This window comes from Pleurodeles waltl, chromosome 4_1 (assembly GCF_031143425.1).
Source record: "Pleurodeles waltl isolate 20211129_DDA chromosome 4_1, aPleWal1.hap1.20221129, whole genome shotgun sequence".
Taxonomy (NCBI): Eukaryota; Metazoa; Chordata; class Amphibia; order Caudata; family Salamandridae; genus Pleurodeles; species Pleurodeles waltl.
In genome coordinates, this window is record NC_090442.1 from 258,752,785 (window position 1) to 258,824,873 (window position 72,089).

The window sequence follows — 72,089 nt, forward strand, 5'->3', positions numbered from 1 at the left end:
TGGTTGAGAGTGGCTGTAGAGGAGAGCCAGTTTTGGAATGAAGCTTCTATCATTGGTGAGTGCGTTGATACTATCTGCAAATCTACTAGTAAAAGTAGATGTTTGGATCAAGGGCGAAGTGATAGGATATCCAAAGTGCCCACCAAGTTCCAGGATTATGTGTTGAAGTGAATTGCTTTCCGTATGTGTTTGTTAGGTAAATAAATAAATTCATAAACAATAAACTTTCCTTTAAAGTGGGAAGATGTGTTTGATGTTGGAGCATGTGCACGACGAGCATGACATTGTAAAATACTGCACTCATGTCTCCTCTAAATAAAGCTAGCTTTGTTAACGGGGTACGAGCGCAACATTTGTTTAATGTTCTCCCTTGTGTCTTTATTAAATGATGCAGTTTGTGTCAACTGTAATGATGCACCTTGTTGGGGGATTGTTAATGTTCAAGGAAGCTGCAGCATAGTGTGGAATGTGAGGAAAGCTTAAGAAGGAACAGGCAAAAATGTAATTCCTCACTTGCTTGGACAGATGTACTGAATGGATCTCCTCTTGAGGAATAAAACCACATACTTCTCTTGAGTATGTCTCCGTGGGATTCATTTCTGTGCATTTGAAGCTTTCTTAACACGAACCCCATGAAAAGAACCAATATTTTGTATTTTTATGATATACCTTGGACACTCTTGAACACCAGTTCCCTGATTCTCTTAATGCAGTGACTCACTTGACTCTCCAAGCTCAACAACATGGAACCGCATTCGGGACCGGACTGTAATGTCAACTTACACTCGATTGCACAGCTGAAGAACAGTGTCAGGGGAAGCCCTGCTGTTCCTGTTACCGGACTTCTGTTCCCGTGTTTGGACTGCTGTTCCCGAGTTCACAGAGACAGTGCTTGACAAGGAACCAAGGCACCACTTTACAGTAGACAATTCAAACCTACATGATACTCTCTGGATGATGCAGTGCCATCTTGGAGTAGGAATGATAGTATGGCTGTGCTTCAAACAGGCGATCTAACAGAAATGGGCCCCAAAGATGTATGATCACAGAGCCTTAAATCTTCTGCACCTTTAAATGCTTGTGTTTGGGGTGTCGGACTTGCTTTCTTAGACTGCTTTTATCTTTTCATCTACTCCTAAGCTACAAAAAGAGGACAAAGGTAACATGGTGTCTCATTCTGTTATCAGGGGTTACGGCATGGGAATCATTTAGACGTCGGTGGTAATGTGATATCTGTCAGAAACAGGCGGATTCCCTCTCTGCCAATGTTTCTAATTCCCTACCTCATTTAGACCTCAGGTAATGGCAGTTCTAAAGATGGCAGAGCCATCCCTAGCAGTGCTACTGAAGAGAACCCTCACATCCTGTCATCTGTCAGCATATTTTAGTGAATGGATCTCAAATCTTAAATCTCAAATCACAAATGTTAAATCTCAAATCGTCAAGTCCCTGAACCCAACTACAACTGTATTCGAATGTATGTACAAGAAGATTGCCAAATCCTGACATAGTTATCATTCCCAATCCAATGGAAAATGCAATATATTTGCTGGATTCTTTACAGAAAAAATCAACAGGATCTGATTCACCTTAATGTTTCCCTCTCCTCAAGAAGCAACTTACTATCAAAAAACTAAAAACACATGTAGCTCATTCAAAATGCTTCAATTAGAAGAAATCAGCAAATGAATTAAACAAATGAAACCCACATCACCCTTTAATGACCTGCTCACAGCAAATATAATTAAAAGTAGCTTCACATCTTTGCACCTTACTGGTTTCTCATCATGAATTCATCAGTATATCAAGGCTCATTTCCTAGCAACTTAGAAGTGGGTCAAACCTTGCCCGGCCCTGACAAATTTTGGAAAGTTTTGACCAATTACTAACCTGCCAAGGCTTGGCAAAACAATAAAACTGCATAGCCCCTCAAATGAATGAATTTCTAAAAAATACCATCTGATGGTACCCTTTCAATCTGGATTCAAAATTGGGCACAGCATTGAACAGCAACTATAAAAATCGTTGACAATCTTTTGAAAATGATTCCTCCTTATTAACCCTACTTGACTTGTCAACTGCATTTGACACTATTGACCACAACATACGTAAAAACATAGCATTCATAATAGGTTTAAAAGCAACAGTTCTAAACGGGTTCAAGTCTTTTTTCAATGGCTACTTAAACCTTGTAAAAATTGGCCCCAACTTATTAAGAATGGACAAAATGGCATGCAGCTTCTGCAAGGATACATTTTTTCACTTGTCCTATTAAACCTCTGTGTTGAACGCTTGAACCTAGTGTTGCAAAATGCCGATATCAAATTACACCAATTTGCTAATGAAACCCAATTCCACTTATAAATCTCTTCACTTGAAGATCTCAATATCCTAAAAGAGAGTCTTAAAATAAGATTGCCCTCCAACATTTGGTACCTCTAGGGACCCGCCTACCAACAAAGGTGAAGGACTACCAAGCAGTGATGCTTCCAACTCTGAGAAAAACTATGGGCCTATCTTAAGACTGCCTTTACCCTCTAAAATCCTGGAAAAGACTATTGATGAAGAACTAAGTACTTTTTTTTTATTCCAATAGTCTTCTGAATACGGGTTCAGACTGCAGCACTCCACAGAATCTGCTTTAGTTGCCGCCACTGAAGAAATTTGAATGTTGGCATATAGAGGAGGGAGGGCTGCGCTAATCTTGCTTGACCTCTCTGCTGCATTTGATGTGATAAATCATCAGGTGCTTATCAGCCGGCTAGAGATGATTGGGTAGGAGGTGCGGCCCTCACCATCCTTTGCTCTTGTTTAGCCAACAGACAGCAGGCTGTTGTGTTTGGGGAGTTTTTATCAAATTATTTTTCTCTTCCCTGTGGGATGCCACAAGGTTCATTTTTCACCTCCACGCTCTTCATCATCTACGTCACCCCTTTGGTGAAACGTATTAGATCACACAGCTTCTCTGTAATTTTGTATGCCGACGACACACAAATAGTGGGGTCAATTTCATCTGATGTCGATGTTAAAGCCAACAAATTTAAAAACTGCTTGGGTCAGAATGCAGTTTGGATGCAGGAAAACTGCTTAAAATTAAATACAGAGAAAACAGAAGTGGTCCTGTTTGGCCATAATACAGCTTTTTCGAATACCTCATGATGGCCTTCCAATCTTGGCCCTCCCCCATCTCCAGTTCATTAAGTGAAGAACCTAGGGGAGTTATTCGATCCACAGCTATGCTTCTTTGATCAAATTAATTATTTTACCTCTCCCTGCTGCTATCTTCTAAGAATATTTAAAAAGTTCTTCCTTTTATTCCCCCAGAGCCGCAAAAAATGGTCATCATTGCTTTGGTACTTAGCAAAATTGACTATTATAATGCATTATGTTTTGGAATTCAGAAGCGTCTCCAGCTTAATCTCCAGTCACTCCAAAATGCCCAAGTTTAGTCCTGAATCAAAAAGCATTTCTAGCCTTCATTGGCTACCAGTTTGAGAAAGAGTTAAATTTAAGGCCCTGTGCATGGTTCCCAGGGCACTTGAAAACCCTGGCCCCCTTTACTTTCAAAGGCTGTTTTCTTGGTATACCCCCATCGTAACCTTAGATCAGGAATAGCCAAACTAGTGTCCATCCCGAGGATTAAAAAATCATGTGGGGTGGTACTCTGAGGATGAACTGTGGAACTCCTTGTCTCTCACTTTGAGATCTAAACCGAGTTTGGCTCTTTTCGGGAAGTCTTTGAAAATGTGGCTTTTCACTTCATCTAAGAAATAGTTCTTCTCTTGTGCTCTTGCTATAGGACGTTAACTCCGGGAGCGCGACGAGGGTAGGTGCCCCTACTCGCAACCAAGACACCTGAATTTGGTATACGCATCTGGTTGTAGGTCCGCGTGATCCCAGGAAGCCCTTACTCTCAATGGGAGGGGCGACGAATAGGAACTGAACCTATGGCCACAAAGTATGACTGTAAGTGACTGACGTTATCTACTGTCTTGACTGTCAGTCCTGATTTCTTATTAGCTAATTCAGCTTATAGTTGGAGGAGTTTTCTTTTATACTAGGTCCTGAGGAAGCGTCACCGGATCCATATGGACCACTGAGACGCGAAACATGTCGACCCAATACAGAGATGGGGTCCTGTAGTTTCTTGACCCACCACTATGTCATATACAGTGAAAGAGGGGTTGAGCATTACCTCTGTTTCACTCTTTTGTTGAGTTTTTTAATCTTGACCTTTACCCGCCATTAATAGAATAAAAAGCCAATACGATACCGGGTCCAGAGTCAATTTTATATCCCTTTCCCAACCCTCCGCGTTGTCTTCCCCCTTTACCGACTTGAGGGCAAGAGCGGCATCATCGAAAAGATCTCCGGCAAAGAGCCCCCCATTGGGTGGTGCCCGTCAGATATTGCAGCGCCAGTCTGACGAGGAGCTTGTCCGATGATGAAGCATGACACCCAATCGGTGTGTGAGGACTCGTGCTCCTGATTTATGGGATCCTAGAGCACTCATCCTACAGTCCCCTGGCTTTACTTAGGAACAGTGTATTACGTTATTATATAGGACGTTAGCACCAAGATGCCTCGGCATTCGCGCACTGTAAAAGGTACCTACTTACTTACTTCCAACTCTGCTGTATGCTTGCAAGACTTGGACTGTTTACCAGAGTCATGCACAACAGCTCAATCATTTCCACATGTCCTGTCTGTGCGAGCTTCTGAGAATCAGATGGCAGGACAAAGTGCCAGATACTGAAGTCCTTTCCAAAGCCTGTCTGCTGTCAGTTCATACACTGATGGTGAAAGCCGAAGCCAGATGCTCTGAACATGTTGTCAGAATGTCAGATGAGTGCATTCCTAAACAGCTCTTCTGTGGAGAACTCACTCAGGGAAAGTGCTCCCATGAAGGACAAAAGAAGCTGTTCACGGACATACTGAAGGCCTTCTTCAAGTTCTTGAAGATCAACAATGCCACCTGACAAACCCTTGCAATGAACCATCCAGCATGGCGCAGCCGCATTTACAAAGGCTGCCAAACCTCTGAGCTATGCAAGTTCAGAGGTGCCCGCACATCACCTCAACATCACCGACAAAGTCATCACATGTCTGCCCGACATGTGACTGGACATTTCATACCCGAATTGGACTATTTAGTCATCTTCGGACGAACAGTCTTCAATTTGGCATCTACCAATTCCCTAAGTCTGAACCCACAAAAAAAGAATCCTTCTCCTATCCCTCAAGTCAACCAACAAAATTGATCCAGCCCTAATCTCCATGCTATCTAATTATGGACCATCAACAGAGGTTAAACCCCTGGGATTTCTCATTGAGAACAAGCTCTCTCCTGAATCCCACAATCACAAGATAGTCTAAATAGCCAACATTTGTCTAAGATGACTAAAAAGAATAAAGCACATTCTATCAACTGACCAAAACCTGTGGTCCAAATTTGAATGAGCTCCAGAATCGATAGTGGCAGTGCCATACTGGCGTCCAAGGCTCTTCTCCCACTCAAAGTGATTCTCCACTCAACATTCCATCTAATTGTGGACAAAAGAACATTTAATCATATCTCACCTACTTTGGAAGAATTAGATCAGCTTCCTTTTGAAGCCAGAGTCAGATTCAAAATAGGATGCATTACCATTAAAGGACTCAACACTGGAAAATCCAGTTAATCTATTTGATTGCTTAAAATCCCAGGCAGCACCAGTCAATCACACAGCAATGCATCTTCCCTCCTGTTGGAACCTCCGAAATTCAAAACATTACTGTCTCCGGAGCAAGCTTTCACCAGAGCTGCACCCAGGATATGGAACTCCTTTTCCATCCAAGAATGGCTCATGACATCCTCTCATTCTGAAATCTTCTCAAGACTTTCCTCAACCCATGTGTCAAGCAACACCTAAGATGAAACTACCCTCCCAAACTGCCACACCCCCTCATCCTCTCCTTTTAAGATCAGCATCTATGAAATCATTCTTATCCAGTCTATTCCATCCTATCCCACCACTAGACGTGTTAAATGTAGTGAAATGCAGTTGTAAAGATATTATTCAAAGTAATATGAAACTTTATTTTTGTACTGTGCTCTAATACCACTTGGTGACGAAGCGCTATAGAAAAGAACAGTAAATCAATAAATAAACATAGCATACGCAGCCGTAACCTATCTCGGGCATGGGCTCTGTTGGATATAATTTTTTTCCTCTTTAGAACCACTGAGAACAGTATGGAAGCCATGAGCAATAAAAAACAATCCCTGTACAACAGGGACATAGGTTATATTTTTAGATCCTGTGTACAGCATCCATTTTAGGACATCCTCCTTCCTCACTCCTCATCCCTACTTCTCAACCCTGCTTCTCATCCATCATCCCTACTTCTCATCCATCATACATCATCCCTACTTCTCATCCATCATCCCTACTTCTCATCATCATATATCATCCCTACTTCTCATCCATCATCCCTACTTCTCTTCCATCATACCTACTTCTCATGCCTGCATCTCATCGCTGCATCTCATCCCTGCTTCTCATCCATCATTCCTACTTCTCATCCATCATCCCTTCTTCTCTTCCATCATCCCTATTTCTCATCCCTGCGTCTCATCCCTGCTTCTCATCCATCATCCCTTCTTCTCATCCATCATCCCTGCTTCTCATCCATCATCCCTACTTCTCATCCATCATCCCTGCTTCTCTTCCATCATCCCTACTTCTCATCCATCATCCCTACTTCTCATCCATCATACATCATCCCTACTTCTCATCCATCACCCCAACTTCTCATCCATCATCCCTGCTTCTCATCCATCATCCCTGCTTCTCATCCATCCTACATCATCCCTACTTCTGACTTCTCATCCATCATCCCTACTTCTCATCCATCATACATCATCCCTACTTCTCATCCATCATCCCTGCTTCTCATCCATCATCCCTACTTCTCATCCATCATCCCTACTCCTCATCCCTGCTTCTCATCCCTACCTCTCTTCCATCATCCCTGCTTCTCATCCCTACTTCTCATCCATCTTCCATCATTCCTACTTCTCATGCCCCAGCCATCATCCCTACTCCTCATCCATCATCCCTACTCCTCATTCCTCATCCCTCAGACATACCAACACATTTTCAGTTTTCACACTGATTGGTTGGGAACAGCCAATCAGAGTTATGAGAGAGAGCTGCATTCTGTTTCAATGAAAAACAGCCTCCTCATTGCACATGGTGGGTGAAGAGGGAGGAGAGAAAATGCAACTGTGTGTTTGTTTCCAGTGAATTAAAGGCTGTGCAATATTTCATTTTATTTAACTCAGTGTTTTTCTGTTTGCACAGGCCTCTGCAGAAAGCTCTGCTGGTTTGGGAAATACAAGGAGTGTACAGCCTGGGCCATAAATCAGCTCTTGGAGAAAGGGTTATACAAGTCATCTACAGTTCAACCGAAAACCTTTCTGGTTTCAGTTTCATATGTAGAAACTAAATGTTTAAAATCAACTCTGGTGACAGTGCAATCCAGTTCATCCAAACCTTTTCTGGTTTCATGTTTATTTGTAACACATAATACATTTAAATCTGAGCCTGCTTTTTCTTTGTAACAAATAACATGTTTACATCTGAGGCTGCTTTTATTTCTGAGAGCTGTTTTTTTTTCTTTTCTGAAACCAGAAAGATATTTGATGAACTGTAGATGAACTGTGTAACCCTTTCTCCAAGAGCTGATTTATGGCCCTAGCTGTGGGCTCCTTGTATTTCCCAAACCAGCAGAGGTGTAAGAATGCAGCTCTATCTCATAACTCTGATTGGCTGTTCCAAACCAATCAGTGTGAAGGTGGGTTTTACAAAACTGAAAATGTGTTGGTATGACTGAGGGATGAGGAATGAGGAGTAGGGATGATGGATGAGGAGCAGGGATGATGGCTGAGGCATGAGAAGTAGGAATGATGGATGAGAAGTAGGGATGAGAAGCAGGGATGAGGGTTGAGAAGTAGGGATGATGGAAGAGAAGTAGGGATGAGAAGCAGGGATGAGGAGTAGGAATGATGGAAGAGAAGCAAGGATGATGGATGAGAAGTGGGGATGATGGATGAGAAGTAGTGATGATGTATGATGGATGAGAAGTAGGGATGATGTATGATGGATGGGAAGTAGGGATGATCGATGAGAAGTGAGAAGTAGGGATTATGTATGATGGATGAGAAGCAGGGATGAGGGATGAGGAGTAGGGATGATGGATGAGAAGCAGGGATGATGGATGAGAAGTAGGGATGATGGATGAGAAGTAGGGGTGATGGATAAGAAGTAGGGATGATGTATGATGGATGAGAAGTAGGGATGATGGAAGAGAAATAGGGATGAAGGAAAAGAAGCAGGGATGATGGATGAGAAGTAGGGATGATGGATAAGAAGCAGGGATGAGACGCAGGGATGAGAAGTAGGGATGATGGAAGAGAAGTAGGGAGGATGGAAGAGAAGTAGGGATGATGGATGAGAAGTAGGGATAATATATGATGGACGAGAAGTAGGGATGATGGATGAGAAGTAGGGATGATGGATGAGAAGCAGGGATGAGAAGTAGGGATGAGGAGTGAGGAATGAGGATGTCCTAAAATGGATGCTGTAGTCATTTCCAGTCTGCTACCCCTAACATATTTGTTAAATAGCATTACCAAAGATTCTGATGCACCTGTCAGGTAGATTCCCTTTATTTAACAGGCTATTGGCTTTGTAATCTATTTTTCGCTTTGTGCATTTCTCATGTTCAGGTCCTTAACCTTGCTGTGGTGTACACATCCACGGTGCCCTTTGCTTTGCAAACCATTGACAGAAGAAGCAATTCCTTCTGCTTTAACGTGACACAATGGGAATTATGCCGCTCAGGTAAAATCTTTGTTAAATGGCTCAGATAAAAAATGTCCTCCAAACCCTTACAAATACTTCTGACAAATAAGCAGAGGTTTGCTGGTAATGCCAGTTACTGTGTGATACAGTAATACCCAACAAAATCATTTGTCTCCCAAAACCGTCCCGTCTTTCCGACATGTTTCATTCAGTGTTCTACAGCAGAGCCTACATTTCATTTGTAAACAGAAAGCGAAATACCATTATTTCCCGCGCTGTCGGCCACTGTTTGGGCCAGTAACAAAACTCTTCATGGCTGATAAAGAATATACCTTGGAACGTAAGTAGGGAAATAATAATGTTTTGGCGAAGCTGAGGATTAATTTACATTGTTTCCCCGAAGCCCAGTTTAGAAGCACTTCTCCGCAGGAATGGGGTTTTGGTGTGGCAAACTCAGTGGGATTGTAGGTTTTCCTTTCCACAGGACGATCCTGACAGCTGTGGAAGCCTGTTTGAACTCAGCACACCTTCCTAAAGGTATCCGATTCAATACTCCTCTTTCCCGCATGCCTGCTGATTGGAGTATATTTTGATTTATTTAGTAATCATGTTTATATGTAGCAGTTCATAAAAAAAAATTCTATGTGATAGTCATGGTTTTATTGCTCATTTCGCCGCATTTACTTTACATTATATCACAGTAATATTGCTATACTGCCTTTCTTCCTTTAATTTTTCTAACAAGCATTGGCGAAGCCAATGAATCTGTCCTCGAAAAACCTTTCCATCCTTTTTTTAAGAAAAGAGGTGTCTGCACACTTATGTAATACACAAAAATATTACACAAATGTTAAAGTTAATGAGCAGCCCAGCACCTCAGTACCTCAACCCTATCACTAAAGAGCACTTTTTTATAGGTAGCTGTGCACATGTGATGAGGCAAAATGCAATTTTTCGCATTGCAAGGCAGCTAGCGAATAAAGTGGGCCGGCCCATTGCTTTATCCTGTAAACTGTGCAGGTCGGAAGATAATGGTGAATGACACTCGACTAATGGACAAAGACTGCTGGCCAAAAGCCTCGGTATGTGTGCACAGAAGTATGCATTTCTACTATGAATATTTTGACATACATGAGGCTGGCAAGAATGCTAAAGCTGTATCTATGTCAAACCAGAAAAACATGTTCTACTGATGCACACCAAGAGATCTCCTGCAATATCATTACCCCCTTCTCTCATGGACATCAATTCACCAAAATGCTACGGGTAGCGGAAGTTACATCATATACCGTTTGACATTAATGATGTCACAAGAAGTGACATCATATGACTTATGACTTTAAATCTTCCTAGGAAGTGATGTCGCATGACCTTAATCTAATGACATCACAATAATTAACACTGGTGAAGTTCCATAATAATTGCATTAGTAATGTAACACAAACGTCTATTTTTGAATATCGTCTATGTAAACGTGCACATATAGGGCCATATTTATGAAAAAATGCCCTTGCGCATCGCAAATAGCGATTTTTAAGAAATCGCTATTTCTGAGTCGCAATTGGCCATGTAACAAAAATGCGATTCGGAATTAGCGATTTCTCAAAAATCGCTATTTGTGGTTTGTGAGGCCCATTTACCGAATCGCAATTTGCATTTTCGCAAATTGTGATTTTTTTTAGCGATTCGGTAAAAAATCGCAAATTGCGGGAACTTTTGAGAAAGCACACCTGGAGGAGCCTGATGACATCACAAGCAGGAAGTGAGTCATCCCAGGCAGTTTCAGGTGCCACACCCAAACCAGCATCCTGAGAGAGAGCAGCCCAGCCACACAGAGCAGCACTCTGAAGGAGGCAGCACACCTGAGCAAGGATGGACACCTCAGCCCAAGGACAGGAGAAGGGAGAAAGAAAGCGTAAGCTCAAATTCAGCGAGCTAGAGCTTGAGGTGCTGACAGAGGAGGTGGTCGGGAGTCATGACCGCCTTTTTGGCAAAAGCTCACTCCAGGTGCCTGAGAGTGAGAAAAGGAGACTATGGGCAGATATCCAATCAAAAATCTGTGCAATTGGAGTGGCACGGCGCTCCTTAGAAGAAATGAAGAAGAGGTGGTATGACCTGTGGTCCCGTGCGAAGGAGAGGGTAGCAAGGAGACTGTAGGAGGCCAGGGGCACAGGAGGCGGTCCACCCACAGAGGCACCATCCACCCCATTAGAGGACCTAGTCGAGTCAACACTCCTCCCTGAAGCTGTGACAGGGGTCACAGAGATAGACACCTCCGGCACACCAAGTACCAGCCAAGGTAAGTGCAATATTGATTTGTAACCCCATATGTGTATGCACAAAATCCCCTTAGGAATTAGCAAGTAATGTGAAACATTGTGAGAAGTAGTCCAGTCCACATCTTTTAAGCAGCACAACAATGCATTATGGGAGTGGCAGTCCACAACCCAGAGCTAAAAGTAGCACATACAATGTATTTAAGTAGAGCGACACCCAGAGGAACACAACACACACAACACAGTGTAGAGAAGTACCTGTACCTTTATTACCATTGTGTGACCGTAATTGTAACAAACATAACTGACATGCTGCATATTGTCGTTGCAGGTGGGCCAGGCCCAGCAGCCACAGCATCAGCACGCGTAGGCGAGACTGACACCCATCCGGCCTCTGATTCTAACACCAGTGGGTCTCTCACCATTGCGCCTGTCCGACGCAGGCCCAGGGCACTACCACTGCCAGAGCTCAGCCAAGACTCAGATGAGCAGCAGGAAGGGCCAATTTCCCCATCACCAACAGGCAGGCACAGCCAGATGCAGGAGGTCAGGTGTCAGCAGACCACAACACCCCGCAGGATGGTGACCAATTCCGGGGCACAGCAGCATGAGGCAGGTGAGGGTCCCTCCTTATTTGGTGGGCTGGAAGCTGCTATGTTGCAGCAGCAGCACCTACAAAACAAGAGGATCCTGGGATTACAAAAGAATTTGCGCCAACATAACAGCAACATGGTGGGCCTGCATCACCAGCTTGAGTCCCTCAAATCTAACATAGAACTGCTGCATGAGGGACAGGGGCAGGCATCACAGGACACCAGAGACCTCACAAGTGCTGTCCGTGAACTATGCCAGGAGCTGCGCCATGACAGGGTGAGCCAGCGCAGACAGGAGCGCAGATTTATGTACATGTTTGGCGGCTTCTGTCGTTCTGGGAGCAGGGTGGCAAATGCAACGTCACTGATTGCCCGTCGTGCAGTGGCTGCACAAGTGGAGGCAGCACACAGCCGCAGGGATTTTGCGAACGGACTGATACGGATCACCAATGTGATCGACAACATAATGGGACAGAGGTCAGCCACACCGAGTGAGCTTGCACTGGGGGACACTGCAGACAGTTCCAGCCTCAGCAGTGTAGCTGTACCAGCATTGGACACCAGACGGCGCAGTGCCAGACACAGCACTGCCACTGAGGCGGACAATAGAGGTGCCAGTGAGGTAACTGGGCACCTGAGTGGTGTGCGTGGCCGCAAAAAATGACTGTAGCTGCCAGTGGACTTATGTTTTCACTATGACATAATAGTGCATTACTCAGGTCCTTCATTGTTTCTAGTTTATCACTTAACCTTTTTTTGCAATTCCTCAGACGACCATTAACTGACTTAAGGTAATACATTTATTTCACTACAGGTACAGTTGTCAGAGGATTTGTGTAATTTATACTTACGTCTGAAATGGTTGTGTGTGATGTCAGCACGCCTTTGCCTTCCCTCTGCTGCACTGGTCCTGTCTGCTGGCTGTAAGGGTGGTATGGGATCATCATCCTCATCAGATTCAGTATCACATATTTCTACCGGTATGCCCCTGGTGGTGGCTATATTGTGCAAGATAGCACAAGTAGCCACTATTCTACATGTCGTCTCTGGACTGTACTGTAGTGCCCCTCCACTTTTGTGGAGGCACCGGAAGCGACTCTTCAGCAGTCCAAATGTGCGCTCCACCACATTGCCAGTTGCCCTGTGTGCTGCATTGTATCTCCGTTCAGCAGGTGTTGCAGGATTGAGGTAGGGCGTCATCATGTAGGTGCGCACTGCGTAGGCACTGTCTCCTGGAAGGGACAGAGGGTATGATAAGAAGTGGGCCATCTGACATCAGCATGCCATCAATGCGCCATTGTATAGAGGGACAATACCTAGTAGATATCCTTCACCAAACTCCCCAGCTAGCAGTCTTTTGTGTATGCCGCTATGGCGAAAGAAGTATGAATCATGTGTGCTCCCTGGGTGCCTGGCCACGAGATCAGTTATGATGTAGGAGGCATTGCATATCACCTGTATATTAATTGAATGTTGGTATTTCCAGTTGCGGTACACATACTCTGTGATGGATGGTGGACAGATTGCCACATGTGCCCCATCTATGGCACCTAGGATGTGGGGGAACTGTGCTATCTGGTAAAATTCAATTTTTGTCTGCTGTATTTCCTGTGGGGTGTGGGGGAATCTGATGTACTGGTGTAGTTTGCTCAGCATGGCGTTGATAAATGCATTGAAAAATCTGGAGAGGGTACTCTGTGAGACCCCTCCAGCTGCTGCTATGACCCCTTGACAGCTCCCTGAGGAGAGTAGGTGGAGGGAGCATAATACCTGCACATGGGTGGCTATGCTGTGAGTCCTTAGTGTTCTGCGCTGCAGTATGGGTTGTAGCTCAGCTATCAGATCAAGTATCATGGCTGAGTTCAACCTATACCTCTCATATATTTCCTCCTCTGTCAGGTTAAAAAGTATAATGCGCACTCTGAAAATGCGCTCCTGTCTCCTCCTCCCTCTCCTCAAACCTGCCAAGATCCTCATCCTCCTTGCCATGACGTAGAGTGCAGCCGTTGTGGAAAAGAGTCTGAGGCATTCTGGGCCTCTTTATATAGGTTGCACCTGGTTACCACCTGGTTTCACTTAGTGGTATTTTTCATGTGCAAAATGCCATTCTGCGATTTTTTGATGCATCACTTTGCGACTTGGATTTTGCGACTCGCAATTTGCGCCTTGCAATTTCCTACTGAAAATACTGAATCGCAAAATGTGACTCGCAAAACCATGGCGCAATGCAAAAAATTTCAATTTTTGCGATTTCTTGTTTTTGGTCTGCGAATGACTTTCATGCATCGCAGACCACTTTTTTGCACTCGCAAACGGACGAATTTTGCGATTCGCACCGTTTGCGAGTGCAAAAAAGTTTCATACATCTGGCCATAGGCTCTCATTACAACCCTGGCGGTCGGTGGTAAAGCGGCGGTAAAACCGCCAACAGGCCTGCGCTAAAAAAAATTGAATTATGACCATGGCGGAAACCACCAACATAGACAGCCACTTTAACACTCCGACCGCCACGGTGGTACAAACAAACAGCATGGCGGTCACCGCCAACAGACAGGTGGAAGACAATGTACTGCACACACTATCATGACAGGCCAATCCGCCACCTTTTCTGGGGCGGATTCAACGTGAACAAAAACACGGCGGAAACAGGACTTGGAAGGGGAAACACTCACCTCTACACAACCCATGAGGAACCAGGACGGCATGGAGCCTGAACTCCAAATACTTCCTTCGATAGTCTTCGTGCTCCTCTACCAGGAGCACGACCGATGGCGGCGACGACCATGGGGAGTACTGCACCTACAACACAGGGGAGGGGGGAGGGGTGAGGGAAAAGAGAGTGACACACACACGCAACACACAACACCCACACCCTCACCCACAACAACACACACACCAATACATGCTGAAACATTACATTTACACCCCCTAACCCCCCTGGAAGAACGCAAGGACAAAAGGAATTGATTGTAACCGTTGTAATCAATAAACATCCATTAGTCCAAAATATATATACACTATAAACAAATATGTACACCAAGAATTCAAGTCGAGGTACTGCACCTATATAGTCCGTGGACCACTGGGCCCAAAATGCATGGGCGAAGCCCACACAAGATACCCGATCGAAACGGAGGGGGCATCAGATCGAAATAAAACAGACACCTCAGGGGGAAGGGAAGGGGGGGCACCTCAGCTGGATGAGTGCACGACGCCAGCTCCACGAGGGGGCTCCATGCCCATTGATGTATCCTGGGGAGTGCAAAGCCACAGTCTCTCAAGTCTCTCCAGTGGGTGGTTTGCCCATTGCTTTATCCTGGGGAGTGCAAAGCCACAGTCTCTCAAGTCTCTCCAGTGGGTGGTTTGCCCACTGCTTTATCCTGGGGAGTGCAAAGCCACAGTCTCTCAAGTCTCTCCAGTGGGAGGGTTGCCCACTGCTTTATCCTGGGGAGTGCAAAGCCACAGTCTCTCAAGTGGATAACAGTCTCCACTGGTTCTGGAGGGGGCATTGTGCCCAGAGCGCTTCATCCTGCCAAGGACTGAGGTAGTGGATGCCTTTCTCCACTGGTTCTGGAGGGGGCTTTGTGTCCAGAGTGCTTCATCCTGCCAAGGACTGAGGTAGTGGATGCCTTTCTCCACTGGTTCTGGAGGGGGCATTGTGCCCAGAGTGCTTCATCCTGCCAAGGACTGAGGTAGTGGATGGCTTTCTCCACAGGTTCTGGAGGGGGCTTTGTGCCCAGAGTGCTTCATCCTGGCAAGTATTGAGGTAGTGGATGCCTTTCTTCACTGGTTCTGGAGGAGGCATTGCGCCCAGAGTGCTTCATCCTGCCAAGGACTGAGGTTGTGGATGCCTTTCTCCACTGGTTCTGGAGGGGGCATTGTGCCCAGAGTGCTTCATCCTGCCAAGGACTGAGGTAGTGGATGTGACAGTCCACTGACGGTGGGGCAACATGGAAGCTGCCCAGGCCCCTGGAACTGACCACCAGCGACGTACGGATGACCACTGGGGGGTGGCAGCCATGTCTGAGGTGGTGCCACTGGCTCAGGTTGTCGCGGGTCCACTGGCAGGGCTGGCGGCGGTGTCATTAGTGGCGGTGCTTGCGGCGGTCATTGTGGCGGCAGTGCTGATGGCGGCCTCATTGACTGCGGTGCTGGTGGCTGGCTCACTGACTGCCGTGCTGGTGGCTGGCTCACTGACCGTGGTGCTGGCGGTGGTGTCAGTAGCGGCGGTGCTGGTGGCGGGCTCACTGACTGCAGTGCTGGGGGCGGTGTAAGTAGCGGCGGTGCTGGTGGCGGGCTCACCGACTGCGGTGCTGCTGAAGGGCACAGTGTCTGCGGTGCTGGTGAAGGGCTCAGTATCTGGGCTGCTGGCGGCAGTGTCCGTGGCGGTGGTGCCTTTCTTTCTTCTTCAGGCCATTCCCCACTTTGGATGGTGGCGCATCTGTCTTGCCACTCCCCACAATTGTGTTGCCTGAGCCCCTGGTGGCAGGTGTTTTGGCCTTCCCTCCGAGATGTGGGCAACTTTTTCTGTTTTGGAGGTGGGGGAATGTCCTTGGCCTGGCAGCCCTGTTGCTTGGCACACTCCAAAATCTGGGTATTGCTGGCACCACTGTGCCCGGTGATGAGGTGGCTGAGGTGCTGGTTTGGGACCTGGAAAGGTGAGGGCTATGGAACGGACAAGGGGGGGAGGTGTAGGGAAGAGGTCAACATTTAAGAGGAAGTATGTTAGACACACTGGGACGAGTAGATGGAGGGGGTTTGGGAGTGGAGGAAGAGGTAGTGGTTATAGGAGGTGTTCGTTTGCTGACTTTGGGTGAAGGTACATGGTGTGGAGGCTGTCGTGAGGTGGATGGCTGTTGGGTGGGTGTGTGACTGCGTTTGTGTACTTTGGGAGGAGGGCTCACAGACACACTGGTAGTGGGGGTGGTGAGTGCACGTGAGCGGTGTGTGGTGATGGGCATACTGGTGATGTAGTGCATGCAGGTGTGAGTGGAGACGTGATAGGGAGGATGGAGGGAGACGTGGAGGAGGGGGACACAGTGGAGGCAGTGGATGTTGGTATGTGTGCATGGGTATGATGCTTGTGTGAGTGCTTGTGGGATGTGTGGTGCTTATGTTTGCCAGAGCCACCCTTGTGTGTTGAGGTGTGTGCCTGCTGGTCTGATGGTGTGCTTGGGATAGACTGAGATACTGGGGATTGGGTCTGGGTGGAGGAAGTTGGAGGGGGGAGGCTGAACACAGGGACAATGGCTGCCATCAGTGCAGAGGCCAGAGCCTGAAATGCTCGCTGTTGGGCTGCCTGGCCAGAATGAATGCCCTCGAGTATGTATTTGTCTGTTGCAACTGCCTCTCAACACCCTGGATGTCATTCAGAATGGTAGACTGCCCAACAGTGAGGGCTCTCAGGAGGTCAATAGCCTACTCACTGAGGGCAGTAGGGCTGACTGGGGCAGGGCCTGAGGTGCCTGGGGCGAAGGAGCTGCCCCCCTCCTGGGTGAGCGGCCACGGGACACATGCTGAGGGGCTGCTGGGAGGGCAGTGCTGGTAGTGGGGGTGGCGGCTGTACCTGTAGATGCGGTGGGCACAGAGGGGACCGCCACCACAAGGGAGCTCCCATCAGAGGAAGAGTCGATGTCGCTGGTCTCAGCTCCTGTACCCGCTGTGGAGCTCCCCTCGCCCTCCGTCCCACTGGTGAATTCAGACTCCGTTGTCTGGCCCTCCAGGGCAATGTGGGATGCAGCTCCCTCCTGCTCCAGGGCACAGCTCCTCCGCCTGATGATGCTAATGCACACAAGAACAGGGAGACCACAAAAAGGGGGGGAAAGAAAGAAGAAAGACAAGTTCAGTGCATACAATACCGCTACCGTCGGAGGACACTACAGACACAGCAGCCCTCTGCACTACGCCATGCACTTAGAGTTCCCTAATTAATCACAGGGACATGGGGTACATGGTCTATGCCTGATTGCTGCACACATGGAAGTCACAGGAGCCTGACTGGGTGAAGATGGCTCTTACCACTGGTGGGGATAAGGGTGCCACTTAGCCTGCCTCGCAAAGGGTCCTCACATACAAAGCTCGCCCTAGCCTGGGGGAACCCACTGCCCACCTCCCCCACCCAGACACCTCGTCAAGCGCGCAGAGTCAGCTGAATGAGAGTGTACTCACCCCCTTGTGGCTGCTGTGATGCCCTCAAGCGCCCATCAACTCCGGATACGCCACCGCCAGGATCCAGAACATCAGGGGGGTCATGGTGCGATGGGCACCACTCCCACGTTGGGAGGCCATCCCCAGCTGGGCCTCCGCCGTCTTCTTGCTCCAGCAGCGAAGGTCCTCCCATCTTTTTTACGGCAGTGGGTGCTCCGTCTATGGTGGACCCCCAGGGTCCGGACATCCTTGGCGATGGCATGCCAAATATCCTTCTTCTGGTGGGCGCTGACCTAGAGGAATAGTACAGTGGAAAATGTAAACCTTTTACCACCCGGACCGTCACAGTCATTGTCCCAGGTCCCAACCCTTGCCCTAACGCACATACACTCAACGTCCGATCATGCAGGCCTCATCTCCCCAACCCTGTATCTTCCATCCACACTACTCCAAACAGGCATTGCCCATACAGCATGCTCACAGTGTACTCACCTGTTTGTCTGGAGGACCGTAGAGTAGCGTGTACTGGGGGAGGACCCCTTCCACTAGTTTATCCAACTCCTCTGATGTGAAGGCAGGGGCCCTTTCCCCAGACACATGAGCCATCGTCGCTTCCAGACTGAGGTCACAGCAGCACTTGCAGTGTAGGTCCTCTCCTGTCGAAGATCAGGTATCAAGTGAGTGAACAGAGAGAAAATGGCGGTCATGTCTGCGGCAGTGCGTACCGTCACCACCGGCGTACATCGTCATAGGCTCCTGGAACCCATAGGGCCCAATGTTAACCAATGCAGGATTGCGCGCGGTCTTTGACCACCTACCGCAACGGTGTACAACGCCAGCGGAGTTACCTCATATCCCTTTGTCCCACATTACAGGTCAGGCAGCCGCCATTTCAGGGGCCACATGGCATCAATTTTTAATGCGTCACACATATACAGGCCTTGCATATACACAGAGTCAGGCACATAGCGTATTGACAAATGTGTGCAAACAAATTATTGTTTTACTACATCAGTGTTGGCTGACTCTGTGCTCGCTGTTCTCATCCATAGGGCACAGCCACTGGGGCAGGTGAGGAGATGGCGGCATCCTCCGGTGTACAGACCGCTGGTGGACCTGTCGACAATGGAAGAGAGACATGTAATAGTCACCTACAGACTTGATCGTGCTACAATCCAGGACCTGTGTGCCCAGTTGGAGCCAGACCTGATGTTAGCTATCCGCGATCCCACAGGAATTCCACCTCTAGTGCAGGTCCTGTCAGTACTCCATTTTCTGGCAAGTGGGTCTTTTCAAACAACAGTGGCCATAGCATCAGGGATGTCCCAGCCTATGTTCTCTAACGTGTTGGACAGAGTGTTGTCTGCCCTGCTGAAACACATGCGCAGCTGCATCGTGTTCCCTCAGGTGGAGGATTTGCCTACAGTGAAAGGTGACTTCTATGCCTTGGGACATATCCGCAACATCATAGGTGCCATTGATGGGACACATGTGGCCTTGGTACCCCCCCACAGGAGTGAACAGGTGTACAGAAACAGGAAGAGCTACCATTCAATGAATGTGCAGAGGGTGTGTTTGGCCGACCAGTACATCTCACATGTGAACGCCAAGTTTCTAGGATGAGTGCATGACGCCTACATTTTGAGAAATAGCAGCATCCCTTATGTGATGGGGCAACTCCAGAGGCACCATTTGTGGCTAATAGGTGAGGACAAGGACCCTATACCCTGTGAATAGTTGTCTGCAGTTGTCCCTAAGGGTTAGTATGTGTCTAACAATTGTCCCTTGACATTTGCAGGTGACTCTGGTTACACCAACCTGTCATGGCTACTGACCCAAGTGAGAAATCCCAGGACAAGGGCAGAGGAACGCTACAATGAGGCACATGGGCGAACTAGGAGGATTATAGAAAGAACCTTCGGCCTCCTGAAGGCCAGGTTCCAGTGCCTCCATATGACAGGTGGTTCTCTGTACTGCTCACCAAAGAAGGTGTGCCAGATCATTGTGGCCTGCTGCACAACTTGCCTTTGCACAACAGGTGCCTTTTCTGCAGGAGGATGGTCCAGAAGGAGTTCTTGTGGCAGCTGTGGAGCCTGTGGACAGTGAAGAAGAGGAGGCAGAAGAAGAGGACATAGACAACAGAAACAACGTGATCCAGCAATACTTCCAGTGAGACACAGGTAAGAAGACATCACTGCCTCCTACATCTGATAAAATTGTTAGACCTATCATCTGTCTGTCACTTTCACCCAGTGTATGGACCCTGAATTGTCACTTTGCCTTACCATTTCACAGATGTGGCTCCCACTGTGTGACCTCTTCTATGTTACCTCATGGACTAGAGCTGTGTGACATAGGTATGTTGACAATAGAATGGACATTGCTATTTTCCTCAGTTATTGCAAATACACATTTGTGAAAGCACAGACTGACTCCAGATTGTTTTGTGATTCAAAGATGTTTATTTAAGTTCTAAATAGTGGAGGGGGTTGTAAAATGGTCAGGGGTGATGGTGGAGGAATGTCCATGGCAGAGTCCAGTTATTATTCTTACAGGTCCAAAGGGGCATAGGAAGTGGAGCTAGGGCAGTTTAAGGATGGACAGGTGACAAAGTGGGACAGAAGGATGACATTCAGGGTGGTCTCATTTCTTGGCGGGGTTCTTGGCATTGTTCTCTGTCTTTGTCCTGGATCTCAGGGACCGCTTGCGGGGTGGTTCTCTATCTGCAGGGGTTGGGGTGCTGGTGTCGTGGTCCTGTGGCGGTGCCTCCTGTCCACTAGTGCCGGCGGAGGTGGTGGGCAGTTCATCGTCCAGGCTAGTGTCAGGGGCCCCTTGTTGTGCCACAGTGTCCCTCCTGGTGTTCACAAGGTCCTTCAGCACCCCTACAATGGTGACCAGGGTGGTATTGATGGACTTGAGTTCCTCCCTGAACCCCAAATACTGTTCCTCCTGCAGCCGCTGGGTCTCCTGAAACTTGGCCAGTACCGTTGCCATCGTCTCCTGGGAATGATGGTACGCTCCCATGATGTTGGAGAGGGCCTCGTGGAGAGTGGGTTCCCTGGGCCTGTCCTCCCACTGTTGCACAGCAGACCTCCCAGTTCCCCGGTTTTCTTGTGCCTCTGTCCCATGAACCGTGTGCCCACTGCTACTGACCCCAGGTCCCTGCTGTTTTTGGGTTTGTGGATTTGCCTGGGTTCCCTGTAGTGGTGGACACACTGCTGCTTGATGTGTCCTGGGGACAAAGGTATGGGCCCGCTGGGTGGGTGCTGTGCTGGTGTTTCCTGAGGGGGAAGGCTCTGTGGTGGCCTGTGACTGTGTCAGGGGAACCGACTGTCCCGAGGTCCCAGATGGGCCGGGCTGGTCATCTAGATCCAGTTGGGCAGAGCTGCTGTCATCACTGTGGGCCTCTTCTGTGGGGGGGTGGACATGTCTGGAACCTCCTGTCCGTGACGTTGGGTAGAGGTCCTGAAGGGGTGTTAAGGCATGATTATTGCATCTGTGTGTGCCATGGTGTGCAATGGGTGGGTGACCCTGTACCCCAGTGCTTACATTCTTGTGTAGGACCTTGTGTGATGATTGTTTTGGGGTCTGTGTTGGTATGTGTAGTGGACATGCTTTGGTGATGGGTGTCCATGCTTTGTTGTTGCATGCAGGGCTTGGTGTTGGGATGTGTGGTTTGTGATAATAGGACATATGTGAGGAGTTGGAGTGATGGGGGTGAGGGCGAGGGTGAGGGTATGTGTTGGCATGCAGGTAGGATGGTGGATATGGTAGTTAAAGATTTGACTTACCAGAGTCCATTCCTCCTGCTACTCCTGCGAGGCCCTCAGGATGCAGTATAGCCAAGACCTGCGCCTCCCATGTTGTTAGTTGTGGGGGAGGAGGTGGGGGACCACCGCCAGTCCTCTGAACTGCAATCTGGTGTCTTGAGACCACGGAACGCACCTTCCCCCGTAGGTCGTTCCACCTTTTCCTGATCTCATCCTGTGTTCTTGGATGCTGTCCCACTGTGTTGACCCTGTCCACGATTCTGCGCCATAGCTCCACCATCCTAGCAATGGAGGTGGGCTGCACCTATGATCTGACTAGCCGTGACTCTACCCGGATGATTTCCTCCACCATGACCCTGAGCTCCTCCTCAGAAAACCTGGGGTGTCTTTGCAGTGCCATGGGGTGGTGTGGGTGATGTGTGAGGTGGTGTCTGTTGTGATGTGTGGGGTGATGTTTTGGGGTGTGTGGTGTTTTGTGCGTGGATGTGTATAAGTGATGGTGTTGTGTGACTCTGTATGCTGGTGTGGTCTTTGCTTTTCTGTCTCTCTGCTTCTTCCAAATTTTTCGTTGTAAGGGTTTGTGGGTAATGTGGGATGCTTTATATTGTATAGGGTGTGTGGGAGTGGTGTGTGTATGTGTATCAGGTGTGTGTATTTTGAATTGTCCAATGTGGTTGTGCTTTGTAAATGTGTGTGTATTTTGAGCGTGGCGGTGTGTACCGCCAATGGTTTACTGCGGTTGAAAGACCGCCGCGTGGATTCGTGGGTTGTGATAGTGTGGCCGTATTCCTGTTGGCGTGACGGTGGAGGTTTTGTTATCACCAGTTTTATCACTGACCTTTGGTGTGGCGGACTTGTGTGGGTGTCTGGATTTTGGCGGATTCCGAGCTGTGGGTCATAATAGCTGTAGCGGAATTCCACGGCGGTAAGCGGGATTTACCGCCAATGTTGTAATGAGGTCCATAATATGTTAAGGGAACAGTTACCTAAATTGTATTAAGCAAGCAAAGTGAATCTGATGTCTTCTAGTGGAGACTGGAGGGCGGGGAGTTCTCTACCATGGGAAAATTTTGAAAACAAAATGGGCAATAATAGTGCATTTCAAGTTCTTTCATTGCGTGCCAAGCTTTTTAAATCCTACAGACCCAATGATTTCAACCAATTATAATTTGAAATGTCCTATAAGTGCCAAACAGGTAAAAAATTACCTCCAATGCTAGGGCCAGCATTTTGCTATGGGAGCCCCTTTGGCCGACACATTACATACAATACACCAGTGCCAGAATTTTGCTAATGCAGCTGTCCGTGCACTGTGGGGGAACTTATGCAAAAAGTTATGCCTAGTATGTCGAGGATCATATTTTGTCATGGAAGGCCCCCTGACAAATGTCATGTTGTCCTCTCACATGCCAAGAATTTCCTCCAGTGGACCAGCATCAGCAATTTGCCACAGGTGTCAACTATACCAAGAATATTCTCCAGTATGCCAGTGCTGACATTTTTCTCTGGGTGCCCTATGCCAAAATTGACTTATAGTGTGACCAGTGCTAGCATTTGCAGTGGGTCTCCCATATACAAGTATTGACTCCAGTATGAGAGTGATAGCATTTTAACAATGGTGTTTGTATAAGCCAAGATTCATGCCAGGTCCAACATCAAACTCGCAAGCATAGCACATTCTCACTTATGCTCACTTAGATTCACTTACACTCACACTCAGTGCCAAATTTAAAAGAATTTAGCACAGGGCAGCACATCAAGTCATCTTGTTGTGCTGCCCTGCAACAAAAGCAAAGGGCAGGAATGTGCTGTATCTGCAAAACAGTGACTTCCTGTCCCTTCCAACTGTGCTGGCACAACTTTGCTGCACCATAGCACAAGGATGTCTGCGTTGTTGGGAGGACTATTTTTGTGCAGGAAGGAGCACCTTCCTACACAAAAACAATCCCAACAGTGTTTTCCCTCCATATGTGCATCAGAATGCAGCACTAATAGGAAGAGAAAAAACCAAGGAGAAATAATGATATTTCTCCCATTGCACCTCCCCTGGGGAAGAATAAGATTGTGGCACAACTCCAGGCTCACAGGCTATTGTATATTTAGGGATGTTTCAAAATCCATGGGTGTTGCATGGGAAAACCCATCGCACCACTAATGGAACGCATCCCTGGTGCAGAGTAAGGCAACACAGCGATTTGCACTGCCTGGCCTTACTCCCTATGTATGAGGCTATTCAAAGCCATGCACATTGGCTTTGTGTGGTCTCATAGATATGGTTGAGAGGTTTGAGCTGTGGTGCAAGCCTCTCATAAATATGCCCCAGTCTAGGTTAGCCCTCCCTTGCACTCCTTGATTTTCACTCTGTCTCTTGCACTCACTCTTACCCTGGCTCACTCATTTACATTCTCTCACTCATTCTTACTCACTTATATTTGCTCACACACACACACACATGATCCCACATGCAAACATAAATACTCATACATATTCAGACTCTCTCAGACAAGTTCACTCTCACCCACATGCACGCACACAACATGCATTTAAAGCAATTTTATTTTTCTTACCCTAAACGCTAGTGAAGGTCCATTCCATATCCTGCTGCTCCACTGTTTACTACACTAATAGTGAATAGTAGACCATTACTGACTATTGGTGTAATAACAAGCATTTGCAATGCAATGGGTCTCGCATTTGCTTGAGTTAGAGCCTGTAAACTCCTAACTAAACTTTTCTTGCCACATAAACTGAAAAGTAATACAGTTTCACATAAGTGAGCTGATTCAAAGCACCACGGCATCAGTGTGAAGCAGCACACAAAAGGAAAAGAAGCTTGCTTGCAGTCAAACGTATCAGCAAAATTGCAAGTAGCCATGTAACTGGGGAGATGTCCAAGGCGGTAGTTAAACCGCCCCAAGGAGGGACAAACGTTAACCATTTACCAATGAAAATAAAGGATTTTTGAAGGGCAAGCCCATGAACAAGTGATAGTGATGGGCATGCAGTGGGCGTGGTTAAAAGCCCAGATACATACCAACACATCGGAAAAGCAGTACTTGTGCGATGCTATGCTCAACCTATAAATGAGAGGAAAAATAATTTGCAGTCAGACGCTGGAAATGGAAGATGCCTTTGCTCTTGGCACTGATTTTCCTGAGGCCAGGTCACAAGGGGGCAAGCCAGGAGTCACAACTGCGACCCCTTTCAACCACTAAATGATGTTCATGCCTTCTCTGCTAAACAGTTTTACCAGTTTTTTACTTGTGAATTTTTAGGAAACCTTTAACATCAGATTTGTTGCACCCCCTTCTAGTACAACAGCTTTTAAAAGTCAGTAACTAATTCATTAGTGCTTCAGTGTCTGAGCACCAACTACTTTCTTACCAATTATTGACTGTCATTTAGTTGTGCTGGGTTACATTATCTTTTGATAGTAAAATTTAAAGGTGTTTTATTTATTTATTTTTGCATTTAGAAAACAACACCATCAAACACCACAAAGCAGCGTTCACATATAGTGTACATAGAACAGATTCTGCAGGGAGGGCCCACGGAAAGTGCAAACTTGTCCAGGTTTCAAAACGAACAGCGGGAGAAACTAATCCCATACATGAGCACCTCCGTTGGGTATCACAAGTGAACGTGGGAAACAGAGATTGGGGGAGGGGGAAGAGGACGTAAAGGAAGTAGGGAAAAAAGCAGCGCTGCCAACATAGTGCCCAAAGGAAAGGGGCCCACAGTCTTGTATTAAATAAAGTAGAACAGCCACAGCTGGACACTCAAGGGGAGGCATAGAAAGTTAGTTTTCTCTATGTGCATGGCTGCAAGAAATGCTATCAAGGGGGCCCATAATCCCTAGGGCAGGAACCCTCCGGCATCGGTTCCCAGTATACCACCAGTTGCTCCTGACGGTACGTAGCATCTTTCAGCCAATCATCACAGGAAGCTATCCTCTTCAGTCCCAGCACATCGCCACCATGCGCTTAGCCAGCAGCAGCATCAGTCCCACCAACCGTCTGGATGTAGATGTAGACTCAAGCCCAGTCATCTCATTAATCACATGCAACACCTCAAAACAGTAACCGCGCAGCGCCCCGCAGTCACACGCCAAATGCAGAAAGTCCACTTCCAAGGCCGAGCAATGTACACAATTAGCATCCGCTCTAAGACCCATTTTCTTCAGTCGACTAGGCATATAGTACAGCCGATGCAGAAAGTTAAAGTGGATTAGGTGCAATCTATAATTAGGGGAGAGCTCCCGCATCTGAGCACAGCAATAGTGCCACTTATTCTCCGAGATGGGCGCGCCCAAGTCAGCCTCACAATGTACCTTGGCCATGGAATCAGCTAGAGGCTCTGTGGTCTGCAAGCTAGAGTACAGGCTCGTAATGAGACGGCGAGCTTACGGTGCTTTGAACAATTATTCCAGCGCTCAGCACAGAGGGGTTCCCGTCGTATTGCCGTCAGCACCCCATGTTGCTTGGCCAGACAAATGCTGCGGATCACAACCTTAAAGGCTTCCCAGAGGGTGCAAGCGGAAGACACCAAGCCCTTGTGCTATCGTGGACTATTTTGATCCCAAAATAGTCCACAATAGCAGTACGAATCTCCTCCCGAAAGACATGGTCACAAGGCAACCGCCACGAAAAGGCGCAGCCGTGGCCTCAGGGCACGTGCAGCTCCAGCAAAACCGTTGAATGATCCGAAAGAGTGCAGGGCATATGCTCAATGGACTTCGTCCAGAGTTCCACACCTCTGGTGCCCAGCCATTTATCTAGTCTAGACCAGCTGCCAAGCGTGTAATTAACACACGTACTTTGCCTATCTCCACCGTGCCTGACCCTCCACAAATCCACCAGAGCTCCCTCAGCCATGACGTGCACCAGCGCCCTCGCAGATGCCACATGTTGTGGCCTCAGTGTCCAAGACCACATTGAAATCGCCACCCCATAAGATGGAGCCAGGGCCCAGCAAACCAATCAAGCGCCAAACTTCCCCAAAGAACTCCGGGTCGTCAACATTAAGCTCATAGAGAAATTACAAACAAAACGGCTCGTCATAAAAAGTGCCTCTGAGCATGACATAATGCCCACCCGGGTCAACTACCACCCCACTGGTGCGCCACGGCAGTCCTTTCCGAATCAAAATCGCCACTCCTCGCGCATAGCCTGAATACATTGCCATGTGACTCTCGCCGATCCAGCCAGCTCTCACTCTCGCGCCCTCGACCAAGTGGGTCTCCTGTAGTATGCCGACACCAAGCGCATCTTGTGGCCATCATTCAACCCCCGGACATTCCAAGTGAGGCACCTAACAGCTGTCACACTAGTACTCACCATCCCAACAGCATCCCAGTCGCATGCCCGCCCCAGCCAATCACAGAAAGCAGCAGCTGCTAAAGAAAGAGGAAGAAAAAGAAAGGGAGAAAGTATAGCACTAACAGTCCCAACAGCCAATAATTTACAATCCCACCCACGCTGGCCCCCCAATCGGGCCAGTCCAGCAAGTCCACCCGAACCCAAACTCAGAACCCATTGCAAAACAGCAAACGTCTCATTAGGACTCATCCAAGGGAGCATCAGCAAGGCCACCCGGGAACCTCCCTGAGTGGAGTGGATGGGCTGGAGTACCAAGATATCGTCCATAGCCCGGGACCAAACACTGCAAGGTCAGCCAAGGCCTAATCTGATCCAGGTCCATCATACAGGCAGAGGGGCCATCGCAAACCTTCATCAGAACAAAGTTTAATCAATGTCCCAACCATCAGGGAGCCCCACATCCGCCCCATCCATCTGTGCGCAAGTCGGAGGTGCTTTTTTGGGGATAGTCTTGACATATCTGGCAGCCAGTATCGGGTCCGTAAAGAAATATAGCTTACCCTTATGCAGTACCCGCAGCTTGGCAGGATAAATGAGGGAAAACTTGGCATCCGTCTGACTCGAGGTGTGCTTAACCGGGAGAAACATCCTACGAACGGCCCGCACCCCTGGAGTATAGTCCAGAAAAATGTTGAGCTCTGTGTTATTATATATCACTGGGCGGCATTCTTGAGCCAGCTGAAGTTTTGTGTCACTATCACGGTAGTTCAATAGGCGCACAATGATGGCCCGCGCCGGCGCTCCCCGAGGGAGCCGGGGGCCAAGCGACCGGTGTGCCCGCTCCACCACCAGCACCTGAGAGAGCTCATCAGGGAAAAGCAATGCAAACATAGTTTCCATGTAATCCTCCATGCGTCCCATGGCCATCGACTCTGGCAAACCTAAGATACGAACATTGTTGTGGCGGGACCAGGCTTCAAGGTCCTCGTTCTTATTGTGGATAAGTTTTAACACCCGCTCCATCCACAGTAGCTTCTTTCTATCCTCGCGACGGCCATCCTCTAGATCCGATGTATGAGACTCCACCTGCTCAAAACGGGTCTGTTCAGTCAGATGGTCCAATTTCCCATCAATACTAGCCAGGCTGTATATAAGGTCTACAAACATAGCTTTCACAGAGAGCGATTGCATGTCGTCCTCTTGAGGTAGGTCGTCCCACGACCGACCAGCTTGCCCGCTTTTCTTTTTGCCCTCAAACGTAAGTTTGGGATGCTTCTGATCTGCCTTCCCCATGTCAAACAGCCCTCACCACACCACTCAGGTGCACACCGTGAAGCACGCCAATGCGTGCAGCCACCCGGGCAAAAGAGAGGACAGAAGATGTCGTCAATCGCCCAACACTCCTGGGGCCAAACGCCCTCACCTTCAGCTACCAGACGGTGCCAGCTCACCACATCAAAAATAAAGATGGCTGGGCCCCAGCCTGCAGTGCCAATTTTCTCCAATGGAAGTGCTGCCTTCCATTCCCAGCTGAATTCACCACAGCTGCGGCCACTCGTCACGGAGTGCGAGCGCCACCCCAGCAGGCCGCAGCAGGAGGCCCACAGTCAAGGCACCAAGCAAGGCCACCAAAACACTCTTTTGAAATCAGGGGGACCGCCAGCCAGCCACAACCCCCCCGCACCATGCCTCAGCGCGTCCTCAGGGCACCAATGCGCGCCCCCCCCTTCAAAGGGATCACAGCAGCTCACTCTTTAGGTCACGCAGCGGAGCGGAGCACAAGCGTAGCCCTGCCCGCCAGCGCAAGCCACCAGCACTCCCGCTCCAACTCCCGAGGGAAATCCACCATCAGTGGCCCCCTGTAGTGCTTTCCTCTTATTTAGTTTCTAAGCACTAACATAACACAACAGAAATGCACTTCTGAGGTCAAAGAAGACTTTTATTGTTATTTTATTCTTCCCCAACCACAATGTTTATGAATGAATGACGAATTAGTAGCTTTCAAGTCCGCGTTAATCAAACAAAATATATCAGTTTGCAATATACACAGCAGGTTATATTTATAAGATATTGAATGCAAAGCAAAACAAATACTTCACCGTGTAGGAACTATTTACAGCTACATCTTTCTAAGGTCTGCAAGCTGGGGACCCCTGTCAGCCGCGAGAAAGAGTGTCATCTACCCACACGGGATGCTGGCAACTGGCGCCAAGCTCCAGCACGAGGTCCGGCAGATTCGAATCTGACTCTCTGCAGCCTGTTACATTCGTTACAAAGGTGTGCCCCCTCCTCTCAGACCTGGGAAACTGAGCAAGCCTTTTGGAGACTGGCCAGGTCTCCAAGACTACTCCTGTTCCCAAGCTCAAGGGAAGAGAAACGACGCCCATGTACTCTCTCTTATCAGGTCTAGTCTACTGTGAGAGCAAAACATCTTGGTTCTCTGGTGCAAAAACACAGCTTGGAAAAATACAGAACTCCACGTTAAAGGCAATGGGCAGCTAACCTAAATATCAAATGCAATGTCATGTTAAAGGCAATAGGCAGCTAACCTAAATATCAAATGCAATGTCTAGTGTCATGTCAAAGCCAATAGGCATCTAAGCTGAATACAAAATACAATGTCTTATATCATGTCAAAGCCCATAGGCAGCTGAGCTGAATACAAAATGCAATGTATAATATCATGTCAAAGCCAAAAGGCAGTTAAGCTGAATACAAAATGTAATATATGATATCATGTCAAAGCCAATAGGCAGAATATCTAATAGCATGTCAAAGTCAATAGGCAGCTAAATTGAATACATCATGTCAAAGTCAATAGGCATGCAATGTCAAAGCCAATAGGCGGCTAGACTGGATACAGCGTGTCAAAGCCAATAGGCAGAATACAGAATGTAATGGCTAATGCAATGTCAAAGCCCATAGGCGGCTCAACTGAATACAGAAAGCAATGGCTAATGCCATGTCAAAGCCAATAGGCACAATACAGAATGTAATGACTAATGCAATGTCAAAGCCCATAGGCGGCTAAACTGAACAAAACATACCATGTGCTACTGATGAACATTGAGCAACTAATATGCGCAGTGGTGAAACACAAAGTCATTGGTCAAAACAAAACTTTATCAAATGGCAGGACATTCCGCCCTTTGACCAATGAATTTTTGTTTCACATATCTCATATTTCAAACAAAAAAAAAAACATCAGCACTCAAAAAAAAAACATTATGATCAAAGCAATCCCTGTAAAGCAATAGAAGTGAATTAACACATTGATCTCATAACCTTTCACATCAGATACATCTACATAGAAAAGACTGGGCACACATTTTTTTTTTTTTTTTCTCTGAATGAGTCTCTAATTCAACAGTGTTAGCAATTTGATGTGGCATGAGTTCTACTCATGTAAAGATGCACGGTCCACTTGAAAGGTTTGCTGGAAGATAAGCAAAAGTCAGAGTTCCATACGAGAGGGAAAAAAAAAAAAAAACACAGCAAACAAGTTGAACTTGAACTGAAGGCGCAGTTTGCGCAAAATGGATCCATGGTGCTGGCACTTTACTCAGCCAGGTTCAGGTTGGGGATTCGGTCCCTTCCCCGACCCCACACGCACACACCGGAAGGGGGACCACACAGCGCACTCAGGGACAGTGGCGAAACGTGGTCGGATCTGCAAAAGAAACAAGTATGACTTTTCTTGCAAATAACATTTTTCATTTAAACTGCACCCTTCCTCTTTCTTTCCCTGTTTTATAATCAGCAGGACGTTTTTGAGGCCCTTTGTTATATTTTCTGCAGGTTCTGGAGGATCACTTGGGGCTTCAGCCCACACATCAGCACTGAGGTTTTTATCTGCTGCACCACAGCTTCCCTTTTCTTGCACTGTCAGAAGGGCTGGGGCAGACTCCTTCTTTACCAAACCTCCATTCACTGCATTTTTGTCAAGTTGGGCCATTCTGTCTCCAATTTGTATGAATGAATCAGATTCTTTTCTAGGTATCAGCATAATTTCGATTTTTCCTTGGTAATTTGCAGCAATCACTCTCCCTAAAACCTGATCAATTTGCCATTTCTGTTCTGGTAACTTTCCTCTCCCCAACTGCTCTGTGACTGCTTGCATGACAGATTGCTTTTGTGCGTGCTGCACAGTTTTTATCAAATCTAGGGGAATGTGCATCTCTCTCATCTCTGCCCACCTGTAAGTGGCCTTTTCACATTTCTGGGGCACCCACATAGCCATCCCCACTAAGGCAGAATTCTGGGTGAACACTTCTCTCTCTGCATTTTTCTCATTAACATCTGCAAGGTAATTGAACCAGTTAGGTGCTAAAACATTATCAAGAACCAAAAATCAGCATAAAAATGACACATCTCACGTAGCTCTTGCTTTAAAATCTGACACACATTATACAACTCTGTTCCTTCTACTGTGCCAGAAAGCAACATTTCAGTCAATGAATCATTAGTAAAACAAACATGCTTTTTATCTTCAGTAGACACGAATTCAAATGGTGCACACAATTTCATTGATAATTCTTTTACCTGTGGTACTCTAGCCCTGTCTTGCAAGTACCAGATCCATTGTATGATTCTAGCTAGGGGCACTATTTTCTTTCCTTGTTCATGATTTAAATGTACATAAGTATTTCCTTCTTGCACTGCGCAGAAACTTAATGTCTGCATTATTTCATTTGCCAAATCACAAGCGCGCAACTGCATATAATTTTTCACAGTGACCATGTACAAAAGTGTTAGGATTTCTCTCAAATGAGGGCTATTCTTTTTCCAAAAATCAAACAAGCTAATGAAACTCGGGGTGTCTTGCTCTAAAATCCTTCGTTTTACTTGTAACTCGTAAATCACATTCTGACTCTCGTCCGTGTTATCAGTTAAGGAATGCACTTTGGCTGCCAAAAACCCTGGCTCACACGGAAACTCAGTGCAGCTCGGACCTGTCTTAACCCCCTCATTACTGGAATGGGACAAGAAAGATTCTTCAAAAAAAGCCTTTTTATAACTTTCAGTCGGGCTAATTTGCTCACGTAAATTCCTATTTTCATGTTCCAACTTCCTACATTTCTCCTGCATTTCTCTGTAAGCAGATAAAGGTATCCAGACCTTTCTGTCATCATTACTTCCAAAACACACTTTTTCTACATATATACAACGGGAATTATTTCTCAAAACAACATCAGGCATTTTAGCTACACATGCATTTTCTTCTGTAATTCCCCAAACAGAAAACAATTCACAGTTTTTCTTAGCACCATCAGGCAGTTCATCAACACATGTATTCTCAGACATGGTCTGCCGTGCTACTGTGATTCTCCAAACAGAAAACAATTTCTGTAATTCTCCAAACAACAAAAAAACAATTACACTTTTAAAGTGTGCACTTAGAAATCTACTAACTCGTCAAACCCCTTCTTAATCACCTCTTAATGACCGACACCCCACGACCTCTGGTACCAATTGTAGTGCTTTCCTCTTATTTAATTTCTAAGCACTAACATAACACAACAGAAATGCACTTCTGAGGTCAAAGAAGACTTTTATTGTTATTTTATTCTTCCCCAACCACAATGTTTATGAATGAATGACGAATTAGTAGCTTTCAAGTCCGCGTTAATCAAACAAAATATATCAGTTTGCAATATACACAGCAGGTTATATTTATAAGATATTGTATGCAAAGCAAAACAAATACTTCACCGTGTGGGAACTATTCACAGCTTCATCTTTCTAAGGTCTGCAAGCTGAGGACCCCTGTCAACCGCGAGAAAGAGAGATTCATCTACCCACACGGGATTGCTGGCAGCCTGCGCCAAGCTCCAGCACGAGGTCCGGCAGATTCGAATCTGACTCTCTGCAGCCTGTTACATTCGTTAAAAAGGTGTGCCCCCTCCTCTCAGACCTGGGAAACTGAGCAAGCCTTTTGGAGACTGGCCAGGTCTCCAAGACTACTCCTGTTCCCAAGCTCAAGGGAAGAGAAACGACACCCATGTACTCTCTCTTATCAGGTCTAGTCTACTGTGAGAGCAAAACATCTTGGTTCTCTGGTGCAAAAACACAGCTTGGAAAAATACAGAACTCCACGTTAAAGGCAATGGGCAGCTAACCTAAATATCAAATGCAATGTCATGTTAAAGGCAATAGGCAGCTAACCTAAATATCAAATGCAATGTCTAGTGTCATGTCAAAGCCAATAGGCATCTAAGCTGAATACAAAATACAATGTCTTATATCATGTCAAAGCCCATAGGCAGCTGAGCTGAATACAAAATGCAATGTATAATATCATGTCAAAGCCAAAAGGCAGTTAAGCTGAATACAAAATGTAATATATGATATCATGTCAAAGCCAATAGGCAGAATATCTAATAGCATGTCAAAGTCAATAGGCAGCTAAATTGAATACATCATGTCAAAGTCAATAGGCATGCAATGTCAAAGCCAATAGGCGGCTAGACTGGATACAGCGTGTCAAAGCCAATAGGCAGAATACAGAATGTAATGGCTAATGCAATGTCAAAGCCCATAGGCGGCTCAACTGAATACAGAAAGCAATGGCTAATGCCATGTCAAAGCCAATAGGCACAATACAGAATGTAATGACTAATGCAATGTCAAAGCCCATAGGCGGCTAAACTGAACAAAACATACCATGTGCTACTGATGAACATTGAGCAACTAATATGCGCAGTGGTGAAACACAAAGTCATTGGTCAAAAAAAAACTTTATCAAATGGCAGGACACCCCCGCAGTGATGCCAAGAAGCCGTGGGGCCGTGAGCAGGTAAGGAGGGGCGGGAGGGGGCGCCCCGCCACACCTCTGATCGCGGGAGCACCTCAATCCTAGGCCGCTCCAGCGCAAACCCAAGGGAGACAGCGCCAGGCCCAGTGCCGCCTTTGCGATCCGCGCGTTGGCCACTGCTCCCGAAAGGGAGCCCTCAGTGCCTCTGGTCTCCACCGCACCCTGTCGCCTCCCCACACCAGGAGACAGCCCCAGCGAGCCCCAGCAGCCAGTCCCGGCAAGATAAATGCTGGATTAAAGCTCCTGCCCGGCAGAAGCCTCACGGAGTGGCGGCCATTTGCAGGATGGCCAAGCCACGCCCCCCCAAAATGTAAAGGTTTGTACATGTATCAGCTAAAGTGTATGTCATGGAATTTGAGGGTGCTTCTTTGTGGTAAAATGGATAGTTACACTATATAGACATATTCTGTTTACTTGCTCCGCTGAACAAATAGGACAAGAAACATGCCTAGGTGTATCCCCACAAATAAAAGAAATAAGCGGACAGTGTTGCAGCTTCAGGGGAGGTGTTTGGGGTGTTACACCGCTTATAATAAATGTATTTTCTGCTAAATAGTTGGGTACAGGTGCTTTCAGTCGGGTATGGTGATGTGTCTGTCGGATTTCACCAGCCATTTTAACATGGAGACAGACAAAAACACACACACTGTTTTGAAAGGCTTAAAAATGTTGGTTAGTTAACAAAATATTGTTTTTTTCCTTCACTTAGTAGCCTACCGATCTGCACTCCTCTTACTTTCCACTGCCCTTGTACCCCTCTCCTGGGTACTGTTTGTCATATCAGATATGTTAACATTATTTACCTGCATGATTGTCAGAAAACCTGAAGCTCACACCCCTCACTGCTACTGACCAAGCTACACCCCTGTAAGCAGATGACAGATTTGCAAATGCAATCAACATTTAAGGCCCAAACTACAAAACCACAGATTGAAACACATGAATGAGGAACACAATTATTTTGTTTTTTTGAAAGACGAAAGAACAACTAATATACCAATTAAATCAACACAAAATTCCACTAAAGTGTTATGTGATGAAAGTCATTAGTGTTACTCCTGAAAGATTAATCATAGATTTTTACTTTTTCAGCTTGTTGATCAATAGCATGGTAAAAGTGAACAACTACACCACACTGCAAGAATTAAAAAACCCTCATTCACCTCTGAGTGCAAGACTAAATTACTTGAAAGTGAACATACGCCAGTTGTAATACACATAACAGTTACATTAACAAGCGTATTACGCAGCCATTAGCTGTTATTATTGAAAGGCATTCAAATCAAATGTAATAATCCCTAGAACTTAAAACAATAACATTAACTATCTGCACTATTTGCGGTATGGTGTCACTGACTGAAATATTTCTGTTCATATTTAGAAATTACAGGCTCTCCTTATTCAAAGAAGTAGTGCAATAATCTGTCAAGCTCTCTTTTCAGAATTTCCAATTAATCACACACCATGCAGTTCTATAACACCTGTCAGATGGAAGGGTCTGACTGTGATATGTATAATTGCTACTTCTGATACTGCATTGTGGCATTCTACAGTAAGGTAGGTTGTATGCAACCACACATACAACTTGCTAGCTGTCCCAGTTGATCCTGTTTAGGAAATGTGGTAGCTGATGTTAGCATTGGGAGGCATAGATGAGGATGCTGGAGCTACATGCATCAGAGTAAATATATTTTGCTATATATTAGGTTGAAAAGAAGTGTCACAGACAGCACCCCAATCACTCCTTATGTGGCTGCAGCTTTCCAACGCCAGTCATTTCTTTGAAAGTTTTCAGCACATAAACAGCTAAAGAAATGCAATAAAGGTGAGTGAATTACCCCAAGACTGCCATGAAACATTCAACCTCTAATGGTGACCGAATGCCTTTGTAGCCGAGTTTAAATGAGTTGTTTGTAACAATACTATAAAAAGCTGTATTTCAAATGTCATTCTCAATCTACTTTTTAGGTCAAGCGTAAGCGTAGGACCTCTTGTATACTTTTAAGTGTACTTCTGTGGGCTTAAAGCCATGTGTCGTTTCAGTGTCATTTAAAAATCCTTGCTTGCTAGTAGCCAGTCATGCCTCTTTCTTCCTCCTTTTTCTCTTTGGGAGCAGGGACCAAACAACTGCATAATTATGCTTTGTTGTGTTTATCTGTTCTTTGAGGAACTTTTTTTTCTTCAATTCCTGCTCATGTTTTGCACATGTCTAACACACATTGTGGGCTTCCTTCATTGAAATAATACAAACAAGGGAAACAGCTGAGAGAAGTGTTCAGATTCTGCCTATAGTTTGCTTTCATAAAGTAAATATCGCATAACGTTCACCCTTTTATCATCTTCTTGGACATGAATGACAGAATGCCAGTGGCCAGACCAGATGTTTTGGTACTGTGGCAACCATATTTCTTTTGCGGTTTTATATAGGGCAAACTTGACCCGAAGGTATTGGAGCACATTACATGAGCACCAGTTACGTTACACAAGGACACATTCATTTCTGGTAGGCATAGGGATATTAAGTAATTTGCCCAGAGTCACAGGATATGAGCAAATACTGAGGCTCGAACCTGGTTCCCCAGCTCCAAAGTTCACAACTCTGTCTGTCACACAACATCCTCTTTGAGTTCTGGGTAAAGCAGTAGGTCTGGTCCAAATCCAGACTGAACAATGAAAACAGGCACCTTCACAGACGAGTCTAACACGAATTGTGGGCTCCATTCTGTGGCCATTTCAAATGCTGATCTGCTCCCCGGACGATGGATTTTTTAACTGGCTGTGCAGGATGTAAGGGCTTTTCTGCAGAGTTATGCATGCTTCTCTCTCCTATTGGCAGTAAAAGCAGGTGTTTATGAACCAGTCTGAAGGTGTGTCAGTATTTGCAGAGTTCCGCGCTCTGTATGTAATCTGACACACTCCTAATGTACATCTGTTTTCTTTGATTTTATCTAAAGAATAAATGGTGTGATGACATGGAGCTCACTGAGCCCTGTGCAACTGGGGTGATAAGTTATCTAAACCTTCAATATATGTGGTACAGAATTCTCCCAGGAGTAGCAATTTGTTCTTGTTTTAGAAGGAAGCTAGACCATGGTGACGAGTTAAGGCAAATCAGTTTTACTGAAGAAAGAGAACCTGAGACTCCCAACTGCCCTTTAAAAACATTTCAGTATTGTATTGAGTTGTATGTATATTTTTAATAGTTTCCAGCATTTTGGACATTGTGTATTTGCAATATTCCACCTTGACTTTACTGCTTATCACAGTAGTGTAAATGTTATGCTTACATTACTGATAAATGCTGTCCCCACTGCCACTTTCTGGGCAGCTTTCTTTTTTTTTATGAAATGAATAAGTATATGGGCAGGCTCCAGGCTGGGAAGGGTGGAGGAATACTTCGCTATCCGGTAGCAACCTGATTTCTTTAGGTATAGGAAAGTAGTTAAGAACCCTTAAGAAATGAATCCAGCATTGAAAAGTTCACATTTCATTTCATTGCTCGATTGCTTTTTATATATGTAAAAGCAAATATGCACTCACATTGGAGTAAATCTGGAGAGAAAAAACAAGTTTCACTGTTTTGAAGCAGTGGTGTTATATTGCTATACAGGTCTGCTTTTAGGCCTCCACTCATCTGCCAAACACGTGAACACAGTTGTTATGCAGTTATCCACCTTGCAAAAGTGATGGAGAGAATTACACGTTGGTAAATCTCATAGGCAGTGGGAGATAATCATCCAGCTTCATGACCAACAATAGGCTCCAACTTTGAATTTTAGTGTTAGGCCTTCTTCCGTAGCAACGCCCAGTTGGTGCTACTCTGAAAGATGTATTTCCACTATTTTATACATGGTAGGAGGACGCCTTTCATGTGCCAGCCCCTGAAAGACAGCTTTTATGGTTTTGATAACCTGGTATATCTCTGTGGGGTGCTTTCCAGAGCGCCACCCACGTCAGACCCTTGCAAATTGCTGCACAGCTGCCACCTATCTCACCAATCCACTGCTTACAGCCTTTGATCTCCATCCACTTTGTCATCGTTGATGGCGGAATTCACAACTCATGTTTGTATTACTAACCACTTTGCGACGGAACTCTCGCAAATGCAATACCTATTACATTGCAAGTTCCTGTTTCAATATTATAGATGCTTAATGTCTGGGCCTACAAGTACACCATGCATAAACAGTGCAATTAAGACTACAGTACTGTAGTTTTCTGAGGACTGTGTACAGGGTGTTAGCTTTTAGTGAATGAACCATAGAATTACAATGCAAACTGTGTGCAAGCCTTGCAAAACTAAAGAAATCTTCGTCTGCCTGCTGCCTTTGTAAAAAGATTATGGTGCCACCACATCCCATGTAACCCTTCAAAAATTAACATTAGAGCAGGGTAAAGAGGCTGTGACATCAGCTATTTGGTTACTACTTAGTGACCTTCTAAAGCGATGATACGAGGTATAGAACCAACACAGCACCTGACCAGCCACAATCTTCACACACGCACTGCAGAAGCAGCCATTAGAACCTCGTTAGAACATTCAATGGATGTGCAGGCAATTATAAACATCTATCATCACATTGAAGTAGTGCAGAAAAGGAAGTAAACGAGATACAGAGTGTTGCAGTAGATTTGCGCCATGCAGATTTCTGATGCAAACTCATATACAAGCTGCACTCAAAAAATGGACCATTTGTTCCAGACTGAGGCGTAACACAAGAAATCAAATCCATTTAAATCACATGAAACACATTTGGCTCCACAAAAATGAAGGAGAGTGTTGGATTTGAAATACCGTAAAGGTTTATGAACAGATTAGCAAATTACATACTCAAATTGTTTAAATTAGTTGTAATCAGTACTCAATACATGAATGTGTTAAACAATGTCATTCAAAACAATTAAAAATCGCAAACACAAATTCAACCTATTTAAAGTTGCCACAAAAGAAAATCAAAGGCAGAGTTACCATTTGAAGGGAAGATCCGTAATTTGCTAAACTAGAAAGGTTGAGAGAAGTCAAGCAGAAGGTGTCAGCAGGTGAAGCCTCTAAGTGTGAATCAAACTAATTAAATAAAGATTCAGACAAGCAAATGAGAAAGGGATTGGTCCCAGAGTCTAACTCTTTCAAACGAGAGTAAGAAGAAGCATCTCCTCTAAGGAGAGTGGAGAGGGCATCTGCACTGACTAACTCAGCAGCACATAGTTTAAATCATTTCGTCTATGGTAAGAGACAGCTCCCCATGAGTCCTATCAAGGGAACCAACCAGGATCGAACATGTTGCGATAATAGTGGTCAAGGGCTGGTCAGCATAGCGGACCAGTTTGGGGCCCGCAAATAATACCTCCCGAGGGCGGTACCAGCAAGCCACGGGAGGCCGCAAGCCCACGAAAACTGGCCACAAAGATTGGTCGGCAGTATTTGAAGCCACCAATGAGGTAAGAGTACAATAGAAGCCTGCGAAGTCAAAAGGGGAGAGCGGGACGGTATCCCCAACAAGAACAACTTTGCAACATTGCATCATGACTAACACACAATGGAGTCTCTGCTGCATGGTCTTCAGCTGGATATCTGTAACAAGTGGATACTATTCCTTCAGGATGTTCCCTCTGGCAGGTGAGCTCTCATTATTTCACTCTCCAAGAAACATACAGAGATAAACATTCACACAGAAACTAAATGAAAAATACATTTGAACTTATATTGACTGGTACAACTTGGCTCCTGCAAAGAGAAAGAGGAAAAGTACACGACAAGCAGAGAGGTATGGCAACTAACGTGAGCCATTTTAAATTGAGGCCTACGTTATCTATGGTCGACTTTAAAGTGAATATCACACGATCAATATGTATACCTTCTTAGGATTATTGTCAATATATGTGTAAAAGCAATTAAAACTAAAATTGTCATCAGAGAAAACTGCAAGTACTTAGAATAGCACCACAAAAAATATAAAGGTCTAAGAAAGAAAGCTCAATATATACAAGCCCATGAACCAACTAAACTAATGGGCGTCAGGTGGGCGTGGTTAAAAGCCCAGAGAGAGATTACAGCAGGCTAGAGTGTTGCGCTCTCAACCCTAAAAATACCACTCCTCATTTAAAAAGAATAAACAGCAATTTGTCAAAAGACCAACAGCCTGATATTTTACCTATCTTTGAACGTACAACAAATATGACAAGATGAAAAGAAAAAGGTAAAGACATTTTAGTGCCCATTCCCCTTTTGAACTCTACTCTGATTATTTTGGGGGTGCTGTAGCAGCCCCCACCTCTATTACCAGCACCTATGGCCCAGGCCAGAAAGCATGGAAATGTCACACATTACGGTTGGACAATGCACGCTCAACAGATCATACTCACCACCACCAATCCGCTCTGCCTGTGGCGCCCTCTTTCCTCGTGGCTCGACAACACTGGAGAAAGCCCCACACAGTCTTCGTCCAAACCTCGAGGTCACTCAGAACAGAAGCACCCAGGAAGCCCTGTGCACATTTGCAAGGCTAGAGGCAGCCAGCAAGGGTTTACATATCCCATTCTCTTCCTCTGACTCTGCCAGAGGTTGACTGGTGATAACGCGTCCTGCCTTAAATAATTAATTGGTCTGGGACTCGTTTTTGGCCAATGAATCTTTTGACTCTGATTGAAGACACCTTAGGACGAGACAATTAATCAACATAACAATCAATAGATCAATAACATCATCAATACTCACTATAATAAATCGACTCAATTTGTATAATGGCATAAGTAAGAATCAAAACACACCAAGACTTCTCAGTCATGAAAAACCACACAATATTTTGTAAGATTTAGGATATTTATTCCCTATTGATTACACTCTACTAGCAAGTTTATTAGTCTCAAAACCATAAAACACATCAACACTGTTACAATATGGCAACTCGAATAAGATGTCATCAAAGCAAAAATCATAAACATTAGAACAAAGCACGACGTCAACATGAGTTAATCTCAGCAGAGTATCATTAGCTCATTATTCAACAAAGCATAGATTCAGTCATTTGTCTATTTGCGTCTGTTTAGTGAATTCCTTAACTAACCTCGAATCAGCATTAGCATGTTGGGCTTCATGCAAAACAATTTAGCAACACAAATTTAGAAAACATCTAACTATGGTCTCTATCAAAAGATAGCAGTTGGTACCTAGAAAGAAAAGGCAAACAGACAATTAAAATTTTATCATTATATAGTTACCCTCCGTAATGGGTCAGCATACAGAGTCAGTCTTCGTCCTCAGGACATCAGTTGATTCGCCATCAGCCAAGAAACACAGCAAAGTTCAGCAAGACGGGGCAATAAGGACAGTTCGAAGAATTAAACTGCAAAAGTCTTTAAGACAGAGTGACAAAGTGCCTAGGCAATAGCAAAGGCACGTAGCAGCTATGGCAAAGGAGTGGCATATATTGGCTGATTTCTCCTGGTGTCAAAAGATTATATTAAACTTGTTGTACAGTCCCCTAATTTCCAATTGGGCAAGTTTTGGTGCACCATTATCTCCATCCAATGGTTTACTTGTCGCCTCATTAAGATTGTCACCTCATAACAGTTCTCACGTAGTTTATTGGCTTCTGTAATGGATGTCTCCAACGGGTAGAATGTCTGGTACAATTTCATGTTCTCGCGGTCCTCTCACAGACCCAGTCAGTAGTTCCATTGTCTATACCAGTTCAGGCCACCTTGTACCTGTTGCAAGTTTACACTGTTGCATTCAGCAAGAATGTCTCCTTGAGCAAGTCGAGTCTCATGAGAAAGAATTTACTACGGTTACACACATCTTCTAGTTTTCTGGAAATGTACGGCTACATGTCCTTCAGCAAGTCAGCACATTGCACGTTAGAAAAACACATTTAATATGAAACTAGGCCGCTAGGCCCCGACTCATGCTAACTAAGGCCTAGTGATTAATTAGCAAAACCTTAACATATAACTCTTGATACTAATACAAAATCATACATTAGTACATTAATATTTCACTATTAGTCAATTTCATAAATCATCGTATACATTGATGGCCACTCCCCATGGGCACATTTCAAACACACGTTTAGTAAAAGCACATTAAAATCATTTCTATGCGGCATCATTATGCATTAATTAGCAAACATTTTATGTTAAGTTTGATTATAAAAACTACACTCCAACACTGGTGAGTCTGGACAAATGGCTTTTTAACAGACAGACAGCCCATGGACAGACTCTTGTCTCCCCAACCCCAGGCACAGGAAGGGACACCAGCATAAGCCCTCATACTCATACAGCACTGCTCTCCTTGAGGGCAGCCCACCCTGCCCTTTTCTCACCTGTGTTACAGGCAGACAGCAGCAGGAAGATTACAGGAGCTGGGCTGGTCTTGCCCTAGAGCTGCACCCTTTGATTTCCACAAAGAAAGCAGTCCCTCTCATCCTGGGGTCCATGGTGCCTTTTTAGAAGTTTTATTGGGGCTTTAGCCACGCCTGCCCTAACTGAAGTGGATCTATCACAATCACATTTAATAAAGCGCACACACGCAGCCACTTACTACTGCAAAACAAAGTCAACTCTTGGTCATCTGTAATCTCTGCAGCAAGTGTGAAATGCAAATAGATCATCAGCCAGTGCTGTGTGCCAAGCTCTGAGCTCGGGCAGAGCAGCTAACACAACAAGAGTAATTAAGGCTGTTCTATGTGGGGCGCAGGAGGGGGTGTTGTGGAAGTGCGTACAGAAGATGTGTGAGGGAGGGACTCCTGCATATCACAAAGGAACTACTGGGGAGATGTGGCACACATTTGCATTTTTTAAAGCTTATGCTCCGTGACACATGGAGCATAAGCATTAAATAATTTGCGAATGCGTGCCAATATGGCAGGGAAGGCAGGGCAGCATATTATTTAATGCTTATGTTCCATGCACAGAGCATAAGTATTAAATAATATGAAAATGTCTGGCATAGTGACGGCGAGGGCAGTTGTCATAGGGGCAGGGCAGACCAACCACCCTTAGGTGCTGCTAGACTGGATGATGGCCCTGGGGGTGGGGTGGTGTTAATATTTATAAAAGTAAAACAGTTTCACATAAGCAAGCCGACTGCCACCATGAGCATGAAGGAGACCCACAAAAGAAAACAGAAGTTCGCTTGCAGTCAAACGTATCGGCAAAAATGCAATTATCTATGTAACCGGCAAAAGTGCAATTATCCATGTAACAGAGTCGATGTCATGCAAAGAGCTTGACTACTGCCCAGCGAGATTGTGCTGCATAGGAAATAAAAAGAAAAAGTAGTCCAGAACCCATGCGGAAAACATGGAGCATTGTATGTTTTCAGTAGCTTACCAGTGCTGTCGAGGAGGGCTAAACACTGGAAAAGGCATGACCTGTGCATGCCTTTCACTAATGAGATCAAGCGAATTTTAAAAGGCAAGCATACGAACCAACCAAACTGATAGGCGTGACAGGGGTGTGGTTAAAAGCCCAAAGAGAGATTACAACAGGGGCCAGAGCTCTTGCGCGCTCGACCCTAAAAAGCAGAAGCCAACAATGTACAGATGTTTAGCATTAACAAAAAACAGACAATGCATAAACGCATTGAGCAAACTGGGTACAGGCAGGTCAGAACTCAGGGGAAAGAAAAAATGTCATGTTGGAGCAATAAAAAGCAGGCCTAAACTTGATTTTAAAGCCGATCATTTGTCAGACCCAAACTGAGTAAGGTTGGCTGCTCACTCATGGTCTAAGAGGACACGCACCACTGCTTCTCTGATCTTCGAAACAGGAAAAAGGGCTTCCTATATTCACGTCGGAATTCTCCAACCATAGCAGCTCTGCACCAATGCAAACATGCTTGCGTTACTTAAAGATGGACTGGGTTATATCGCTATCAAATGACAGTCTCTCCCCTCACTAGTTTGATCTCAAGCACAATATAACAAATAGAACTGTATGCCTGCAAGAGAGCGCTTCATGTAATTTCGAACCGGCTCTACAGACACTCCCTAATCTGAGGTTTATGGAGCCCGAACTCAGCCCAAAGGCATTGGAGGTTTTACTTGAGCACTAGCTACATTACACAAAGTCAGATTTTTTTTCTTAGTCATTGAAAGATTAGTAATTTTCCCAGAATCGCAGGCTGTAGAGCTGATGCTGGGACTCGAACGGTTCTAAAGCCATCAGCTCGGCCAGTATCGCTACATCCTCTCCTCGGGGTTAAATTGTTTTAGGGGTTTTGTTTTAAGGATTACAGTCAGCAGACGATCCAGCAATCAAAAGAGCTTGTGTTTCATAAATACATTTGAGACAAGTGGTGGACTTCTAATAGCACGGTGGAAGCAGCAGTGAACCACAGTTCTTTAGCAGTCCAAGATGTCTAATAGTCTGAAAGGAACGCGTCGGTAATCTTGAGATGATAAAGATTAGGGAAGAAATTAAAAGAAAGATGGCTGCCAAGCCAGTTCACGCACTGTCTCGATAGCACTGGGAGGGGAGCAGCCGAGCCCTCTCAAAATAGAAAAAAAGGTTATTTCAATGGTATGAATGTCAAAAATAAAGTATTTATTAAAAAGGAGCACTTTGACCTTGAAGCTGAAGCAGACTACTTTTATGCCGGGTGTGCACATTGTGGACAAGCTGAATGCTGTACTACAAAGTGGTAAATCAATGGCTAAAATGGGCTGCACTGTTGTCCCAGCTTCCACACTGTAGTGGGCGGAAGCAAAGTGTGAATGTTAATGTAACTGACCAATAGATGAAGGCTACAAGCCAAAAGCCCATATACATAACTATATTAAATATTTTTTTTATATAAAAATAGTAAAATAGTAAAAACAATAGACTGGCAAGAAACCGTCTCATAACATAGGGTAGACCTAAAATGTGCATGACAATCTTGAAATCTGAGATAGGCGGAGAAGATGGGAAATGAGAAAAATGGAGGCGCATACCTTCTGGAGATAGAAACCTGTTGTCAACAGAGAGCGGTCACCATTAAAGGTGTATCACAAGGAATGCAACTTATCAAAATACACTGGACATGTCAAAATATAGGCAAGATATTGTAAAATTATACGAGCGTCTTAGCTATGTAAATAATTATTATTAATTATCCGCTTTAGAAAGGATTTGACCTATTATGATCATTAAGTGCACGAGTGCTAATTAAACACGTATCAACTAAGCTCACAGGTCTGGCTTTTATTAGGATTCTGAAGAGCAGCCTATAAAAGTTATTCATTGAGGAGGAGTGACGCGTGTTGACATTGTTATAGCAGAACCACCACGTGCTGCTAAATATTTGCATTATTACCTTTAATGCAACATATGGTAAACATAAAAGGTTAAACAATACAGCAAAACGGAGGAAAAACTCAACTTTGTTGTGGACATTATAACGTTACACATTTCCGCTTGCACCGTGCATTGTTAATATTAAGGGGAAATAGTATGATGATGAAGATACTGAAAAGGTGGTCTCTGAAGCACATCTACGTTTAAAACAAGCAGTTAAAGAGCTGATGCTAAACCCGAATGGAGGAGAATTTTCAACCGTGCTGCTCAATTCAAATTTTGCCCATTCTAGAATCAAGAACTTTAGGAAACGTTCAATATTTTTACTTAAATCGTGGTGAACCTAAACTCAAAGTCATATATAATAGGACCTTGAGACAATGGCCCATAGTACGAGCCTCGGCTAGTCCAACGTCAAAGCCTGATTTGAAGAAGAACATCTCACTGCCTGATGGACATTGACGAGTCAAATTTGAGTAGAAGGGGTTACATTCATGCAGTGAAATAAAACCAGTGCCCACACTTCTCCTCCAAACTCAACCACCCTGTCTGTGGGGCAGGCCGAGCTTAGCTGGCTTCAGAAAGAATCTGCATTAAGTCGTGAATTCTCCTTGCCTGGCACTAGGCACCGAAGGTCACTGCACATCTGCCACGTGTTCTCCCTTTTTGATGAATTTGCACAGATCTAGCATACTGTGACTTTGCTCTCAGCATTCCATGTTTGTAAAAGCCCACTTTTCAAGGCGCTTAACTTTATGAGCATTCAAGGGTAGTTTGTAATGTACACAAGAAATATAAGGTGACCAGGCTGTATATCTTTTGTAGCTTGTGTACTTAAAAATGATTATAGATTCAGACTGGTTATAGATAACATCGTGGTAAATAGACTGTCCAGATGGTTAAAACTAGCCTTAAATTCAAAGGAATCCGAAACATTTTAATTTGTTTGTATTTTAATAGAAATAATGAATGGACCTCTACGGAGGCTAGCCTTATTGACGTGTATATACATCATGAAAGGGTCGCCATGATGCCCTTAAAATGCATGTGTAAGTCAATTTTTATAAAAACCCAACCACTTAAGTTGTTTTTTTAAAAAGTGTGGCCCCTTTAATGGTAGCAAGTTCCTGGTGGCTGTAGGAATGCTGTGAGGGAGTTCTCGGCAGCAGCAAACATTTGAAAGATGTGTGCCAACGCTCACTTCCAGGCCACATCATTGACACATGTGATGCCAAGTGTGTTAGCTGTGAGAGAAAGGGCGGAGGAGCAACCCAGCTCCTGACACTCTCCCTCCCCCCACCTCTTTCACTCTATCAGCAGAAATAATGAGCCAGGAGCTGGGCGTTGGAAGGGAAGGACTAGGTTTGCCTCAGTCCCTGGGGTATGGAATTGTGAATCAGAGCTCCAGTAACAAAATGGATGTGGGTTGCATTTTTCCTTAGGCTAGGAAGAATCTAAAAGAGTCTGGATATGCTGGGAGCCAGACATAGAATTACAGCGCCTCATATTTCTTCTCTCCCCATGAGAAGCATCTCGAGAGAAAGGAACCATGGCCCTCATTATGAACATGGTGGTCCGTTCCGCCGGCGGTGGCGCTAGAAACTGCCAACAGAGGAGCAGGCCGGACCGCCAAATAATGAACCAAACGAAACACACGCATCCCGCGCACCACCCACCGCCGAGAAAGGAGTCCCGCTGACGACGGCAGAGTCCGCCCACAGGCTGTCGGAAAGGCCCAACCCACCCATCAAATAATGAACCACCATTCCTCCGTCAGTTCCGGGGCGGGAACCACCACCACACAAAGCCAGGCGGAAAAGAAACAAATAGAAGGAAACACTCACCGGAGTTCCACAAAACGTGCAGCGGCAGCCATGGACAGAGAGCTGCTGATCATGCCAGCATTGCTCCTTGCCATATATCTACACGAAGAGACCGCCGACGAAGACGACGACGGTAAGTACCGCAACCTTCGACACAAGGGAGGAAAGGGCAAAGTTACATACCCACCCACTCCACCCACTCTGCAACGCCCCCCCAACCCTTCCCAGCAGCACAAGTCAGACACCCCACACCAAGAGGGACGTACCCGACCGAAGGCCACTGCAACTTGTCCATACTACATACAATAGCCCCACACCCATAAATAATTAAAACAAACACCAGAGTGGAACTGCATGCAGCCCAAACACAGGCCACACAGAAACTTTAATTTGAAGCTCACTGAGCAAAACAGTGCCAACAGGGCCAATGGCCAGTCCATAAAAAGTCATTTGTCCTTGGCCACAACTGGCCACACCTGACTCCCACAAGTGCTGAGTACTCCACTGAACGGGGCACCATATGGGGATCCAGTCACCTCACGGAAGGGGGGTGGGGGAGTGGGGTTGGGGATTTACGATGGGGGTGGGACTTTGACTTGCATGAGGAGCTTGGAGGGGGGTGGGCTTCTCCTTTGAAAGGGGTGGGGGCTGTTTGGCTCGGGTGGAGTTGGATGCCTTAGGCTCTGAGCTGGCCTTCTTCTTCACCGGAGAGGGGGAACAGGAATGGGAAGGCTGGACCGGGGTGGGCTGTGATGTGGAAGAGCGGAAAGGGCAAGGAGGTGGGCACGTTTCGGGACAAGACGGGGTGGGCCAGTGGGTTCGAACAGGTCTGCACAGGAGAGGAAAAGGTTCTTGGGAGCAATTGGGGTGGGCCTGGATGAGGGCGTGGGAGTGGAGGCAGAGGGAGTTGATGTATGGGGTTTAGGTGTACGTGTAGTGGGTGCAGGTGACTGCTCAGTATGCTGCGGTGTGGTGGATGTCTGATGGGTGGGTGTCTTGCTGCGTTTGAGTGTTTTGGGAGGTGGGGGGTGGACACAGTGGGAGAAGACAGACAGCTAGTGTGGATGTATGTTGGGTGGGCATCTGCAAGTCTGGTGAGTGTGCTGCATGTGTCAACTACAGTAGAGATGGTGAGTGCAGGTGTGGTGTATGGGGTGCATGTATGGCTGTCTGCTATTGTGGTGAGTGCAGGAAGAGGAGCAGTTACAGTGAGTGAAGGTGCAGTGCATGAGGGTGTGGATGTAGAGGAGACAGACAGGGAGGGGAGGACAGGGAGGAAGAGGCTGGAACACTGGGGGAAGTGGACGTTGTTGTGTGTGCAGGTGTCTGTTGGCTGTGTGAATGCTTGTGGTGGGAGGTGTGGTGCTTGTGTTTGGAAGTGTGCTTCTTGTGTGTTGATGTGCCTGTAAGCGGGTCTGATTGTGTGCTTTGGACGGGTGAAGGGAGAGGGGTGCTGGAAGGGGTAGAGGAGGTTGGAGGGGGGACGGAATGGCCAGGGAAACTGGCTGCCGTCCAAGAGGAGGCCAGAGCCTGAAAAGTTCTCTGTAGGGCAGACACGGCACCGTGAATGCCATCCAGATAGGCATTGGTCTGCTGCACCTCAGAAGCCAGACCCTGGATGGCATTGACAATGGTTAACTGCCCTACAGAGATGGTTCTCAGGAGGTCAATAGCCTCCTCTGTGAGGGCAGCAGGGCTGACTGGGGCAGGGGAGGAGGTGCCTGGGGCGAAGGAGACGCCCACCTTTCTGGGTGGGCGGGCACAGGCAACTCGGTGAGGAGCAGAAGGGAGGGCGCTGATGGTATGGTTGGTGGCGGAAGATCTCATGGAACTGGTGTGTCCACTAGGGTCCGCTACCGCCGGAGGACCCCCATCGGAGGAGGTCTCAGAGTCACTACCTCCTGTGGTAGTAGCCTCCCCAGTGGATGTCCCCTTGCCCTCCCACCCACTGGTCCCCGGGGCGTCCGTTGTCTCTGCCTCGGAGGATCCGTGGCCCGCTGCCTCCCCACTTGCCGGTGCCTCAGCTCCCTCACCTGATGTTAATGCTGTACCAAACAAACACAAGAGAACAGGGATGGGGAGACAAAACAGGAGAGACACTTGTAAGTAGCTGAATGCTGATACACAATGGCCAGACATACACCTACCCAGCAGACACACCCAACAGGCATCACCATGCACTATGCCCATGGCCATGGCCCTGACTATTGAGCAGTATACTGACCTACACCCGTCCTCTGAAATTGTATTGAAGCTGAGGTAGGTGAAACCTGACAGGGACACCCCTACACCCTTTGGGAAGCAGACAGTAGCTGGACACCAGTCAAATGACCTGCTCTAAGCACCATCAGCCCTATCGCACACATGCTCATCCTTCCAGGCTGAAGTATGGTCTGTGAGTACTCACCCCCTTGTGACTGCTGTGCAGCCTTCTGGCGCCCATCCAGGTCTGGGTACGCCACCGCCAGGATCCTTCGCATGAGGGGGGGGGTCAGTGCCCGACAGGCACCCCTTCCACGTTGGGAGGACTTCCCCAGCTGGGCCTCAGTGACCATCCGCGCCCAGCGCCACAGGTCCTCCCACCTCTTTCGACAGTGGGTGCTGCGCCGATTGTAGACCCCCAGGGTCCGTACCTCCTTGGTGATGGCATGCCAATGTGCCCTCTTCTGGTGGGCGCTGACCTAGTAGGGTGACACAGAAATGGAACACAGAGGTCAGGCACCTGCACAATGGCAACAGCTGGCAGATTGTCAGACATAGCACAGACAGTACTCCCAGACATGCAGGACAGTGGCACGCAGCATTCCATGCACCAAGGCCCATCCTGGCTCACAGGAACACACATCTGTGCAATTCACTCCATCCATTACTCACACAGTGCCCCCCAAACCCGGACTCACCTGTACCTCTGGCCGGCCATAGAGTCTGTCGTGCAGGGGCAGGACCCCTTCCACTAGTTTCTTCAGTTCTTCCTGGGTGAAGGCCGGGGCCCTTTCCCCTGCACCACGTGGAACATCCATAGCCAGAGGCAGGCCACAGCAGTACACAGAGTGGAGTACCTGTCCGCACAAGATCAGGGAGTCAAATGATCAAACGATGACGAACGCGCGTACGTTCCGCGGCGGTATGCACCGTCACCGCTGGCGGCGATCATGATACGTCAGGATTCCCCATTGGCATCCATGCTAGCCAATGAGGGTGTGAACAGCGGTCAACACTGCCGTACGCTGTGACGTCAACCACTAGCGGTATTAGGTCACTTCCACAACGAAGGGGCAGAACTACAGTGGGCAGACATTTTGCCATCACCTACGCATCTTGAAATTCATAATACTCACAATGCTGGGCCTACTAGCCATATGAAGCACCTAGGCATCCATCCATTGAGTATATAATCACACATGATTTACTCTGTTCCCTCCTAGTGATGTACATGTACATCTGTCAGGTTGCAGTTATTGTACAGACACTACTATGAACAATGCAGTGTATGTATGTAGCAAATCTGCCAATCTATGTGTGCACATCACTCCTTTTTCTTACCCCTCGTAGGTACCGACCCATGTGTTGAGGAAGGGCACCATTGGTGTACAGACCACTTGTAGATATGGGGACCATGGTGGAGCATCAGATCATAATCACTTACAGACTCACACGTGCAACTATTCAGGACCTATGTGCAGTACTGGATCCTGCACTGACTCCCGGAAATCGTGATCAGCACGCCATTGCAACTGAGGTGCAGGTGCTCTCTGCACTCCATTTCCTGGCCACAGGCTCATTTCAAGTGACAGTGGGCATGGGTGCTGGTTTCTCACAGCCAATGTTCAGCCAGGTACTGACTAGATTTCTGAATGCATTTGTACAACATCTGCAATCCTATGTTCGATTCCCCCAAAGTGCTGACCTTCCTGCCATCAAGTCTGACTTCTATGCCTTTGCAAACATTCCCCATGTCATAGGTGCCATCGATGGCACCCACATAGCTATCATCCCCCCAAGAGTGAGTGAACAGGTGTACAGAAACAGGAAGAACTTTCACTCCATGAACATCCAATTGGTATGTACTGCAGACCAGTACATTTTCCATGTGAATGCCATGTTTCCGGGTTCAGTCCATGATTCATTTGTTTTGAGGAACAGTAGTGTGCCACAGAAGATGGAACTACAAGAGGACAGAGGGTGGATCATAGGTAAGTTTGCCTGTCACTAACTGACACATTGCAGAAAACCTGCCTGTCTGACTAAGGGACATTACAATGAAGACTCTGTATTGTCCATTTCTCTAGGTTATTCTGGCTATCCAAACTTGCGTTGGCTCCTGATACCAGTGAGGAATCCCAGGACGGATGCAGAGAGGAAATACAATGAGGCCCATGGATGTACTAGGAGGGTGATAGAGCATACTATAGGTCTCCTGAAGGCTAGATTCCGGTGTCTACATATCTCTGGGGGTTCCCTGGCCTATGGCGCTGAAAAGGTGTGTAGAATAGTGGTGGCCTGCTGCATGCTGCACAACGTGGCTGTGAGACATTCAATCCCCCTTTTGGAGGTGTAGGGTGCTATAGGTCCTGATCAGTTACCTCAGAGTGGAGAGTGATGGTGAGAATGAGGAAGGGGAAGATGTCAATTCCAGGAACCAACTGATACAACTCTACTTCCAATAACTGTGTGGGACTTAAGCCTTTCATTTGGGTTAGTGACTGATACTGTAAGTGTGCCATGTCATATAGGTGGGATTGGTCATGATAGGCGAGACATGGACCTCTTCAGTATGGTACTGACAGACAATATATACATTACCTCCTTGCCTAATTTGAAACACACTGTACCACCAGCATGCACAAATTGACAATAAAGTTGATCCCTGCCAGTTGCATCCATACTCCACTTTGTTCAACATTGAAGACAGGGGACAGTGTTACAGGTGAGATATGTTGTTTATTGGTCAAATACAGTGAAATGTCCTATGTACAGTGATGGAAGTTGTAATGGTTGGGTGTCCTCAAAACCGACTTGGTGGCAGCCCTGTTGGATGTCATAGGTGGGTCCTATTTGTAGTATAGTACTTTATTTAGCCCTCAGCTAAGTGTAGTTGGTGAATGGGTGGGATGGTTGCTTGGCAGTAGTAGCAGTGTCAATTGTTGGAGTGGGGCTTGTTCTTAGCTGGGTTTCCAGTGCCATATCTTGGCCTGAGACTACGTTTGGGTGCCTGTTGTGGAGCTTCGTGGGGTGGCATGGTTGGGCCTTGTGATTCCTTGGAGTGTATTTCCTGTGGCGTTTCTGCTGCTTGGGTCATCTGTTGCTGGTTATCCAGGGCTGTTGTGGGGGCTTCTTGTCCGGTGTGGGTGTCTAACTGTTTCTTGACCAACTGCAGCAGTGCTCCAGCAATGGTGGCCATTGTGGCATTGTGTTCTTTCCACTGCTCCATGGCCTGTTGGTGTTGTTCCAGCTGCATCCTCTGACTTTGCTCCAGGGTGGACACAATCTGTGCCAACCTGTCTTGGGTATGTTGGTAGGCCCCCAATACCTCTGCAATGACGTCCTGGGCTGCTGCATCCATCCGGTGCCCTACCCCCTGACCCACTGGGGCACTTGACCTTGCCCTGGCCCCCTGTGCCTGTGTCCCCTGTGCAGGTCTTGACGTGCCACTTGTACTTGGGTCCTCGCCTTCCTGCATGTTGGGAGTGGGAGACTGTGGCCTCTGTAGCTGTGTTCCACCTGTTTGTGCCCTGGGTCCACTGGTGTGGGTATGCCTCCCCTGGCCTGCTGGTCTTGACTGGGTGTTAGGGGTGACAGTGTTTTCCTGGATGGGGCTGCTGCATGGTGAGCATCCAGGGCTGTGTGAGGGGCCTGCCTGCTCATCAGTGTCAAGGGGTCCTTCAACAAGGTCTTGTGATGTGCCTCTGTCTCCCTGGAGTGCTGTGGCACGCCTTGTCCCCTCCATTAGGGTTGCATGGGTTTTGGTGCCTGTTGGGGGACATAGAAATGTATGTAACATATGCATGAGGGTTTGAGGTGTACTGAACTGTGCAATTTTGTGCTGGTGTGCCTTTCAGTGGCCTTCCAGGGTGCCTTTGTGAGGTGGTCCTTGCATTTAGTGGTAGTGGTGGGGTTACATTGTGGTGGGGGTTATTATTCCATTGTGGGTACGTGCAGGGGTGGGTGGCTGTGCACAGCGGGAGTGATGTGGGCCTGTTAGTGAGTTGTGGGTAATGCAGGGTGGTGGACGTGGTGGGTAATGGCTGGGTGGGGTGTTGGTCCTGGTGGGTGTGGGTGGGGTGGTTCATGCTTTACAGGTATGGTGTATATGGGGTAACTGTAGATGACTTACCCAAGTCCATTCCTCCAGTGAGTCCCTCTGGGTGCAGGATGGCGAGTACCTTCTCTTCCCAGTCGGTGTAGTCGGGTGGTGTTGGTGGCGGTCCTCCCCCAGTTTTCTGCACTGCGATGTGGTGCCTGGATGCCATGGCCCTGACCTTCCCCCGCAGGTCGTTCCATCTCTTGCGGATGTCGCCCTGGTGCGTGGATGGTGTCCCACTGCATTCACCCTGTTGACAATGGTCTGCCACAGCTCCATTTTACGCGCAATGGGTGTGTGCTGCACCTCGGACCCAAATATTTGTGGCTCTACCTTCAGGATCTCGTCCACCATGGTCCTTAGCTCCCTTTCGGTGAAGCATGGATTTTTGGGGGGGACATGATGAGGGTGGTGGATGGCATCGGGACTGGGGACAGGGTTTGGGTGCTCCTGTGTGGGTCGCTATGCGTGTCCTGTCTGCTGGCAATCTCTGTCTGGCTCTGGTGCTCTCCGTCTTCTGGTCCTGGTTTCATTGCAAGGGATTGTGGGTTGTGTCTGGGGGTGTTTTGTGGTGTTCTGGATGTGTGTCAGGTGTGTGGGTGCTAGGCCTAGCCAATGTGTGCACTTGTTGCTGTTGGGCCCAATTGCCACTGATAACGCGTCCAGTCCTTATAAATTACTTATACCTGGACACGTCGGTGGTCGGTGAACCTTTTAGCCGAGTTGGGCTCCCCTCATCCTAGAATAGTCGGATCTCTCAAATCAATAATCAGTAACCATTTTAATCAATACCCAATGCTCAATTTACTGGATCAAACAACACATTAAAATCAATAACAATCGGTATTTTGACGCAACAATGACCTTTCAGTCATGAATAACCACACCAGTTTATTAGAAGTTTAATGAATTTATTTCTCTATATTAACAAAGCTAGCATGATATATGTGAGTCTCAAAATCAAATGATATATGTATACGAACATTACTATCTGTCCATAGCGGCGGAAGAAACGCAATCTACGCAAAATCTGAATTATAATACACTCGGTTACAGCAATGCAAATCACTAATATGAGTAATTGAGTTTGACTAATTGCATACATCGGTCAGCATAACAAGATTTCAATTCAACATGGTGCATCAAGTGGATACCTCGACTAACCTCTAATTAGCATTGGCATGTGGGACTTCATGCAAAACGAATTTAGTCAACACAAATTTGGAAAACTTCTAGCTTGGGCCCTATCAAAATAGCAGTTGGTACCTAAAAGGAAAAACACAATGCATAATACAATTATCCTTTCATAATTACCAAATACAATCAGAATACAAGGAAAGTCTTCGTCCTTCAGGTACCGGTTCGATCAGCATGGGGCAGGTTTCAAAGGGGCAGAGTTAAGGGCAAGTTTCCTTGCAGCAGCAAGGAGAATGGGGCAAAGTTACTGCATGTGCAAGACGGGGGCAATTTAAAGTTAAAGTCTCTAGGGTGAGAATTCTTAAAGTCTCTTTCTCTGGAATAGAGAAAAGGGCATCAAGATGTCGTCCAAGATGACGTCTGGCATTTGGCTTCAAAGATGGCATCAAGGAAAAAATGGCTGACTTCTCTTTGTCCGGTGGGTTTAAATAAGAAACATTCAAAATTCTTCAGGGTCTTCCATTGGAGGGTTCATAAGGTAGCTTCAATTTGACCAATGAATAGTGTCTTTCTCCTAGTACTCATTTATGCATGCATTGTTCTTGGAGCCTTGGAACACAAGTTGCAACAAAGTTTGCCAATTATTTCGATATCAGTGCTTTTATTGTCCGCACCTGTAGGAGCTGACCTTGCATCAAAAAGGATGCAACCAGCCTCGCACGAAACCTTGAGATAAGTGTATTTGTCATTTCTACTGGAAAAATACAACCTTTAAATGAAATAATATATTTTGTTAGTGCAAGTGAAAACCACGCAGTTAAATTTGAGACCAGGCGACTAGGCCAAAGCCTCTACTAAATTTAAGCTAAGCATAAAACAGTTTCAACAAGAAAATCATAGAACACATTTACAATTATGACGGATTACTACATTTGTCAATTCTTCATGATTAATTAAGCTTGTTTATAATAATGGCGAACTACTCCGTGGGCACAATTTCCCACGTATATTATTTTTCTTTGCTAAAATCACACTACTTTATACGATTTTGATTATATGATTTATGAATATTTGTTAGTCCTTCTTTTTCTGCGTCATCAATCCCTCCTCTGATGAGTAATTATGTCATCACATCAAATCTTCTCACAAATTTGATTCCATTAAAATTCTGTTTTTAGTAATTTGTCACTTCAGTCAATTCCCTCTTTCTTTTGGTTCCCTTTGATTTTTCTCTGTATATTTCTACCATTTTATTTTGTTCTTTCTCTTCTCCTTCTGTTTCTTGTTTTCAATATTTTAATAGCTTTCCATATTCCCCAAATACCTAATAAACAAATTAATACTATTAATATTCCTTTTACTATTTTCAGTAATAATCCATTCCAAATGTTGCTGAGCCAATTTCCCACGGAAGCAAATCCTTTTCCAACCTTCTCCCATACCCCTAGTTCTTTCAATTCTTTCCAATCTGTACTTTCGTTAGTTAAATTTGTAAGCAATTTTCTAATTTGCCCACTGTTGTCCAGAATATAAGTACAACAGTGACGTGTACCAAGCATTTTGCAAACACCGCCATCCTTTGCTAAAAGAATGTCTAAGGCAAGCCGATTTTGAAGAGTCTTAGCTCTTTCTGCAGCAAGTTCAGCATCCATCAGGATTATAGCTCCTGAGAATTTTGTCAGCATGTTATCCACAATAGTAGACAACTTTCGTATTTTAATTGAATTCAGTATGACTCCCACTGAAGGAATCATTGCTCCAAATATATCTCCTACCACACCAGAAGCATCAACAAACTTGAAATGGCCTGATGCGTTGCCCTTGGTGTTAATGTCAATGAGAAACACCCCTGATAGAAAGACCGGACTGTCCCCGCATGAGATCCTCATGGGCAGAGCTATGAGGCTTCCTGCAGTTCCTGCAAACGCTCTTTTGAATATTACAGATGATATGGTGTTGGACTACTGCAAAGGTCTAGCTGATGTGGTGCGCTCTTTTTCTCACCAGGTGGAGGCAACCACCTTGCCACCGATCCAAGGTCCAGGACACGCCCTGGAAGCAGGTGACTGGGTCGTGATAAAGAAGCACGTGAGGAAGTCGTGTTTGCAACCCCGTTGGAAAGGACCTTTCCAAGTGATTCTGACAACTACCACTGCTGTGAAGTGTGCGGAGTTCCCAACTGGATTCACGCCAGTCACACGAAAAGGGTGACGTGCCCCACAGAAGAGGAAGTCGAAGGGCTGGAATTACCAGCAACTGGCCGGGAAGTACCAGGTACCGAGACAAGACAAAGAGAACCTGGAGGCGAGCAAGCAGAAATAGAAGAAGGAGAAATATTTTCTGAAGAAGAAGCTGCTGATCCATTTGAGGAGGTCGGAGGAGAAACATCTTCTGGCAGAACTGTAATTTTGAAGGGGACACTTTGTGTCCGTTCCTTCCCAAATGGTTCAATAGGGCAATGGTGTCAGCTGTACAGTCACTTTCTGTTTTGGACGTGATCAGCAAATCGTCAATATACTGCACCAAGGTTGATTCAAATGGTAATTCCAATGATTCCAAATCTTTCTTTAGAATCTGATTGAAAATTGATGGTGACTCCGAAAACCCTTGAGGAATTCGACACCAACTGTAGACTCTGTCCAAAAATTTGAAACAAAAGAGAAATTGACTGTCCTCATGAAGAGGCACAGAAAAGAATGCTTGTGACAAGTCGATGACTGAGAACCACTCAGCATCACAGGGAATTTGAAACATTATCACAGCTGGATTTGGTACTACGGGACAACATTTGACTATTATGTCATTTAATTTCCTCAAATCCTGAACAATCCGGACCTTTCCACTCGGTTTTATTAGTCCCATGATTGGTGAATTACATGGACTACTTAGCACTTCTTTCAGTACTCCCTGTTTCACAAACTCATCAATGAGTTGGGCGACTTTCATGAGGGTGTCTTGCGACATATGGTATTGTGGTGTCTGGGGAAAATTTACATTGGGTTTTACGGTCACTTTCACTGGTTCTACTCCTTTGACCAATCCTACTTCTTTCCCTGTCATATCCCACACTTCCTTCTCAACTGTTTCCTGTAACTCAGCAGGAATTTCTGCTTCAGTGAGCATTGGATAAAGTGTGATCAGGGGATACTCTTCATCAACAGTTTCCACTTCGTCTCCTCCTAAACTGTCCTCTTCTTCCTCATCACTGTTTGTCTGAAATTTAATTCCATCATTTGAACACATAATCAAACATCCCAATTTACACAATAGGTCTCTCCCTAATAGTGATATCGGGCTTGAGTCACACACCACGAATTTATGTGACCCTTGATAGTTACCAATTCTGACTTGCACTGGATCTGTGATTGGGTTTGTCAGGTACCTATTTGCTACTCCCACTACTTGAACTGTTCTCCATGAAAGTGGCAAATTTGGTACTTCGATGCTTCTAACTGTAGAGCGTGTAGCTCCGGTGTCAACCAGGAACGAAACACGGTGACCCATAACTCTTCCTTCCACATATGGACCCTTTTGATCAACTTCCACGGATGCTGCAAGCATACAATTTCCCTCCTCATTTGAACTTTCACTCTCCCACGCATCGTTTATTCCATTCTCACTGTGTAACGGGAATTGGTGTACTGTGTCATTTTGATTCATCCCTTGACCCGCGACCTGTTGAGGAAGGATTACTTGTTGCTGATTCATTGGTGCTAAGGGTATTTGCATTTGCTGATTAGGTACCATAGGAAACTGCTGTTGCATCGGCTGCAACTGTGCCATTTGTGCACGGGGCATTTGCACCTGCTGCGGTTGTATGGGTTGTAAACCCTGCATCTGATTTACATTATTTTGAAAATTTGGATTTTGACCTCTCAATTTCAGTCCTCTCATATTCTGAAATGCATTGACATCATTGTTGTGCTGACCTACACCTTCCTGCACCATCATTGGGCACTCCCGTTTCCAATGCCCGACGATTCCGCACGTGTGACATGGCATCACCTTCTTCATTGCCTGTATACCATTTGAAATCATAACAGTATTTAAATCAGGACCATTATTCACAAAACCTCCTCGGCCTCTGCCTATCATTTGTGGCTGAAACATAGCATTTCCCTGCTGTTGCTGCTGCGGCAACTGTTGTTGATAACCTTGTAAACCTTGCAAACCTGTCTGAGCTGCTCTAAGCTGCATCACCATCACTTTTTCTTTCAACCTTTTCTGCTTTGTCTCAATCTCATCACTGCAGTATTTTGCATAGTTCAACACTTCGTCGATCGATTTTGACAGCCAGCAAATCAAATGCATTTTAATCATCTGGCTGATCTCGGGTCTCAACCCTTCCACAAATCTGAACACAAAATGGAGCATGTCCTTTGCCTCAATCGTCTCCGTGCCACTGTAATTTTTAAACGCTTTCAACAATCTCTCATAATACGCATGTATTGACTCTTTAACTTCTTGTGCCGTTCTGTCAATCCTCTGCCAATCCACATTTTTCGAACCAACCTTTGTTTTCAAGTGCTCAATCACCTTATGGTATAAACTCATTACCGTAGGTGATGGTGCACCTGTGTCTCTATCTTTTTCTGGTTCACTTGTCGGCCAACCTACAGCCCTCTTACAATCCTCCCACAAATCTGCTGGATTCGAATAAGGTGTTCAGGTCTTCCCAAAGACATTTTGCGAGTTTCACAAATCTATCTGTTTGTTGATACCATTCAATCGGTTTCTCTCTTAATTTAGGGAAATCATCCGTAAAGGATTGAATATCGCACCTGTGCCACGGTACATGTACAAGTTTTCCCCCTGCTGTTTCTCTCATTGGCAACATGGTTATTAGGTCGTCATTCTGTTGTGCTTTTTCATTCCGATCTGGGGTACTCTCTTTCTTTTTGTCCTTTTTCTTAACCCATCTACTTTCCCACTTGTCTAAACATCTCCAGACCTGCGCGCTCTGCAGTATCTCCTTAAGGTGTGTTTTCATCCCTGCAGATCTCATGTGCTCAAAATCTTTTGTCTCAAAGTCTAGCCTGTAACTTCTGCTCAAGTGTTTAGTCTTACCTATATCGATCTCGTTTCTGTCTGCAATTTCTTGTAACTTTTTATGTATGCTGTTTACTTCTCTTGTAATCCTAGGGCACATGTATCTCAGCTCTTCTTCTGTGTATGATTCTAACCTGTTCAGACCCATCGTTCCCTCTACTAGTTCGTCTGCTTCCATGCCCAATCTTATTTTATTCAGGTATTCTTCTCCCTTCCCGCTGGGTGTACTCTGTGGGGAGTTCAGACTGTTGAACCATTGTGTTAGCTGTTGTGCGTTCAGTCCCATCAATGTAGCACTAACATCAACTGCTACTGATGGTTGCTGTAACACTTCAGTTTTTGAAGTTAGCAGTACTATTAGTGGTGGGTTTGACCTTACCACAGTTGACGGAGCACAAATTGGAATTGGGCTAAATTCCGACAAAGACCCAGATCCATTTGGCGGTTTTCCTACCGGAGTCGTTTCTGGAGTGTTTTCTATGCATCTTCTCCCTGTCTCATTTTGTGTCATTACCCCTTGATCGCATACATTTGGGTTTGCCTGTATATACAATGGTACTGGCGGACCTACAGTGATAGGCAGAGATATTGCATCTGGATTCTGTCTATTCCCCGAATTCTGTGGCATGTTAATCCCTACGTTGTGGCTCATCATTGCTGGCATACCTAACTGGCTCTCTGTTACTCGAGTGTACCTCGGCACTTCTTGTACCTGCTTTTGAGGCATCAAAATTTGTGTTGATTCGGCTTGAATCAATGTCGGTCTTTGATAATTCTGTCCTCCCTGTGCCATTAAATCAGAAGTCATTCCCAGATTATGCTCATCACAGCAGCGCCTTTGAACCTGCGGCTGATGATTATAGACAGGTTTCAATTTAGGCACGTCAGGATATATTCTCTGAATTTGTGGTATTTGTGGTGCAAAGGGCATATCGGAACTGCTCTGCCTCTGTGATATTCTCAAATTCGGTGTCACATTACCTTGTATTGGTTCTGGAGGGACAGTACTAGTGCTTGAGCCATTTTCGCTTTCCACATATGGTGGCGGGCGATCGTTTAGCAATTGTATAATGAACTCCTCATCGTCTGACTCGTCTGATCTTTTCGTATTTCTGTTGTTTTCTCTATCTCTGGACTGACTCCTGTTTGTTTTATAGGTAGCTTTCCTTCCTTCCGTCTCTGCTTCATCAGTAATTGCTGGAAACAATTTAATTCCCTGCAATACGTCTGATCTCCAAACCTTTTGTGTGCTATTCCATCCAGCATCCGCTAGTGTCTTTTCTACTTTTCTTATTCTTGTTTCAAATTTCTTTTGTTGTTGATTTCTAGCTATTAGCTCCCAAATTGCTAATGCCTCAAACTGTGCTGGTCTTGGAGGTGCTTTCATGTCGTATAGCGCAAATCTTAGATTCTCCATAACTCTTAAATTAAACGACCCATGGATAGGGAACGCTACACTTCCATGTTTTTCTGTTAATTTGCACCATTGCTTTAGCCAAAGACATGGTGCGACACCCTTTTCTTCAATCACGATGTAAGCTGGTGTACCCTCAGGCGGTTTTCTTCTCCCACATTTGCTTTAATATATACATCTCCCCTCAAGGCACTCTTGAATGCTTTGAAAAATTTCATCTTTCCGTCTTTTATTTTTCTAGAATATGTAATCAATAAGTGACTTTAATTCCCGGAATACTCTTCGCTTGCCTTTCCCCACCAGTTGCGCTTTACGGACTGCGTCCAATCCGTGCGCGACCCTTCTCACCAACTAACCTATCCCAGCGCGGCTCCTAGTGACGTCACACTCACACACTGCGGCTGACAAAGTCCTGCGGCTTGTCCTCTTTCATTCAACTTCACTCAAAAACTAATTTCCGCAATATCGCGAGCACTAACCAAAAAGAAGAAAACAAATCTGTCGGTTTACTACAGGAAGGGTAATACAATCGCTTCAGAAACCTTAGGGATTTTTCACTAGCCTCTGCAGTTATTCCATCTTTCTCGGTTTCCCGCTCTCGCAAGCAAAATTTAACCCGCAACCTTTACTCTCAACTGATCAATGAACTATTCTAGTGCACCTTAGAATTCGTCAAATCTCAAAGTCGAAAATTTTCTTTCATTCCTCAATATTCATACTGACTCGTTGACCACGCCCGATCAACCTATTAAACCGAACAGATTACAACATCAATCAAGTGTCTCATACACTTTTCAACATACTCTGGAGTCTCTTGACCTCGCAGGGCCCGTCTCAGCATCACCAACCACGTGGACAATTTTTCCTGCACAAAGCGCTACACACATGTGAAGTTCGACGACTTCCCTACTCTCACACTTTGGAGTAACACTCCTCTAAAATCTTTTAAATGGAGTTCGTAACCCCCTAAAATCTTCACAAACTTCTCAATTAATCTGCAGCAATAAGCTGTGCAAGCGCAAAACCCTAACTTCACTCATAGTATCACTAGGAAAGCCGAAACATTCTCACACCTCCATTTCCTCCATTCGCAAGCTCCGAGATTCCGGGAAAGTCATTGGGGATTTAGGGCATCATCATCTCTCCAACTTGTTTCATCAGAGAAAATTCTAACTTGACTCCGTCTATTGTTCGGATGGGGTCCCAAAGGGCGTAACCATCAATCTCTGCTACCATCTACTGATAACGCGTCCAGTCCTTATAAATTACTTATACCTGGACACGTCGGTGGTCGGTGAACCTTATAGCCGAGTTGGGCTCCCCTCATCCTAGAATAGTCGGATCTCTCAAATCAATAATCAGTAACCATTTTAATCAATACCCAATGCTCAATTTACTGGATCAAACAACACATTAAAATCAATAACAATCGGTATTTTGACGCAACAATGACCTTTCAGTCATGAATAACCACACCAGTTTATTAGAAGTTTAATGAATTTATTTCTCTATATTAACAAAGCTAGCATGATATATGTGAGTCTCAAAAGCAAATGAAATATGTATACGAACATTACTATCTGTCCATAGCGGCGGAAGAAACGCAATCTACGCAAAATCTGAATTATAATACACTCGGTTACAGCAATGCAAATCACTAATATGAGTAATTGAGTTTGACTAATTGCATATATCGGTCAGCATAACAAGATTTCAATTCAACATGGTGCGTCAAGTGGATACCTCGACTAACCTCTAATTAGCATTGGCATGTGGGACTTTATGCAAAACGAATTTAGTCAACACAAATTTGGAAAACTTCTAGCTTGGGCCCTATCAAAATAGCAGTTGGTACCTAAAAGGAAAAACACAATGCATAATACAATTATCCTTTCATAATTACCAAATACAATCAGCATACAAGGAAAGTCTTCGTCCTTCAGGTACCGGTTCGATCAGCATGGGGCAGGTTTCAAAGGGGCAGAGTTAAGGGCAAGTTTCCTTGCAGCAGCAAGGAGAATGGGGCAAAGTTACTGCATGTGCAAGACGGGGGCAATTTAAAGTTAAAGTCTCTAGGGTGAGAATTCTTAAAGTCTCTTTCTCTGGAATAGAGAAAAGGGCATCAAGATGTCGTCCAAGATGACGTCTGGCATTTGGCTTCAAAGATGGCATCAAGGAAAAAATGGCTGACTTCTCTTTGTCCGGTGGGTTTAAATAAGAAACATTCCAAATTCTTCAGGGTCTTCCATTGGAGGGTTCATAAGGTAGATTCAATTTGACCAATGAATAGTGTCTTTCTCCTAGTACTCATTTATGCATACATTGTCCTTGGAGCCCTGGAACACAAGTTGCAACAAAGTTTGCCAATTATTTCGATATCAGTGCTTTTATTGTCCGCACCTGCAGGAGCTGAACTTGCATCAAAAGGGATGCAACCAGCCTAGCACGAAACCTTGAGATAAGTGTATTAGTAATTTCTACTGGAAAAATACAACCTTTAAATGAAATAATATATTTTGTTAGTGCAAGTGAAAACCACACAGTTAAATTTGAGACCAGGCGACTAGGCCAAAGCCTCTACTAAATTTAAGCTAAGCATAAAACAGTTTCAACAAGAAAATCATAGAACACATTTACAATTATGACGGATTACTACATTTGTCAATTCTTCATGATTAATGAAGCTTGTTTATAATAATGGCGAACTTCTCCATGGGCACAATTTCCCACGTATATTATTTTTCTTTGCTAAAATCACGCTACTTTATGCGATTTTGATTATATGATATATGAATATTTGTTAGTCCTTCTTTTTCTGCGTCATCACCGCCCGTGGTGGTCGCAGCCGCCAACGGTTGTCCGGCCTCCACTGTCCGCCGAGGTGATTTGTGCATCATTATTTGGAGGGCGGGAGGTGGGTGTGCTTGGCGGTGGCGTGGTGGGGCGGGCCGGGATTCCCGATGACAGTGTCCTGGCGGGGAGTGGTGGTCTGGGAATTTTCGGCGGGGTTGGGATTTTCTATCATTATATGGCGGGTTTGCATTCGCTGCCGCCGGCGGGATTCTGTTCACTGCCGCCACTGTTAGCCTATGAAGAAATCAAAACAGCACCTGTGTCCTTGCTGGAGCCTATACCCATGGAATATTTGGATTTTTTTTCTTCGGTAACAAAAAATGCAAAAAGTGTCTGGCTCTTTGTTGGGGCACAAAATAGTATGCCTGTACCCCAGAATGAAAATAGACGCTGTTTGGATTTTTTTTCTCAGTCGATTGAAAAACCCAAGCAGTGCCTGGCTCATTGCTCAGGCACAGACACATATTCCCTACTTTTATTCTTTTTACCGATTTGTAATTTGTGGGAGAAACATGTACGCAACCTGAAGAAGATTCCAGTAAGCTATAGATTGCCGAAAAGCAGCCAACATTAATTCCCATCACGGTGACATTTACGGAAATTACTGAAGTCAATTAAACTAGTTGAAATTAAAATTTGTGATTTCAAGTAGGGTAAAAAGACATAAATGCACGGCATGGTTCTTATCTGTAACTTTGAACAATAAGCCAAGCCTCAAACATTAATATGCCTATACATCTGTTACACTATTTCAGTTGCAAACATATAGCGTTCTTTTTATCCATGGGTTAAATATGGACTAAATAAACCAAGTGGTTTGATTCAGTGACCCTGAAAAAACTCTAACCTACCTAGATGTTTGAGCCACACGTCTTATTTGACATATGTAATAATTTCAGATAGATCATAACAATAGGTTCTAAGATTTGAGGGGAGTAGCTGCTGCCTGTTTTCCGCCACAAAATTAATACAAAAAATTCCATATAAAAAGTAATAATATAAAATATGTAAAAAGATAACAATCTTTAATTATTACAAACATAAACATGACTACCTACTCCAATGAAAAACATTATAACGTCTATGTCTATTCCACATTTTGTTGCTTCACAACGTGGACGAGACATTTGTTAGGGAACTGGAGCTGGCTGGTTCCTTTTTTTTAGAGATTTTATTGATTTTTCATATTAACAAACAGCATTGTTGTCAACAATTTAAATGCAGATTCCAAAGCGGCAGTATGGTATGTTGCTCATAATCTTTACAATGCTATTAACACGAACCACCCTTGACCCTCCCCTTCCCCCAGATGCGGTCCCATGTTAATGTGAGTGGCTCTCTAGGTTGTAGTGTTGCATGGATCACGGTTTGCTCTGTGGTATTTGTGAAGGTGTATCAGGGTATAAGCATATAAGCTAGGGGCGCCTGTCCCTTAGGGGCATGTCAGTCCTCAGCCAGCCTGTGGTTTCAGTCCTGGAGAATCTAGGTGGGGCTCCTGGCAGTGGGGTTTCAGGATGCTTAAGGTTCTCCACTAGTCCTTCCCATGCTCTGGCCATGTTCAGGGGGCACCGATCTCGTCAGGCTTCACAAAGCATCGCCTCTCCCTCATAGCCAGCCCATCTCTCCAGTTCCCGTCTCCAAGCGGTCAGTCTAGGTCCACTCACCAATTTCCAATATTGAGTCATCTCCCTCTTGACCAGAAGTAACCCCATGTCCCAAAACCTACTCATCATTTTCATCTTCGTCGTGTATGGGAAATTGCTCAACAGGCATTAGGCAGAGTAATATGGCATGTGGAATTTCCCTATCTACCATCAATGTCCCCCTGCCAGTACGATGTGAGGGTTGGGCAGGCCCATATCATATGGAATAATTCAGCTCCTACTAGTCTACACCTCTGGCATTTTGCATCAATTAAGTTGAAAAGTATGTTTGTATGTCCTGGGGTGAGGTATGTTCCGTGTACTATTAAACAAATTGATTAGTTTGAATCTAGTGTTCCTAAAAAGTTTGGGCACCCGTTTTAGGATGGTTGTCAACCCTATGTTGTCTATGAGGGACCCAAGGTCTGCTTCCCACTTAGTACGTAGAGACAAAAGTGGTTGCTTGATGTCTCCCTGTATCATTCTATATACGCAAGGGACTGCTTTGAATGTCCCAGCTGCAGTCGCTATATAGGTGCAGAAATTGTGAGTGGGAGGTTCTGCTTTTCCTGACCTCCAATGTTTCTGCAGTGCAGCAGTAAAGGCCCTATCTACAAGGAAATGTTTGTGGTGTAGCTCATATTCAACTCTGAATTCCTCAAATGGGAGAAACAATCCTTCCCTTTAGAGGTTCCCCATTCGTGGTGACCCCTGCATCTTTCTAGTCTTCAATTCCTCTCCAATCTCCTCCATGTAGGAGGACTGGGAGCATGTCTCTTGGCAGTTTTGGGGTGTATAGACCTTTCGTCCATGTTTTTTGTAGGCACTTGAGCCAGCAATATGCAATCAACGCAAATTCCATGGTGATTACCTCTCTCTGTCTCCCTAAATAGAGCAAGAGCTTTATCAGTGAGATTCTGTCTGGGATACCCAGGCATTTCGTACTAGCCAGTCGCTGCGCCTCACAACTCATTTGGTGAAATATTGTAATTGGGCCGCTAAGTAATAGGTTGCAAAGTCTGGAACCATGAGGCCCCTGCTCCAGTGGGTCTCTGCAAGGTAGCTAGCAACACCTGTCTGCGGTCGGAGCCCCCATAAAAAGGCAATGGACATAATCTCAAGCTCCCTAAAAATCCCCGGGTATTTAAGTGGGTAAGACTGTAAAATAATAAAGTAAACTGGGTAAGGCAATCATTTTTAGTAGTGATACTCTGCCTATGAACGAAAGAGGGAGAGTGCTCCAGAAATCCATATTCTGCTGCAAATTATTGATTGCACACCAGACATTACCATCCAGGCGATCTGGAACTCTGTGGTAGATTCTAGTCCCAGGTAGGTTGTGCAGGTAGGTTCCCATTTTAAGGTCCCCAGAGCCGTTGAGGGCGCAGCCATGGGCAGGACAGGGAAAAACTAGATTTCAGCCAGTTGACCTTTAAGTCTGACATAGTCCCAAACTGATCCAAGAGGTGTTTGGCTCCAATGAGGTCCCTAGTGCTGTCCTGTAAAAACATCAATAGGTCATCAGCATAGAGTACTGTAAATTGTTGCTCACATAGTACCACTGGGCCCTGGTAAGCCTGTCCATTTCTGGTGGCGATTTGCTCCATTGCCAATGCAAAAAGTTAGGGGTAGAGTGGGTATACCTGCCTTGCTCCGCGTTCACTAAGTAGTTCTCTGAAATGTATTTATCCATCTTGACTCTACCCAGAGGGGCAGAATGGAGCAACTCAGGCAAAAGCTTTTAATGACCTTGTAGAGGTAACCCAACTCCAGACTATTGAACGCTTTTTCGATATCTACCACAAAAACTGCAGATCACGCATCCACGCCTAGGATATTTTCTAGGATCAGCAATAGCCGACGAACATTCAAGGCTGTGTTGCGGCCAGGAATAAATCCCACGTGAACTTGGTTGATCAGTTTGCTCATGTGTGGGAGGACCCTGTAGGCTAGTATCCTGCTTAGGATCTTATAGTCCACATTTAGTATGGACAGGGAGAGATATGCTCTCATGTACTATGGTGGTTTCCCTGGTTTCAGGAGAGGTACCACAAGAGCTTCCCAAGTAGTATCAGGCTGTATTCCCAAAGTCCTAGCCTCTCTATGTAGATTTACTAGTGTCAGAGCTAATAGTTCTGTGTAAGTGGTTTAGAACTCCACCGGGAAATCGTCGGTTCACAGCGTTTTCCCCCTCGTCAGGTACTTAATCTGTACCCTCACTTTTGGCACCCCCAGTTATTAAGCTTCATCTGGTGATAAGGATAAGGATGGACAATTCAGTAGTGACAGGTAGTCTCTTATCTCTTCCACAGAGACCAGAGTTCTGCTTCTATATAGGGTTGAATAGGAAGTATGGATTTTCTGGGTCATTTCTGTCTTTCTATATACTGTTGCTCCATACTCCGTTTCTAATTCCACTATTGAAGTGCCTATTTTAGTAGGATTTGCTAGGCAAGCCAGCAGCTGTTTGGCTTTGTCACACGATGCACGTACTTCAACCATTTAGGCTTTATAATCAAAACAGCAGAGTTGTTTAATTTGCTTAGCTGCTTTTTCTTTTGCTTTTTTAGCAGTCGAGACATCACTAAATAGGGTAAGTCTGTATCCAACTGCCTCTACAATGCAACATCCCTGTAGTACCTCTTTAAATGCATCCCATTCCTTTCCCCTAGTAGTTGCAGGCTCCATGTTATCTTCAAAGTACTGTCTGATGCATTGATCTACTGTAGTGAATCCTAGTTCGTTTTAATGGGATAACAGGAGTTAGCTTAGCCTCCGGCTTGCAGACTTGTGCCCCCGTCACCTAGTGTCTTTTAACCTACTTAGCTTGCTCTGTCTTAGCCCATTTAATTATTTAATTCTTCTAAGATGGCTGCCTTGTTTATAGTTAGGCCACTTGTTATGATTTGCATTATCAGTGTCACCGCGCTAAGGCGTCAAGATCAAGCAACAAAGACAAACAAACAGTAGGTGTTCACACTTAGGGATTTTCCCTCTCTATACTTTCGAGGGATTGTTTATATTAATTGCCGTCCCAAGCATGTCTGTTATCTATTGATTGGGAACACACCTACGTCAGGGGTCCTGGTAGATCTGTACAACTACATCGCACTTTAGACAGATAATCAGAGGGATTCCGACCAGAGGGCATCGCCACCATCGCTGATATCGATGCTGCACGTCGTCTTGACGCTGACCCAGTCTTTGTTTCCCTGCGGAGTCCGAGATAGAGACCTCATTCCAAGGTAATAAGGGTTGGGGGCTCCTCTCATGGACATGGCATTGGCAGATTAGGTTTAGCTCACCCAGCTCTCCTTTAGGCAGGAGGTTAGGCCTCTCACATTAGGGTATTAGGGCATGCTACATCTCGTATGTCTTTCTTATGCATTGCAAGATGGTGGGGGTCTTTGTAATAATGACTCTCGTCTTCACAATTCTGTTTCTTGCATTATTAATTATCCTAATCATTGCAGCCCATGCAACTTATCGCAAATTGCAGTTATGTTAAATAAAAACTATTGAAACTTTACTGCATCTTTGTCATTGCCTGTGTTTGTACGAGACATGATATATCTGTGAGAAAGGGGTAATCTCCGTTTAACCACGACATTCCCTGAGATGTCTTATTCTTGAGTCCATTCGTAAAGGCTGCCACAAATCACCTTTTACTATTGTGTTTCTGGTGAGGTGCTGCTAGTGTGCCGGTAAGGTTGGGACAACAGTTGCGATTTGTTGTGGGATAGGCATAGTCGCCTACAGACAAAAGTACTGTCATCCTTTAACCAGCAGTCTTGCCCAGAGCAACAGTCCAAACTACGACATGGTGCCACCAACGATGGTGTTTAGGCACTAATTTACGGATACCCTGACTATCTCTGTCTCACAGACAACAGGTACCCTAAGTACCGTTATACGGAGACGTCCGTGGTCTTTGGGAAAATCCTCCTCAGCTGAAAAGGTAACACCTGATTAAGCTGTAGGTTGTTCGAGCTCGAACTCATAAAAGGACTTATACTCCCCATTTTGGTGTTCTGTTTCTCTAAACAAAATGGCTGCTGCCATAGACATTCCTGAAAATGCTAGACATGCACTAACACAACATTTATTAACGCATGGCCTTACAGATGAGGGCAGGGATGTTACTCTTTTAACCCCTTCGCTGCCAGGCCTTTTCCCCCTCCTGTGCCAAGCCTTTTTTTGGCTATTTGGGGCAGTTTGCGCTTAGGCCCTCATAACTTTTTGTTCACAAAAGCTACCCACGCCAAATTTGCGTCCTTTTTTCCAACATCCTAGGGATTCTAGAGGTACCCAGACTTTGTGGGTTCCCCATAAGGAGGCCAAGAAATTAGCCAAAATACAGTGAAAATTTCGTTTTTTTAAAAACAAATGGGAAAAAGGGGCTGCAGAAGAAGGCTTGTGGTTTTTTCCCTGAAAATGACATCAACAAAGGGTTTGCGGTGCTAAAATCACCAGCTTCCCAGCTTTCAGGAACAGGCAGACTTGAATCAGAAAACCCAATTTTTCAACACAATTTTGGCATTTTACTGGGACATACCCCATTTTTATGATTTTTTGTGCTTTCAGCCTCCTTCCAGTCAGTGACAGAAATGGGCATGAAACCAATGCTTGATCCCAGAAACCGAAACATTTCTGAAAAGTAGACAAAATTCTGAATTCAGCAAGGGGTAATTTGTGTAGATCCTACAAGGGTTTCCTACAGATAATTACAACTGAAAAAAACAATATTGAAATTGAGGTAAAAAAACTGAAATTGTTCTCTACGTTTTACTCTGTACCTTTTTCCTGCAATGTCAGATTTTTTAAAGCAGTATACCATTACGTCTGCTGGACTCTTCTGGTTGCGGGGATATATAGGGCTTGTAGGTTCATCAAGAACTCTAGGTACCCAGAGCCAATAAATGACCTGCACCCTGCAGTGGGTTTTCATTCTATACCGGGTATACAGCAATTCATTTGCTGAAATATAAAGAGTAAAAAATAGCTATCAAGAAAACCTTTGTATTTCCAAAATGGGCACAAGATAAGGTGTTGAGGAGCAGTGGTTATTTGCACATTTCTGAATTCCGGGGTGCCCATACTAGCATGTGAATTACAGGGCATTTCTCAAATAGATGTATTTTTTACACACTCTCTTATATTTGGAAGGAAAAAATTTAGAGAAAGACAAGGGGCAATAACACTTGTTTTGCTATTCTATGTTCCCCCAAGTCTCCCAATAAAAATGATACCTCACTTGTGTGGGTAGGCCTAGCGCCCGCGACAGGAAATGCCCCAAAACACAACGTGGACACATCCCATTTTTTGACAGAAAACAGAGGTGTTTTTTGCAAAGTGCCTACCTGTAGATTTTGGCCTGTAGCTCAGCCAGCACCTAGGGAAACCTACCAAACCTGTGGATTTTTGAAAACTAGAGACCTACGGGATTTCAAGATGGGGTGACTTGTGGGGCTCTGACCAGCTTCTGTTAGCCAGAATCCTTTGCAAACCTCAAAATCTGGCTAATAAAACACATTTTCCTCACATTTCGGTGACAGAAAGTTCTGGAATCTGAGAGGAGCCACAAATTTCCTTCCACCCAGCGTTCCCCCAAGTCTCCAGATAAAAATGGTACCTCACTTGTGTGGGTAGGCCTAGCACCCACGAAAGGAAATGGCCCAAAACACAACGTGGACACATCAAATTTTTTCACAGAAAACAGAGGTGTTTTTTTGCTAAGTGCCTACCTGTAGATTTTGGCCTCTAGCTCAGCCGGCACCTACGGAAACCTACCAAACCTGTGCCTTTTTGTAAAACTAGAGACCTAGGGGAATCCCAGATGGGGTGACTTGTGGGGCTCTGACCAGGTTCTGTTACCCAGAATCCTTTGCAACCTCAAAATTTGGCTAAAAAAAGTAGTTTTCCTCACATTTCGGTGACAGAAAGTTCTGGAATCTGAGAGGAGCCACAAATTTCCTTCCACCCAGCGTTCCCACAAGTCTCCCGATAAAAATGATACCTCACTTGTGTGGGTAGGCCTAGCGCCCGCGACAGGAAATGCCCCAAAACACAACATGGACACATCCCATTTTTTTACAGAAAACAGAGGTGTTTTTTGCAAAGTGCATACCTGTAGATTTTGGCCTCTAGCTCAGCTGGCACCTAGGGAAACCTACCAAACCTGTGTATTTTTGAAAACTAGAGACCTAGGGGAATCCAAGATGGGGTGACTTGTGGGGCTCTGACCAGGTTCTGTTACCCAGAATCCTTTGCAAACCTCGAAATTTGGCTAAAAATACACATTTTCCTCACATTTGGGTGACAGAAAGTTCTGGAATCTGAGAGGAGCCACAAATTTCCTTCCACCAAGCGTTCCCCCAAGTCTCCCGATAAAAATGGTACCTCACTTGTGTGGGTAGGCCTAGCGCCCACAAAACGAAATGGCCCAAAACACAACATGGACACATCACATTTTTTCACAGAAAACAGTGCCTACCTGTGGATTTTGGCCTCTAGCTTAGCAGGCACCTGGGGAAACCTAGCAAACCAGCACATTTTTGAAAACTAAACACCTAGGGGAATCCAAGATGGGGTGACTTGTGGGGCTCTGACCAGGTTCTGTTACCCAGAATCCTTTGCAAACCTCAAAATTTGGCCAAGAAAACACTTTTCCCTCTCATTTCAGTGACAGAAAGTTCTGGAATCTGAGAGGAGCCACAAATGTCCTTCCACCCAGTGTTCCCCCAAGTCTCCCGATAAAAATGGTACCTCACTTGTGTGGGTAGGTCTAGTGGCCACAAAAGGAAATGGCCCAAAACACAACGT